This window comes from Berghia stephanieae, chromosome 3 (genome assembly GCF_034508935.2).
Source record: "Berghia stephanieae isolate SIO BIC M18660-M18661 chromosome 3, UCSD_Bste_1.3, whole genome shotgun sequence".
Lineage (NCBI taxonomy): Eukaryota > Metazoa > Mollusca > Gastropoda > Nudibranchia > Aeolidiidae > Berghia > Berghia stephanieae.
This window is the reverse complement of record NC_088362.1, coordinates 40,400,301-40,467,993: the sequence shown is the minus strand read 5'-3', so window position 1 is coordinate 40,467,993 and position 67,693 is coordinate 40,400,301. Positions and strand designations below refer to the sequence as shown.

The 67,693-nt window shown below is 34.7% G+C and overlaps 1 protein-coding gene and 4 non-coding genes across 7 annotated transcripts; 2 read left to right on the top strand and 3 right to left on the bottom strand.

Annotated features, from left to right (window-relative positions):
- Positions 1-6,957: 6,957 nt before the first annotated feature.
- Positions 6,958-7,179, bottom strand: LOC144969787 (small nucleolar RNA U3). Its single transcript, XR_013644856.1, has one exon. It is a non-coding gene; the product is annotated as a small nucleolar RNA U3 (small nucleolar RNA).
- Positions 7,180-9,240: 2,061 nt separating this feature from the next.
- On the bottom strand, positions 9,241-9,462 carry LOC144969789 (small nucleolar RNA U3). Its single transcript, XR_013644858.1, has one exon. It is a non-coding gene; the product is annotated as a small nucleolar RNA U3 (small nucleolar RNA).
- A 4,025-nt stretch (positions 9,463-13,487) lies between these two features.
- Positions 13,488-13,701, bottom strand: LOC144969799 (small nucleolar RNA U3). The gene has a single exon (XR_013644868.1). It is a non-coding gene; the product is annotated as a small nucleolar RNA U3 (small nucleolar RNA).
- A 2,455-nt stretch (positions 13,702-16,156) lies between these two features.
- LOC144967733 (protein C-mannosyl-transferase DPY19L3-like) lies at positions 16,157-62,131 on the top strand. 3 transcript variants are annotated; one of them, XM_078905312.1, is made up of 18 exons: positions 16,157-16,377; positions 33,991-34,416; positions 35,377-35,467; positions 36,557-36,678; positions 40,354-40,493; positions 41,309-41,432; positions 41,750-41,884; positions 42,625-42,756; positions 45,764-45,868; positions 46,729-46,802; positions 47,439-47,597; positions 48,591-48,691; positions 49,430-49,584; positions 50,928-50,984; positions 52,901-52,983; positions 53,956-54,088; positions 56,411-56,566; positions 58,852-62,109. In XM_078905312.1, exons 2-18 carry the CDS (start codon positions 34,078-34,080, stop codon positions 58,999-59,001), a joined length of 2,256 nt encoding a protein of 751 aa, XP_078761438.1. In that variant the 5' UTR covers positions 16,157-16,377; positions 33,991-34,077; the 3' UTR covers positions 59,002-62,109. The 3 variants fall into 3 exon arrangements, with proteins under 3 accessions (XP_078761438.1, XP_078761436.1, XP_078761437.1); XM_078905310.1 differs by having other exon boundaries at positions 16,263-16,702; XM_078905311.1 differs by lacking the exon at positions 16,157-16,377 and adding an exon at positions 30,057-30,197 and having other exon boundaries at positions 58,852-62,131.
- LOC144969793 (small nucleolar RNA U3) lies at positions 25,114-25,335 on the top strand. The gene has a single exon (XR_013644862.1). It is a non-coding gene; the product is annotated as a small nucleolar RNA U3 (small nucleolar RNA).
- Positions 62,132-67,693: the final 5,562 nt, after the last annotated feature.

Sequence of the window (67,693 nt, the reverse complement as noted above, 5' to 3'; positions counted from 1 at the left end):
ATGAAGGGACTGTGTTGTACAGCTTTATGGCCTTTGCTTTTTTACCCAAAAGGTACCGAATCAAATTCCTCACCGCGCTATGTGACCTTGAGCAAGTCACATCAACCTAGCTCCCTTTGCGCCTTGGTTATTCCAGTCTTTCCTTGGAATAAACCCTAAAGACAAACTCCCCCCATATGGGATGAATAAAGGGATTTCTAAAAAAATAATTGGATCGAATCTATTAATCGAAGATCTCTTAATACACACGGGAGTACAGTTAGCTCAGTTGGTAGTGCACTTACTTCACAAAGAAAGAGACCTAGATCGATTCCGGGTGCAGTCAATCTATTTTCTGACCCCCTTTCCACCGAGCAGTGATTGGCTTTCTGGGTCTGTTAGATCTGGCAGAAGGTACTTTGGGATATACTATCAACCTATCGAAAGGGTATCCAACAATTGCTATTGTCCGTTTCACGCTACAGAAACCGAGATAAACTCTGGCTCCATGGGCTAGTAACAGTGGGACAGCGTGGCTCAGCCGTACGGTCTTTGCTTCGTACCCGAAAGGTAACGAGCTCGATTAACCCGCCGCTGCGCTGTTTGGCCTTGAGCAAGTCACCTCGCCCTAGCTCAATTTGTGGCGCTGCACTGCGGCTGACGCTTGGGTTGTTCCAGTCTCCCCTTGGAATAGACCCTAGAGACAAATTTTCCTCATGTGCGGTTATGTGGTCTAGTGATATGACACTCGCTTTCGGATCGGAAGGTCCTGGGTTCGAGCCTCGCGCTCGGCCCATAGTTGAATCCTTGGAAAAGACTCTTTACTCACATTCTCTCACCGTACTCAGGTGTAAAATGAGTACCTGGCTGTTAACAGCGTTGTCTTTGTCCGAAAAATTGTAATATCGCCTAACAGGCATTATGTCCCGTCCTACTTGTTAAATATTGCTGTTGACCAGGGACCCCTTGTACAGCGCTTTGAGCACGTTTAGTGGATATTGCGCTATATAAAAGCTCAATTTAAATTTAAGCTAAATAAAGTGAATTGCATTCTTATTTAATGACTCGGAAGGAAGGACTACTCGAACTGCACAACATGCATCTAATGCAGCAGTCGACATCATTCCATATTCTACTGTTACATGACGACAGGATACGGGACCCTCCTAAAAACAGGTTCATCACATCGTTGATTACATCCGTCCGTCAGGAAATCAACCAGCATCGTGTGTTCATAGGCGTGCGTGCAAACAAACAGCACAATAATACAACTCGGGTCGATAAGTCAAATATTAGTGGAGTTATTATAGCTGAAGGGTTTGTTGCATAATCACGTCATCATGACGTGTGGATGATTGAGTGAGTTTTTGTAACGGGTAGGGACGGTGCGGATTCAGATGTGCGGTTATGGTCTTGTGGTATGACACTCGCTTTCGGATCGGAAAATCCCGGGTTCGAGCCTCGCTCGGCGCATAGTTGAGTCCTTGGAAAAAGAAGTCTCTTTACTCATATTCTCTCACCGTACTCAGGTGTAAAGTTATGAATACCTGGCCGTTAACAGCGTTGTCTTTGTCGGAAAAAAATTGTAATAATATCGCCTAACAGGCGTCATGTTTCGTTCTACATGTTACGTGTTGCTGTTGGACTGGAGCCCTTTGTAAAGGGCTTTGAGCACTTTAGTAGATATTTCTCTATATAAATGCTCTATTTACTATCTCATGAAATTAGGGGAGAATACCAAGAATCCGGGCAGTACAAGATCAATTAAAACGTTAATTTATATAAATGCTCTGTTTAGTCCTTTAGAGTCATTGGACTCATGGAGCCGGAGTTTAACCCGGTTTCTATAGCGTGAAACTGTAAAGACCAATTGCTAGCTGTCCTTTGGATAGGATGCTTAGTCTATCGCAACGTAACCCCCCCCCCCCCCCCCAGATCTAACAGACCCAGCTACCGAGTCACTGCTGGTCGGACAGGGTAGGAGGTCAGATAAAACTCTCGACTGCAGCTAGGTGTAAATAAATACAATAAGAAGGAGGTGACGATGGCGCCATCGGGAGTCGAACAGTGCTCACTCAGTCATTTATTTATTGAGCTAGAAGTCGAAAAATCAAAACAAAAAAAATCAAATCCAGAACATTTAACCCTCTCCTTACCATCCATAGAAAAATCGTCACATTCGTTACGATGAAACTAACAATTTTCTCATTATATGATATCCTTTGTACTTCACAAATTATAAAGAAAATATTTTGTTCTATAGCCATAAAAAAGACACTGGACAATATTATATATGGAATGTATCTGTTCCTTTTCTGTTTGAGTAGAAAAAATAAAATAATTTTATGTTCGGTGGGTGTGAAGTTTCAGGGAAAATTCTGACTATGTCTGGTAAGGAGAGAACTAAAAGACCGTTTAAAACGTTTTAACGCTGAAAGTAGGGTAACAGTTTTAACGCTGAAAGTAGGGTAACATTTTTAACGCTGAAAGTAGGGTAACAGTTTTAACGCTGAAAGTAGGGTAACAGTTTTAACGCTGAAAGTAGGGTAACAGGTTTAACGCTGAAAGTAGGGTAACAGTTTTAACGCTGAAAGTAGGGTAACAGTTTTAACGCTGAAAGTAGGGTAAGTTTTAACGCTGAAAGTAGGGTAACAGTTTTAACGCTGAAAGTCGGGTAACAGTTTTAACGCTGAAAGTAGGGTAACAGTTTTAACGCTGAAAGTAGGGTAACAACAGGACGAATTTCATGAATTGAATAAGAAAAGTGAGCTTTTACGGAGAGAAAAACTCACTGAATTAAATGCTCAAAGCTCTTTATTGGAGTCCCAAGTTAACAGCAATACAATATGCATAGTATGGAATGTGTCTGTTACAACTTGGTTTTTTTTATTATATACAGAAAAAAAACGCTGTTAGCGGCCAGGTGTTAATTTCATACTTGAATATGATTTTTAAAATGTGAGGAAAGAGCATTTTTTTTAAAAAGCTAAATTTGGGACTTGAACACGCGACCAACGGGTCACAACTGAGGGTCATAACTCTAGACTGCAAAGCTGTACCATCAAATCCATATTAGTTATCATCACCGAGATAACGATTTTACATAGAAACCTGTTCGAAGGCATCATTTATATAATATTATAATAGTTTAGAGGTAATTTGACAAAGAAACCTGTTCGAGGGCATCATTTATATAATATAATATTTTAGAGGTATTTTTACCATGAAACTCGTTCGAGGGCATTATTTATCTATTAAGTAAACATTAGGCTGTTAGCTGCACACTAATAGGGCTATCCCCTCCCCCCTTCCTCCCACTCCCCCCCCCCCCCCCCAAAAAAAAAAAAAAAACAGTAGAAGGTTGATTTGGGATGCTTGTGATAGTGGTAGAAATATTAAACAAACGGAAATAAAAAAGTTGTCAAGCGTCCCCCCCCCCCCTATTATAGTTGTAATGGCTTTTTAGCATACGTAGATCCCAGGGCTTTTGGGTAGATCGAATGTCATAGTAATATTGAACATACTGGCCCCTAAGCTTAAAGTGATCATACACTCCAATTTCCTATCATGGCTCATTCAAATTCCCCATGGCTTATTTAGAGGAAGTCCATCAAGGAGTGATTGGTTAGCTGGGTATGTTAGATTTGACGGAAAGTACTTTGCGATAGAATAGCCTATCCAAAGGGCAGCAAGTAATTTCTATTATCCCTTCCACACTATAGAAACAGAGATAAACTCCTGCTCCACGGGCAGTATTGTTCTCAATGACCACTTATTTAAAAGAAAACAAATGACATGCTAGTGCGGCTTTGTGGATCTTGTGGTATGACATTCGCATACCATCCTGCAGGATCTCAATTTGGGGTCAAACCTTCGGCGTCGCAAAGCCGAGTCTTTGGAAAAAGGATTCTTTACTCATAATCTCTCATTGTACTCCGAGGAAAATTAGTAAGTAATCGATAACAAAACAAAACTTAAAAAAAAACAAAAAAACATACCCCCTCCCAAAAAAACAAAACAAAAACAAAACAAAACAAATAAAATAAAAACAAAACAAAAACAAATCAAAACAAAACAAAACAAAACAAAACAAAACAAAACAAAACAAAACAAAACAAAACAAAAACAAAAACAAAAACAAAACAAAAACAAAACAAAAAAGATATACAAACAAACAAACAAATAAAAAACAAAATAAAAACAACAACAACAACAAAACCCCCAACAAACGTATAACTAATACTCTTGAGTAATTCAACCTATGTTTGATAATTTATCTCTTTCACAATGATTAGAAGCTAACTAGTTTGTATTCGTTTTACCATCACACTTGTACAATTTGTTGACCACAGCGACTACTATTTCTATCTCCTAAAAACTACGAATTTTAAAATTTTCAACTAGGCAGGCCTGCAATGATGCAATGGTCGCCCGGCTTACGACAAACAACTGACTGTTCAGACACGAGCCTCAATTTACTTTTATTTTCTTCTTAAGGCAAGGGAGATAACAAAGAAAATTAGTAACTACCAACAATCCAGCTGCAGTACAGTTTCCTTATCTGATTTCTTGACGCTATGTTTCGTTGGTGTCTTTTAAAAAAATCGTTATTAGGGGAATGCGTTTGTCACCGATTGTGTCCCTTGATTGTGTCCATTACAGTGAACACTGCCATGAGGACAACTCACATAGAAACAACATTACAAAGGGGTTTTGATCTCAAGACTCAGAAAACAAAAAGCCACAATACAAAGACATGATCACATGTTTTCAACGTCCTTTGTTTATTGTTTTGCTGACAAAGGGTTTGGACCTAGGACTTCATAATATATAGATGTCACTGGTTTGGACACAAATTGTCCATTATTGATAGAACGAAGTTGACGTCACTCGGGTCTTTGTTACTGCTTTTTGACATCCGCGTTTATGAGTAATTCTCACTAACCTGTATTAACCAGACTATAAACGTTCAACGTTACACATAGTTCTATGTGTTGGTCCGTTGCACTTCCGGATGGCAATGTTGTGAGCTTCTTAGTCAAGCGCACACTATCTATAGATAGAACGAAATTTCACTCGGGTCTTTTTTATAGTTTTTTTTTTCTATTTGCCATCCTTGTTTACGAGTAATTCTCATTAAACTGTATTAACCAGACTATAGATAGTATGAAGATGACGTCACTCAGGTCTTTGTTATTGCCATCCGCGTTTATGAGCAATTCTCACAAAACTATATGAACCAGACTATAAACGTTCAACGTCACACATAGTTTTGTGTGTTGGCCAGTTTTATTTCCGGATGGCAATGTTGTGAGTTTCTTAGCCAAGAGCACAGCATCTATTTGTATTGTTTCCATCCGAAGCATTTCCATTTTTGACACATAGAAACCAGTCCAATTTGCGTGAACCCTTGTAATTATGCGGGTTTGTGGTCTAGTGGTATGACACTCATCTTCGGATCGGAAGGTCAAGGGTTCGAGTCCCGCTCTGAGCGACGCATTTTTGAGTCCTTGGAAAAGGCTCTTTACTCACATTCTCTCACCGTATTCAGATGTAAAACGAGTACCTGGCCGTTAACAGCGCTGTCTCTGTCGAAAAATAAAATGTAATATTATCGCCTAACACGCGTCATGTCTCGTTCTATATGTAAAGTGTTGCTGTTGACTAGGGACCGCACGTAAAGCGCATTGAGCAGGCTTAGTGGATATTGCGCGATATGAAAGCTCAAGATTTTATGGGTTTTTGGGTTCGTTTTTTAAAAATATATTTCTCAGTCACTTATCAAGGTACTGGATTAGATAACAAACACATTCGCTAATTGCATAGTAACAAACACATTCACGAATTGCATAGTAACGAACACATTCACTTATTGCATAGTCACAAACACATTCACTAATTGCATAGTCACAAACACATTCACTAATTGCATAGTAACAAACACATTCACTAATTGCATGTATAGCGTGACAATGAATTTAATTAGGCTTACAGACTTATTATGCGTGTCTATTTTGCGTGTACTAATTATGTGCGTCAGAAGAATGAGATAAACCAGTGTGAGATAGCATAATTTAATACGCTAGACTTTTATATTCGATTCTTGCAATTAAAAGTACCTGACAATAAATAAATAATCAGCAACGATGCACCTAATACTGATGAGCAAGTCTTAATTGGATTCAATAGTCTGATGTCACGTCGCCCAGCAACGGCGGCCATCGTGGTTCTAAACAAAGAAAATAGGTACTTTTTATTCTTCATGCTGGCTAGAACTTTTCATATGTCATGTGATCAGAAGTTATAAAAGTCAAAAGATGATCATATTGATAATGTTTTTCTCCTCTGGATACACTTTTATGCTCGTTTTGGAGAAATATTTCATTAGGGCGTCCGCCATTGTTCCGATAGTTTAGAGCCAGTTACTAAGTTACCATGCGTCATTACGAGGGAAGTGACGTCATGACTGGTGAAGCGTATTGGCATTCAAATATTAAGGATGGGCAGCATCTTGCAAAATACAGATTCATCTTGCAGAATACAGATTTTAGTCATTCGAACAAACTCAAGTCTTCTCTCTGTTGTTTTTCAATCATTTTGCTTCGTTTTGATTCCATCTCTATACTTCTTTGGTCATCATTTTGCTCTCTTCGGATGCCCTTATTTTCATTATTGTCTTTGTCTGGTCGGTTGCCAATTAATCCAGGAAAATGTAAATGTTTGGGTTGGGCATTTGAAAATAAAGCTCGCCTTTTTCCCTAAGCGGGAAAAACCATGATTCATAATAATAATTGAGCTTTTTTTATATGGCGTAATACCCACTAAACGTGCTCAAAGCGGTTAACATTGGCAAAATGGATCAATGAAACACGTGTTTGCTGTAAGCTACCTTTTGATATTAAGTTTATACCGATTTCCGTTATAAGTCGAGCGTAGCTTGGGTAGGCTTTTCCATTCATGACATTGGATTTAGAAGAAACCACTCAGATTGTCACTTCCCCCTCCAACTCCCCGCTTATGGAAGAGTGGAACGATCATCAACGATCTTTGACGTCATCGCGAGAGCTGCGATGTCATCAAGATCAACTTCACGCTCAGAGGAAGTGACCAAGTCTCGTCATCGTGGTTTGGATTCCGGTCAACTTAGCACGATGTTTCCGCAAAGCATACTCTAGAAATGATCCCTAAGAGTATGGTCTTAACTTTAACAACAGCTTAAGAAACCATATCAAACATATCTCATCCATAGTCTAATAGCTTATCTAATTTGTATTTCATTATGTATAATAAGAAATAAATTTAAGATATAATAGATTTGTAATTGAATTTCGGTTTTTGACATGACAATTAACTTTTCTTTAATGATTGTAATGTTTTCTTATTTTAATTGTTTTGTTTTTAAAAATAATGAAAAAGCAAAAATAAAAAAATAAAAATAAAAGGGAAATAACGCAACTGCATATTAAACTTATTGTATAATAGCTTATCCAATTTGTATTTCATTATGTATAAAAAGAAATAAATATGAAATATAATAGTTTTGTAATTGAATTTTAGGTTTTCGACATAACAATTAACTTTTTTAAAAATAATTGTAATGTTTTCGCATTTTAATTGTTTAGTGATTAAAAAGAATGTATAACAAAAATATAAATCAAAGGGAAATAACTCAACTGTATGCATAAGAAGAATGTAGCCTATCAATTGCAAGGGTTATACTGCTTTCGACTTTCGACCATTATCTTTGTAACTTTAGGTTCAAATAGCCTAATCAAATTTTGTTAATGAACACATTTCACAATCAGTGAAATTCGCCTCTTCTCACAACCTTCCTTCCAAATTCAAACACCCTTCTTACCTATAATCGGACGAGTCCAGGTATCACATCATCACCTTGATGCTCTTTTCATCTAATGATTTTAATCTACCAGTCAGCGTTTTGTACATTAATATCATGACATCATCGTGACATTCAACGTCATAGCGTGTCTGTCGTTCCGTCTCGCCTGATTCGCCTGAAATCCAACACCCGCCATTCCAATTACTTACTTTCGCTGGTTGTCACTTTAAGCGTATTTTTTTTTCAGCTTATACCCGTTCTCGACAACCGGTTACTTTTGACATTGTCTGATTTAAACATTGTTTCTGACATTCCAGTCACTCGCAATAAGTAAAATTATTCGTTTATTTGATATTTGTGAACTCTAATGATATCACTGTGCGGCTATGTGGTCTAGTGGTATGACACTCGCTTTCGGATCGGAAGGTCCTGGGTTCGAGCCTCGCTCGACGCATAGTTGAGTCCTTGGAAAAGACTCTTTACTCACATTCTCTCACCGTACTCAGGTGTAAAATGAGTACCTGGCCGTTAACAGCGTTGTCTTTGTCCGAAAAATTGTAATATCGCCTAACAGGCGTCATGTCTCGTCCTACATGTTAAATGTTGCTGTTGACCAGGGACCCCTTGTAAAGCGTTTTGAGCACGTTAAGTGGATATTGCGCTATATAAAAGCTCCATATCACTGCCCTGTGGGAAATTCGCCACCAGTATCAGTATGAGGAAAATTCGCCGCTCTGTTTTCTGTCAAAATATTATTATGTAAAAGTTTTAAAAGAGTGATAATAATATTTCGACGGAAATTATTTGATCGATTTGTGATACAGTGACTGGGTAGTGTTCATTTAGTCCATAAAATTTACCCTAAAAGGATATTAATGGTCATTAGTCATATCACTCGACTTAATGAACCCTTTACAAAAAAGAAACGTATATTATGTTGATAGAATAAAATGGTGAGAACCTCAAAGAAAAAAAATTAAGAAAAAAACAACAAAAAAAAACAGGATAGGATGGGTCAACAAAATACAAGGAAAGATAGCTTGTAAAGTATTGTAACTTATAAAACTTGCTGTTCAATAACTTTTGTTTGGTGTTATTGAAAATAAAATAAAATATAAACATAACAAAACAAAATAATATCTAAAGAGTACTTGAAATTCGTGATAAATTCGTCAAACTGGTGGCGAATTTCCTAGACGAGCATAACAATTTTTTAATGCTTAAAATACCTAACATTACTATGAATTGAATCCAGTCTAATAAAAACTTATCACTGATTAACCGATTGTTTCGATTTTAATGACATCTTGAGACTGAAATTAGGGAGAAAAGTGGAGCCACCGCAGAGTGGCGAATTTCCTCTTATCTTCTCAAACTATACTGTAAATAATTTCCATTCATGACATTGGATTTAAAAGGAAACCACTCAGATTGTCACTTCCCCCTCCAACTCCCCGCTTATGGAAGAGTGGAACGATCATCAACGATCTTTGATGTCATCGCGAGAGCTGCGATGTCATCAAGATCAACTTCACGCTCAGAGGAAGTGACCAAGTCTCGTCATCGTGGTTTGGATTCCGGTCAACTTAGCACGATGTTTCCGCAAAGCATACTCTAGAAATGATCCCTAAGAGTATGGTCTTACCTTTAAGACCAGCCGAAGAAATCATATTAAATTTATCTCATTTTTTGTCTAATAGTTTATCTAATTTGTATTACATTATGTATAATAAGAAATAAATATAAAATATAATAGTTTTGTAATAGAATTTTCGGTTTTTGACATAACAATTCACTTTTTCCTTATTAGTTGTAATGTATTCGTAGTTTAATTGTTTAGTTATTTAAAATAATGTATACCAAAAATAAAAATAAAAATAAAAGGGAGATAACTCAACGGCATAGAAAACCATATTAAATTTATCTCATTCTTAGTCTAATAGCCTAACTTATCAAATTCGTATTTCATTATAAATAAAAACAAATAAATATAATGTGTTGTATTTGTACTTTCGGTTTTTTACATAAAAAACTAACATTTTATTTAATAATTGTAATGTTTTCGCATTTTAATTGTTTAGTTATTAATAATAATGTATACCAAATATGAAAATATAAGAGAAATAACTCAACTGCATTTTAAAAAATGGGCCCCACCAATTGAAAGGGGTATGCTGCTTTCGACTTCCGACCATTCTCTTGGTAACGTTAGGTTCAAACAGCCTAATCAAATTTTGTCAATGAACACATTTCACAATTCGCCATCAGTGAAATTCGCCCCCTTCTCACAACCTTCGTTTCAAATGCAAACACCCTTCTTACCTATAATCGGACGAGTCCAGGTATCACATTATCACATTGATGCTGTTTTCATCTAATGTTTTTAATCTACCAGTCAGCGTTTTGTACATTAATATGATGATACCATCGTTGTCACATTTACTATGATTCACATTTATTTTATTAAAGTTTTATTTGAGTAAGAACTGAGTTAATCTCACTCCAGTTATATTTCGGGATGTTTAGAAAAACGTTACCTTCTACTATTAGATTATCATTCCGTTAATAGCCTTCTCTTTGAATTCATTTCAAATTAGTGAATACTGTTCGTTCTACCTTCTGTCACGTAGCCACTTATTATAAAAGCTGATCGATTTAACCTTCCTCACTCACTTCTCTCAATAACTTATGCCCTGACGGCTAGACCACTCCACTCCTCATATAATTTATATTTTAAAGATTTTCATTTTGCTATTGGGACTTGGTCAAACTCCAGTATTGGATTCTAATATCAAGAAAACGGAACGTCATCATTTACCTTTGCCAACCACTATCAGTAGTGCGGCTATGTGGTCTAGTGGTATGACACTCACTTTCGGATCTGAAGGTCCTGGGTTCAAGCCCGCGCTCGGCGCATAGTTGAGTCCTTGGAAAAGGCTCTTTACTCACATTCTCCCACCGTACTCAGGTGTAAAATGAGTATCTGGCCGTTAACAGCGTTGTCTTTGTCCGAAAAATTGTAATATCGCCTAACAGGCGTCATGTCCCGTCCTACATGTTAAATGTGGCTGTTGACTATATAAAGCTCAATTTAAAATTTATTTATTATTCGTGTCGTTCACGGATGTCCCCAACCATATCCTCTGCCTGGGATTAGGATCTCACCAGTCTATACACCTTTGTCCCAAGATCCAGAAGTGATGTAATATTGTTGCCGTTTTATCATTTGTACTCTGTCATCCTTATTTATTGATAGGAACATTCATCTCATTAAATTTCATCTTTCTATATTTTCAACATCTTAAATCAGTTCGTCATTTGTTCTTTATTTTATAGGTAACTAGTAATTTCTGGGGCCTTTGTTTTTCACATCTTTATTTTATGAATGCAGTCGAGTTAGCTCGAAAGCACTCAATTAGACCATGACAATCGTGACATTCAACGTCATAGCATGTCTGTCGTACCGTTTCGCCTGATTTGCCTGAAATCCAACAATCGCCAATTCCAATTCCTACTTTCACTTTTGGTCACTTAAGCGGTTTTTTTTCCAGCTCAGCTTTTCTCAACAACATGTTACATTGATATTGTCCCATTTAAGAAATTCGCCACCAGTATCAGGGAAATTCGCCACCAGTATCAGGGAAATTCGCCGCTCTAATCGGGGAAATTCGCCGTTCTAATCGGAGAAATTCGCTGCTCTGTTTACCGTCAAAAGAGTATTATGTAAAAGTTTTAAGGGGTTGATAATATAATTTCGAAAGATAATTATATAATAGCTTTGTGTTACAATGTCTTGGTACTGTTCATAGTTCATAGGATATTAATGGTAATTAGTAATAACTGGACTCAATAAACCCATTACAATAAAGAAGCGTATAATATATTGATAGAATAAATTGGTGACAACCTCAAAGAACGTCCAAAAGGAAGCAAGAAATTAAGAGAAATAAAGGGTCAACATACAACAAGAAACGATAGTTTGTAAAGTTTTCGGCTGCCATCACAGTATCATATCGTCCCGGATCCCTGATAAAACTTACTTATATTTTTGTTTGTTATTATTGAAAATAAAATAAAAATATATTGACTGAGAAAACAAAATCATATTAAAAGTACAGAGATTCGCGATAAAATTGAGCTGTGAATTTCCCAGGCAGTGGTCCGAATTTCACCGACGAGCATAACACTTTTTTAAAATGCGAAAATAACATACTATGAATTGAAACAAGTCTAATAAAAGCTTATCACTGAAAAGCTGATTTTTGTTTTGATTTTAAGAAAACAGACTCGAGACTGAAATAAGGGAGAGAATTAGGCCCTAGAGCGACCGCAGACAGGCGCTTTCCTTGAGTAGGCTACCCTCGCTAGGGTAGAGTCGGGGAACTTCGCCACCCTGCGGTCGCTCCACTTCTTTCGCTTATTTCAGTCTCAAGATGTCAATTTTCTTAAAATAGAAACTGGTCATCAAGACAATCAGCCAATCAGTGATGAGATTTTATTAGACTTGTTCCAGTATTTCAATTCGTAATACTTTATTTTCGCATTTAAAAGTTGTTATGCTCGTCGGGGAAATTCGCGACAGTTCGGGGAAATTCACCACCACTGTCGGGGAAATTCGCCGCTCGATTTTAACACTTTTTTATCGTGAATTTTATGTACTTTTTAGATATTATTTTGTTTTCTCGTGTTTATATTTGATTTAATTTGTAGTAATTACAATATTTTATTTATTTACAATGGCAAAAAAAACTAAAAATATTCAATGACCAACGGCAAGTTTTATAAATGACGATATGATACTATGATAGAAGGCGAAAACATGACAAAATATCTTTTCTTGTGTTTTGCTGAACCATCCTATCCTATTTTTCTCTTAATCTTTTGCTTCCATTTTGGGTTTTCTTTGAAGTTCTCACCATTTATTCTACAAATATATAAAAAAACTGCTTCATTATAGTAAAAAGTTCATTAAGTCCAGTTAAATTACTAATAATCATTACTATCCTCATTATGTAAATTTTATGCACTATGAACGCTACCTAGACACTGCATCACCAATCTATTAAATAATTATCGGTCAAAATATCATCGATGCCCCCTTTAAACATTTAATTAATAATATTTCGACAAAACAGAGCGACAAATGTCCCCAATTATAACGGCGAATTTCCCCGATACTAGTGGCGAATTTCCCCGAAAGCAGTGATATCATTGGGACCCTCAATTAAAAAATAAACGAATATTTTTAAATATTGCAAATGATGGGAACATCAAAACTAATGTTTAAATCATACAATATCAAAATAACAGGTTGTAGAGTAAGGATCTAAGCTGAAAAAACGCTTAAAATGACAACGAGTGAAAGTAGGAATTTGGTATGGCGGGTGTTGGATTTCGGACGAATCAGGCGCACAGAACGACAGACACGCTATGACGTTGAATGACACGATTGTGTCATGATATTAATGTACTAAATGCTGATTGGTAGATTAAAAACAATAGATGAAAAGAGCATCAAAGTGATGATGTGACACTTGGACTCGTCCAATAATAGGTAAGATGGGTTATTTGCATTTAAAGAGAGGGGTGTGAGAAGTGGCGAATTTCCCCGACTCTACCCTATTGCTAGCCTAATATCTTCCATCCATGACATTGGATTTAAAAAGAAACCACTCAGATTGTCACTTCCCCCTCCAACTCCCCGCTTATGGAAGAGTGGAACGATCATCAACGATCTTTGACGTCATCGCGGGAGCTGCGATGTCATCAAGATCAACTTCACGCTCAGAGGAAGTCTCGTCATCGTGGTTTGGATTCCGGTCAACTTAGCACGATGTTTCCGCAAAGCATACTCTAGAAATGATCCCTAAGAGTATGGTCTTAACTCTAACACCAGCCGGAAAAACCATATTAAACTTATCTCATCCATAGTCTAATAGCTTATCTTATTTGTATCTTATTATGTATAAGTATAAATAAATGTAAAATATAATAGTTTTGTAATTGAATTCTCAGTTTTTGACATGCAAATTAACTTTATGTTTAATATTTGTGAAGAAACGTTTTAAAAATGTGTTTATTATTTGAAATAATGTATACCAAAAATAAAATAAAAATAAAAGGGAGATAACTCGAGTGCATAAGAAAAAAAATAGCATATTAATTGAAAGAGGCACTGCCTTCCACCATTTTCTTTGAAACTTTAGATTCAAATATACTGTCTATTTTTCTAAATGGATATATTTCAAAATAAAAATTAATTAAAACAAAAAGAAGAAAAATAAAATCATTAGAGTAGAACCTACGAGGATGCAAACAAAGCTGAACTCTTTTCTTATTAATCTCAACGTGGTTATCGACGCTGTAGTTCAAAAGCCAGAAAAAGGGAATTGCACTCTTAATGGATTGTTTGGAGATGTAGATTTTTATATCGTCTGTCCTTTGATGATTGTCCTGGGAAATACGGTGCACATTAAGTACACTTCGGGCCCTAAGCATTGTAAATTATATAAATAAAGTTTCTTCTTCTTCTTCTTCTTCTTCTTCTTCTTCTTCTTCTTCTTCTTCTTCTTCTTCTTCTTCTTCTTCTTCTTTATCAAATTGCTCATTGAGTCCGAAGATTGAGACATCAGAACAGTGTCATGTCCTTAGTACATTTTGTAAATGTTTGCCTTGGATGTAGATGGCATCAACGTTTAGATCATGTCCATAATTCTCTACCGCTCTCATGATTGTCCTGTGTACATGCTACATATTGATGGTGATAATATGCAACTTTGTCCTACACCTTGCCATATACGAAATCACTCACTTTTGTACTTTCGAGTTTTAATGCAGCCACATTTTCATTGTATAAGCTGAGTAACTGAAGCACTGGAGGAAAAAAAGGGAGAAAAAAAAAGCTATGCATCAAAGCGGAAAGAGTGACTAGCATATTTGAGTCGGGTGACTGGTTACCAAAGACGTTCAATTATTATTTTCTGGACCAAAATATATTAGTATCCATCTGTCTCGCGTATTTATTAAGTGATCCTTGTGAGCCGGGTTTTATTCGCCCCCAATGGGGAAATTTGTCTTTAAGGTCTATTCCACGGGAAGACTGGAATAACCCAGCCGCAGTGCAGCGCCGCAATGTGAGCTAGGGCTAGGTGACTTGCTCAATGGCACACATCGAGGCGGGTAGTAGAACTCTGAAGGTTTTGGGTACGAAGTAAAGACCATACCGCTGAGCCACGCTGCCCCCCGTGTTGCTGTACCATGAAACGATCAATAAAACATTTGCAACCATTTTCATTGGACGCGTGTCTATCGTTAAGTAATTTACTCCGAATCTAACAAACCCAACTATCCAATCTTTGCACGGTGGACAGAAGAGGAGTCATTAGTATCTCGACTGAACACAGGACTGATACTGATCCCTCCATTTCTGTGACGAGTCATCAACCGTCGTCTTTGTGAACTCAAGGCCTGGAACTTACCAAAAACGACGATCACCAAACGAAAGTGAAAAGTGAGTAGTTGCTAGAAGTGCTCAGGGAAACAACTGATTCTATTGCTTGAGCTATTTATTACAACTCACAATTAAGTATTTTCCCGAGATCTTCGTCTTCTTTTATGACAAAATTTTTGGTTAGTATCATGCGATGAGTTTACGAAGGCCACTCCTCTACCCATCGTTAAGTTAAAGCCTGACACTGAAACCCAAAAAGACTGGCATTTTGACGTCATTATTTGTTTTTTGCAACACCTAGTGAGTTGTCGTTAGTAGTGCTCATTGGTTGAACGATTGAATACAACTCACAATTTGTTTTCTTTTGTGGCCAAAGACTGGCATTTTAAAGTCATTTTTTTGGTCAGCGTCAGGCTATAGATAGTATGTAGATGACGTCACTCAGGCCTTTGTTATTGTTTTTGCCATCCGCGTTTCTGAGTTGTTCTCACTAAACTGTATTAACCAGACTATGAAAGTTCATCGTTACACAGAGTTTGTGTGTTGGTCCGTTATACTTCCGGATGGCAATGTTGTGAACTCCTTGGCCAAGCGCATTCTATCTATAAGTTATCGATGGCGACGCTCTACCCCAATGAGCTATTGTAACAAGGAACTGGCAAAAATATAGCAAAAACAGAAATTGGTCCCCCCCCCCCCCCCCCAAAAAAAAAAAAAAAAAAAGAAAAAAAAAAAAGAAGAAATTCAACCCTGGAAAAGTCGTTTTTCGTTCCGTAACTTCTAACCCTCTAACAACAAACCACAAAAATCAATGCACGCTGAGTAAAGATCCATGACACGCATGTACATTGATACCACCTGTTCTACATATTTCAGCACAATAGTGTGTCTCATAGCAGCCGATAGTAATCTAATCTAAACTTGTCATCATGAAGATATTTTTTCTTTGGTTTAATTGTTGGTTTTGTTTTTGTTTTCTAAGGATTTTACGACGCTTACGATACTTTTGTTTAGATTTTCAAGACGGCAGGTGTTTCAGGGAGAGCCATAGAACAATTATTATGAATAATATTTCACTACTCTATCTCAGTGTTTCGTTTGTCTGTAGGTAAGTGTCTTGTTTTTCTTTAAATTTCCATTTCCTCTTTTCGATTCATTTTATCTTATTGTTTTCTGGATTTGTTTTTCTTATTTCCTTGTTTGTTTGTTTGTTTGTTTTTGTTTTGGAGATTTTGTTTGTTTGTTGTTGTTTTTTTATTTTTTTTGGGTCTCTTTTTGTTTATTGATCAAACTTACTTGGCCTGGATAGTAGGACAGAAGTAGTTCCATTTATTGTTTCCCCGGATCGATTTCTTTTTCATCGACTGTTGAGTTCTACCAACTGGACTATTCATGGACACGACGGCTTATATCATTCAGCAACAGATGTTAGGGTTAGTCTTTTATTCTCTGATTATATATAACGATATGAAAAAAAACATAAGCTTTATAATATAAAAAAATAAACAATTTAAACATTCACAATGTTATAGACAGGCTGATTGACTTAATCCTATTAACTACTTTTTATAAAAATTAAATTATGTTATCTCCCTTGAGCAATGGAATTATGACATATTTATATATTATTTTTTACTGTGAAATCCAAATTATTATTATTATTATTATTATTTATTATTATTATTATTATTATTATTATTATTATTATTATTATATTATTATTATTATTATTATTATTATATTATTATTATATTATATTAAGTTTTTTTTATATTATATATATTATTATATTATTATTATTATATTAAAGGATATCCTTTTTGCACGTAGCCTGACCGAAATAATTTCTGGGTTTCATCTGTGTCATGCGTCCTGTCTCTGTGTATGTTCTCCCCGTCCAGTCCGCTATGTCTTGAGACCAGCGACTTCTTATACTATAAGTAGACGATGCTTGAGACCCTTTCTTTCTTGTCCCCCTTCTGCTCCGCTTGTCCTCGTAGACACAGATGTGTTTGATGTCTTCGTTATCCATGGGATTCTTAGGACTTTTCTGTCGCATTTCATCTCTAATGCACAGTCCACTCCGGATAATCGTAACACATTGGGATCGGCGATAATGTTGCGATTAACCGAAGTTGCAATTAACCGAATTTGAGTTTCCTATCCACTATTGCAACATTTTCTCTCTTGAGTAAACACGGGTTTGGGACTCTCCACGGCTGCAGTATATTTGGTCGATTTCAGATAAAATGATGGGGCACTGTTTTCACTACCGCTTGTTGTAACTTTTTATAGCAATTTGGATTTGACCACTGATCACTTTCATATCAAATATGGTGAACTCAAACCAGTTGTTGTGAACATTGTAGTAGTCCATCACAGACTGAGCAATTTGATTGAAACAAAAACCATGTGTCTAAGAGAGTTAGCCTTAAACCTCGGCCATTCTTAATTTTTCAATCTGTCGTGATTTCACCAATGATGAAATTTAATTAATGAGATTTTGTTTGATTGATCTCCTGAATTTGCCACTTTTGGTGCAGGTCGAAATTTGTTGCAATTAACCAGTGACTTTTATATAGAATTAATTCCGTTTCTTGGAAAATGTTGCGATTATCCGAGTTGCCATTATCCGGAGTGCACTGTATTTATAAAATGATACAACGTGTACATCTGTCCACACAATACTGTGTCTGATAATATCAGGATAACAGCTGATAGTAATCGAATCTAAAGTATCGGTGGTTTAATGGCTCGTGACATTTGAAGGTTTTTAGGCAGCCTTTGAACAAATTTTAATGTTATAAATATGTCACTATTCTACCTGAATGTCTCAATTGTCCGTTCGTTTGATTGTTTTTTGTTGTTTTTAAAATTTTCTGGGTTTTTAAAATAATATTTGATTGTTTGTTTTTGTTTCTCTTGTTTTTTTTTTGACAAAGATAACTTGGCTGCATTGTAAGAAGACAGTAGTTCCATTTATCGTTTGCGTGACTGTATTTTTTATTATTATTTAATATTATTATTATATTATTTTATTTTATTATTATTATTATTATTATTATTATTATTATTATTATTATTATTATTATTATTATTATTATTATTATTATTATTATTATTATTATTATTATTATTATTATTATTATATATTATTATTATTATTATTATTATTATTATTATTATTATTATTATTATTGAGCTAATATACTACGTTACTACTACTACTAGCTACTACTACTACTATATATACTACTACACTATCTACTACTACTACTACTACTATATACTACTACTACTACTACTACTACACTACTACTACTAACTACATTCTACACTACTACTACTACTACTACTACTACTAACTACTACTATGCTACTACTAAAACTACTACACTATTACTACTATACTTACATACTACTAAACTACATACTAAAATACCACTTATTACGTAAAACAACACACTCGGAATGGGGAATTCACACATATATGCATAAACATGTTTAATGCTTCTAAAATGGTTCTAGATACTTCATTTTGAACCAAACAAAGTTCCTAAAACTGCCCACTAGGTAATTTAAAAAATAAGACTCATACAGTATAATAAAGAAAAAAAGGATCATTATAAATTTTAATACCAAAATACAGTAATGTTAGTGAATATTAAGGGATATAATCCATTTATGTTTAAGCTTATTAGCAATACAGTTTTTATTTGAAAGCTTTATTGTCAAAGATGTTAGTTCAATTTAATCTCTACTTAAAATTTTCTATTGAACAATAAGTAAAAGCTTAAATGTGGCCTGAGGTCATTTAAATTATAAAATAAGCTTACATGCATAATTATGTGTAAATCCTCATAATGGTATGAGAAAAATATTAGTGAAAACCAACATTATAAAACGAACTGAAATAATAATTATTGTACAAATTTACAAAATATGATGTATCATACAACAGTTGATGTATGACATGTAGGTATCATTGCATCAAATGTATTATTTTCAACGTCATTCAACCTTATAAAAAAATTAAAACATTATTTTAAAAATCGTACTAAATTCTTTGGAATCGTAATCCACGTATTTGGGTCCAAAAATCGAACTAAAATGCGAGAAATCGTACCGGTTGACATGTCTGGATGAGATGTCTAACACTACGTATTCTTCTCATTTCCATGTACATTAACCTTATGATATGATTTATTTGGCTGGTAAAAGACAAATCTGAATCAATAATTACAACCAAATTTCGAACAACCTTAACAGTTTCAATTACACTATTTCTTTAAACGATTGATTCACACTCTACGTTTTAAGAATTGCTGGCCAAGCGATAAATATTAGTTCAGTTTTACTATCGTTAAGTTTGATGAGTAACACGCCTAATGGGCAGACGTTATGTTTGTGTTCTTCAATTTTTGGATTAAAAAAAGGCCAATTGTCTTTTTGTTAACTGGAATTTCATATCATTTTGCTCGTGGCCATATTGTCTTTATTATGATATAACTTTTATCAAATTTCATCAAACGATTTCGAGTGATTTTTTGGTGATTTTATTTCAAATCTTATAATGGATTTTAATTTTTCTACAAGTGTTCACCGTGCAAATTTGTTTAAATCCACTTTTAACATTGTTTAAGTTATGCTGATACCAGTGGAACATTGAGAATGTGTTTTTGAAATGTTAATTTAAAGTTGATTTAAAATCACTAAGTAGTATGAGCACCTCTGGTTATCACCAAGAGAGAATTCCAGATTGATGGTGCCGCAAAAAACAATAATAAAGAATAATTAAAATGAATATGCATGTTCCGAGAATTTGGTTTTAGACTCTTTAAAAAAAGTGGTTTGTCGTGAGAGGCAGAGAGTCAGAGGTGACCTGTACTCAATGCCATCTTATTCTTTCACATGCATAATGAAACTGAAAATCACAGGGATAATCGTGCAAGACGAGAGGATTTTCATTTCGTACCATAGCACAGTTCTCATATCCTGGGTTTCTGTTGGGTTGATTAACTGCCCAACTTGTACTCCACAGAAAAGTTCCACGTTCAAACTGCTCGCCACTCGCCCAGTAGAAAATTCCATTTCTGTTCACATCTTCTAATCCAATCCACGCATAATTAACATTTTTTGCCTTTAAAAGGTTGAACTTCTCAAGAGTATTCATTGTGTATAGTGTACCTTTTAACTCACTGCATTCACGTTGAGCGGCTTAATAATCTAATTTTGTTTGAGACACATAAAAACAAACAGCCACATTATTATTTATCGTTAAAGAAAATCCAAGCGTCTCATCACAGATGTACTTCGAATAAAAAGATGTTTCAGTATCATTTGCCCACAAGGGAGAGGGTCTGTTAGATTGAATCAGACCGTGACCAGGGGTACATAACTTTGATACCTTGTCAAAGCTGACACTGTTACAGTTGCTGTCGTGTTTTACCAAACATTCCCTGATGCATTCCAAAGGTGATCTAGCCAGCCAGCTGACAGCCCCAATCGTCTTCATTCTTAAATCCCTCGAATCATTGTTGATGAACATCCATGTTGTTAACAAATCATCTCCGTGAATTGATAATGTCCCCATTATTAATAAAATCACCAGCCTGTAATTATGAATAACTTCCATTCCCTAAATTAAAGCAATGTATCTCATAAATAAAACCAAAACAAAAGCAAACAAACAACAAACACATATAACTTAAATTATCTTTTAAATTATCGGTGAAACCTTTATTTAAATAGCTAGTAATATGTTGAATATTAAAAAAAAAAATTGGGGGGAAGAATTGATCTCGAAACACTGTGAAATTTGTCATGCCCCTCAGGATGAAAAGACATTTCAAATGACTGTCTGTATACTACACGCATTTCAAATATATAAGATTGAACAAAGCATTAAACTGGAATGATAGAAAGGCACTCTCAATGATACCGTATACTCGGAAAAAATACACATTTTGTTTCCTTTAAATTTTGGCCAGAAAACTTGTCCTTCAAATATCGATCGATTAAAATGCATTTCATCTTGTCAAAAACTATCAAACTTGAGACTAAGATTGAGACTGTTTGACAAAGTGAGGGCCATTTTAATCGATCGATATCTTAAGGACGAGTTTTCAGGCCAAATTTTGAATACATGTGTTTCTTTTTTTAATTTTATTATCAGAGTAAGGTAAAACAACAGCAAGCTTCTACCCACTTTAATTCCGCCCTCTCACTTCTCATTGATTTGTCCTAATCATTTTAATCCTTATAGACAGCGATTCGTGATGGTCAAGGTAAAAAGAATTCAATAACAACTTTTGAAAAGGATGATAAATATTATGCTATTACCTGTCGCTGTAGCCTATGGGTTTTGTTTTCGAAATCGATTTCTGACTTGGAAGTGGCAAGTAAATGTGCGTTTAAATGTTATTTCATTGCCATCGCCTTAATAATGTATCCGTTTTAAACAATTAGATTACATAATCTTATGTCACGTCACCCAGCAACAATACGCTTTTATGTTCGTCGGAGAAATATTTCATAAGGGCGTCCACCGTTGTTCCGATAGTTTAGAGACAGTTACTAAGTTACCATGCGTCATTACGGGGGAAGTGGCGTAACGACTGTTGAAGCGTATTAACTATTAACCAAGTGGGCAGTTTTTGGAACTTTGTTTGGTTCAAAATGAATTAACTAGAACCATTTTAGAAGCATTAAACATGTTTATGCATATATGTGTGAATTCCCCATCATTTTACCGAATGTGATAGTATGTTTTAGTAGTATGTGATAGAAAGTGGTAGTAGTAGTAGTAGTAGTAGTAGTAGTAGTAGTAGTAGTAGTAGTAGTAGTAGTAGTAGTAGTGGTAGTTTTAGTAGTAGTTTTAGTAGTAGTAGTAGTAGTAGAAGTAGTAGTAGTAGTAGTAGTAGTAGTAGTAGTAGTAGTAGTAGTAGTAGTAGTAGTAGTAGTATTAGTAGTAGTATTAGTAGTAGTAGTATTAGTAGTAGTAGTATTAGTATAGTAGTATTAGTAGTAGTAGTATTAGTAGTAGTAGTATTAGTAGTAGTAGTAGTAGTATAGTAGTAGTAGTAGTAGTAGTAGTAGTAGTAGTAGTAGTAGTATTAGTATATTAGTAGTAGTAGTAGTAGTAGTAGTAGTAGTAGTAGTAGTAGTAGTATTAGTAGTAGTAGTAGTAGTAGTAGTAGTAGTAGCAGCAGCAGTAGTAGTCTGGAAATACTCGTATTAAAAAAATGGCAATAAAACTCGTCCTTCGAATCTCGATATCGATGAGGTAAACTGACACTCATCTTGGCAAAATCTCTCAAACTTACGACTTCGCAAAATTGTAAATATTTTCTCTGTGGCGTTTAAATTGAGCTTTTATATATCTAGCGCAATATCCACTTAACGTGCTCAAAGCGCTTTACAAGGAATTCCTTGCCAACATCAACATTTAACATTTATCACGGGACATAACGCCTGCTAGGCGATATTACAATGTTTATTTTCGGACAGAGACAACGCTGTTAACGGCCAGGTACTCATTTTACACCTGAGTACGGTGAGAGAATTTGGGTAAAGAGCCTTCTCCATGGACCCAACTATGCTCCGAACGAGGCTCGAACCCAGACCCTTCCGATCCAAAAACGAATGTCGTACCACTAGATCACATAGCCGCGTTTACCCTCAATAGAAAAGCATCCTGCCATCCAGTGGTCAACAAGCAAAGAAGTTAGCATGTTTAGGCCTAACATTCCTAAACAGGAATAATTCCAGCTTCATTGGCCAAAAAGTAAGACTATGTTTAATGGATTCTTGATCGGTTAAACTTGCAATGAAACGAAACCGTGCGGCTATGTGGTCTTGTGGTATGACACTCGCTTTCGGATCGGAAGGTCCTGGGTTCGAGCCTCGCTCGGCGCATAGTTGAGTCTTTGGAAAAGTCTCTTTACTCACATTCTCTCACCGTACTCAGGTGTAAAATGAGTACCTGGCCGTTAACAGCGTTGTCTCTGTCCGAAAAATTATAATATCGCCTAACAGGCGTCATGTCCCGTCCTACATACATGTTAAGTGTTGCTGTTGGCTATGGACCCCTTGTAAAGCGCTTTGGGCACGTTTAGTGGATATTGCGCTATATAAAAGCTCAATTATTATTATAAACTGAAACAAGACTAGAATAGGAAAGGCAAATCAAATTAAAAACAATTTACTTACGTTTTAATCAATGCATAGAAAATAAACAAGAAACCAATGGAAGTACGCGTAATTCCAAAGAGATCTTTTACACGAGGTTGACATTAACATATTATTGAGATTAGTAAAAAAGAGTCGTATGTAGTTTATTTTCAAGCCTAATTCGGTTTCACTTATGCTGAATAATTGATTTAATGGTAGGTCTTTATTGATATTTGTAATTTCTCAAAATTCAGTTTTGAAGACAATGTCCTTGACACAACGTTGATGAAGATAATAACGATGATGATGATGATGATGATGATGATGATGATGATGATGATGATGATGATGATGATGATGATGATGATGATGATGATCATCATCATCATGATCATGATGCTGATGATCAGAATGATCATGGTGATGATCATGATAACAATAATAATAATAATAATAATAATAATAATAATAATAATAATAATAATAATAATAATAATAATAATAATAATAATAATAATAATAATAATAATGATAATAATAATAATAATAATAATAATAATAATAATAATAATAATAAATAATAATAATAATAATAATAATAATAATAATAATAATAATAATAATAAATAATAATATTGATATTAATATTAATAATAATAATAATAATAATAATAATAATAATAATAATAATAATAATAATAATAATAATAATAATAATAATAATATAATAATATAATAATAATAATAAAATAATAATAATAATGATGATGATGATGATGATGATGATGATGATGATGATGATGATGATGATGATGATGATGATGATGATGATGTTGAGAAGAAGAAAGAAAGAAAGAAAGAAGGAAAGAAAGAAAGAAAAAGAATTTAAAAAAAAAGGAAAACAGGCACAAAACAAAGACAAGAGCAAGAGTAACAATAGAAATATTAACACCAACTCCACCACTTCCAGCATCATCACAAAAATCTACTCCATTATCACCACCACCACCACCATCACCACCACCACCACTACTACTACCACCAACAATATAATAACAACAATAAAATATGTTTAAAACGACAAAATAAATAAGAAATAGACTTAATCAATGAAACAAAATGTGATACAACTATCATCCATCAAAATGTAACAAATTTATTTTGTTGATACAAGGCTAGTGCCAAGAAGTAAAATCTTATCGTTAAAAAACACGGGTTGTCTCCCGTTCAAAGTTTTGAACTGTTTTTAAAGCACTTCAGGTAGACATATCATTCATCAAACGGTGTTAAGTTAAATATTCTATACCCTGACTGCATCGCAAAAATGAAACAAAAATTAGTTATTTGAAAAATAACAAATTAGAGCATTCCGAAAATTATAGATATCTAACTCAATCATATTAATCAATATTAAGATGGAGTTGTTACCTCCCTTGATAAATATTATTGTAATATAATTATATCTTCTGCAATAAAATGCACTTTATTACACTTACAAATATTATTTTTATTTATAAATATAATATTCATATCTAAAGTTAGTATAATATTGATAAATTTTGGATTAAAATTTAAAATATTCTTTAATATGATCAATTTATGAAATTACATTTTCTTACATATATTTTATATTTTTTTAGCTATATATTGTTACAATCAACATGTTATTATTAAGACCATACTCTTAGGGATCATTTCTAGAGTATGCATTGCGGAAACATCGTGCTAAGTTGACCGGAATCCAAACCACGATGACGAGACTTGGTCACTTCCTCTGAGCGTGAAGTTGATCTTGATGACATCGCAGCTCTCGCGATGACGTCAAAGATCGTTGATGATCGTTCCACTCTTCCATAAGCGGGGAGTTGGAGGGGGAAGTGACAATCTGAGTGGTTTCCTTTTAAATCAAATGTCATGAACGGGAAAAGCTAGGGCAAGCTCGCTTAGCCTAGTCTTAAAGGCCCCATACACGCCCGGATATGATCCTGGTTCAGACCCCGATCAGGCAAACCGGGGTGCTAATGTGTGTGGCCAAATAGCCTACCTGGCCGATAAACCTAGGTACGGTCGATCGCTCGCAAAGCCCGCTTTGCTTAATATTTTTCGAGGCGATCGGCGATCGGCGATCGGGGGCGTGGCAGTATAAAAAATTGGACAATTTTTTTCGGATTTTCGCTGTTTTCACGTCAGAGTCGTGATCAGCGTCGAATTTACAATAGGTTTGATACCAAGAACTATGTTTTTACTCCAAAAATTGATGAAATTAGAAATAAATTTTAATTAATATTGAGGCTATGTGGTCGACAGAAAAGTGCCCCTCCCTGTTTTGTGATGGATCAAGTGGTATGACTCTCGCTTTCGGATCGGAAGGTTCAGGTTTCGAGACCCGCTCTAAGTGGCGCAGTTGAGTCCTTGGAAAAGGCTCTTTACTCACCTTCTCTCACCGTACTCAGGTGTAAAATGAGAACATGGCCGTTCGTTGTCTTTGTTGGGAAAAAATGTCACATCGCCTGACAGGCGTCATGTCTCGTCTTTCAAGTCTAATATTGCTGTTGCCTTGGGACCCCTTGTAAAGCGCTTTGAGCACGTGGATATTGCGCCAAATAAATGCTGTGTTATTATTTTTTTTAAATAATATTTTTATAAATGTTGCGCCAGGAAGAGGTAGATGGCAACAGTTTCGTTCTTGTTCATCGTAAAACTTATAAGGGATTTCATACAAAATAAAAAATAGTTTTCATAATTTTCAATGTAATGATATAATAATATGCCAGTTCTTTTTTTTTTTTTTCTCCTCCTCACCCGTTGACGCGACATGACGGTCGACCTTGACACAGACATTTGGGATTGGCAGATGCCAAAAAGCCTTGACTACGTGATGACAGGGGTGGGCATTGTAACCTTGAATTATAATCTACAAACAACCCCCCCCCCCCCCCAAAAAAAAAAAAAGAGCTGTGTGCGTGTGTGTGATGGTGGTGGGTGGTGTGGTGGGGGGGGGGGGGGTGCGAATGCGAATAGTCCCGAGGAGTACCCGTTTAACCTGCCACGGGAACACTGTCGATTTGTTTTATAAATAATAATAATAATAATAATAATAATAATAATAATAATAATAATAATAATAATAATAATGATAATGATAATGATAATGATAATGATAATGAATAATAATAATAATAATAATAATAATAATAATAATAATAATAATAATAATAATAATAATAATAATAATAATAATAATAACAAATCTTTATTGTCCACAAAATGGAAAATTTTCCGTGGTCTACGTTGCTTTTAAACTTAAATCGGATTGCAAATGTATTGATGTTATGCGTATTGGAAAAATACTCACGACATCTCCATCGGGGTATAACATATTAACACACAAAACTGCAAACGCGAACGTTCATTGTCTGATTGATATAACTTAGTGATAAGTTAATTGCCTCTCTCTCTCTCTCTCTCTCTCTCTCTCTCTCCTCTCTCTCTCTCTCTCTCTCTCTCTCTCTCTCTCTCTCTCTCCTCTCCTCTCTCTCTCTCTCTCTCTCTCTCTCTCTCTCTCTCTCTCTCTCTCTCTAGACATGTTAAATTATTATAGCTATTGCTACATATGATGCGAATATCTTGGACGGTTATTGATGTTATGAGTTTAGGTAAAATGCTCACAACATCCACCAGTCGGAAATAACGTACCGTCACACAAAACTACGAGTAACCTTGAACGTTAAAAGTCTGATTGATATAATTTAGTGAGAACTAATTACCAAAATGACTGCCTTAATACAATAACAAAGAGTGGAATGATGTCAATTTCGTTCCTTCAACAGTCTAATTGATATAATTTAGTGAGAAGTAATCACTATTGTGCGCAAGACGAAAGATAGAATAACAGACAGTAACTGGGATCGGTTCTGTCGGCCACATAGCCTCACTATTAATTAAAATTTATTTCTAATTTCACCAATTTTTGGAGTAAACACACACGTTCTTAGTATCAAACCTATTGTAAATTTGACGCTGATCACGAATCCGACGTGAAAACAGCGAAAATCCGAAAAAAATTGTCCACTTTTTTATACTGCCACGCCCCTGATCGCCGATCGCCTCAAAAAAATATCTCCCCTTGTGTGGGCAAAAATCATATGCGATAAACGCAGGGATCGGGTCACATCGACGAGGTCATCCGTACCGCGATCAGCGGATGTCAGCGTCTATGGGGGGCTTAAGCTATGCAAGGCCCTAGGTCGAAGCTAGGTTTGAACGTTTGCCACGAAACAAAATCTTCTCTTGGCTGGTTCGAATTGTAGGACCTAGGCTACCGTCTTATGATTTCAAAGCTTTCGGCTACCTTTTAGGCCTAATAATCTAAGACATGAATAATCCTTAATAGAACGGAGTAGGCTTTCATTTCTTCAAATGAGAATGCAGGGGATGATAGGCAATGCTTTGCGTTTGGTGATTAAATTCGTGTATCTCATCATTTTGCCAATTTTCGAGATATGAGTGTTGATGCAATTATCTTATAAGTATCTAGATAACACATTCTCTTTCATCAAACATGATTAATAGTTTGCTTATTGAAAAATAAGATCACATAACTATTTTAGTGAAGGGCGTATAGGCATATTCTTAGGATTACTACTGGAGCGAGGATTGATTATGTTTATTGACATTAGATGTTTATTTATTTAGATTAGGAAATAAGATGCCATCACTCTGAAACCAAAAGATAAATAATTACACAAGGTATGTACTATCTAGTCCTCCGAAAAGATGGTTTTACACTTCCAATGAGATCGGAACCAGTTTTTGACATCACACTTTTGTTCCCTATTGCGTTCTGTTAAAAAAAAACCAAAAAAAAAAAAAAAATCAAACTTGAACGTTTATTAGCGCAATGTTCACTACACGTGCTCAAAGCGCTTTACAAATGGACCCTGCTAACAGCAACATGTAGAACGAGACATGATGCCTGTTAGGCGATATTACAATTTTTGTTAAAAGACAGAGACAACGCTGTTAACGGCAAGGTACTCATTTTACACCTGAGTACGGCGAGAGAATGTGAGTAAAGAGTCTTTTTCAAAGACTCAACTATGCGCCTAGCGAGGCTCGAACCCAGGACCTTCCGATCCAAAAGCGAGTGTCATACCACAAGACCTGCAAGCGTGTCGCGTCAGATCAATCGCATACAAATGAAAAATTATGTGTAACCTTAAACGTTTATAATCTGTTTGATTCTGGGTGGGGATCCTGACCTCCCATAGTGGGCAGGAAGGTACATGCTGTGTCTTCTATCCCCCCATACCCGTTTCCCAATTGTTTCCTGTCATTGTCTTGGAATGAGATTACTTAGTTTTGTCCTGATCCTTGCCGGAGCTGGGAGGGAAACAGTCGAATGTATAGTTATAGTTTTGGGAGATGATATTTTTTTCCTTGTAAATCATCTCTCTATTATGCATTGTATTATGTTGAGTTTACATATTATATTAAATGATTGGTAAACATTTGAGTGTATTCCTCTTAGATGGGACCTGTGCTTGTGTCTGGATGAGGCTTTTAGGTGATCTCAAACTAAGTGCATTGGTGGTCTGCTCTTGGAATCTACATCTGATCCCTATTTGTTCCCAGTTCCCCTATGTCTTACTTTTTCTTGGGTGCTTTTACTTTTATTGTAATTCTATAACTTTTTACTATCCCATTTTCTTCCTTTTTACTGGCGCTGATATAACCTAAATGTGTTGCAAGCGCCGTAAAACCCTTAAAAACAAACAAACAATCTGTTTGATTGATATAATTTTGCGAGATTTAATCACCCAATTGACGGTCTGAAAACAGTAATAAAGAGCAGTGACGCAAACTTAATTACATATTTGTAAGCAACCATCTATGTTTGTCCGAGTGAATAATATGAGCGTGTGTGTCACTAATCTCGGGTTTTGATATAATAATATAGTCAAAAAATCGAATAATTAATTAGAACGAGGTCAAAGGCTATAGTACACCTACTAAACTCTTTATAAAAGTTTATCTATTCATTGTAGAAAAAAAAAATCAAACCATTTCAGTGAAGTTCCATATGAATGCCTCGGCGGCGCTTGACTAAAGACTTTGCTCGTCCTACTTTCTTTCTTTCATTAAAAAAAAAAAGAAAAAAAGATACAGTATCAAAGATATGGAGGCTTCATCGATGCTGCTCTCTTTATGAGCACGATTAGCACTGCGGTTGTATTCAAATAAATTATACGGCCTAGATTATATTGAGATTTAATGTTAAAGCACGAAAAAGTAAACTCGAACCCAACCGTAGCCGTCGTATCACCATGAGCATCTGAAATGGTGTCCATGTATGAAAAATTGCCAATCAAAGCACTACCATGATTAAAATGCGATTTTAAAAAAAAATCCTCCCTCTCCCCCCCCCCCCCACAAATGGGGGTTTAAAAATGGGTGGTGATTCTTTTCTTCTACCTTTTTCTTTGAGCCTTGACTAGCGCCGTTTCAAGTGCATGGTTAATCCGTGGAAATGCCATCTATAATTTATTTAAATATCAATAGATCGATTTTGTTATTATCGATTCATGAATTAGTGTAGTCTACTGCCACAACTGCAACACTTTTCATGACCACCTTTCAATGGAACCGTTCAAGGGCCCTTTTATGACAAGTTGCCCTTTTAAATCCAACCGACCGGTAGCCTACGACCTGGTTTTGTATTTGTACAAGAGCACGTATAATCTTTCTCGCTGATATGTAAGTTTAATGTAAAAAGTTTATTACCCTGAATGGGACGACACATTACTGACCAATTCCATCTTGTGTCTGGATTCTGGAATTTTGAATTTTGTTTCCTGTCACTCTCTCACTCTGCTTCTGCTGTCACTGTCAGTCTGTTAGGATCTTTAGTTTTTATGCCGTGTCGCCAGACTCAAGACGTCAGCAATGTGTTCGTGTCAAGCCGACCATTTTTTATCTCGACTCTCTTCTAGTTTAGATTGTTTTGAATTTTGACTGTTGAAATAAATTTTGAAATAATTTTATTTTCAACAGTTCATAAAGTAAAGGGGAAAAAAATCCCACTTTTGATGAATTTGATCGTCCAAAGTAGTGAGGGGAAAGGGGCGGGGGGAGGGGGGGGGGGGTGTTCTCTGCTAGATCGTCTGGTCATAGTTCTTGTATGAGAATGAGTTATTTAAAAAAAATATTTATGGCTTGATATAATTATACAATTGAGTAGGAATCCAGGCACACAAATATTCGGCCTCATACTTCATACTCATTTTCTATTCTAAAGATTCTCTTATGTAATTAATCTAAATTTTGATGTCTTGCTTGACCAGAACCTTGCTACTACTACTACTACTACTACTACTACTACTACTACTACTACTACTACTACTACTACTACTACTACTACTACTACGCAGCCTTAGTTTATTAAATTATTATTTATAAATGAAATATAAAAGTAAGCCGAGCTTCATCATTACAAGTTTTGAAGCATTTAAGATCTGGATTCTGTTACTGTTAGATTAGACATGTTAAATGTTAGATAATCACACTATATATCTTGTTAGATTTAGTTTAGTTATCAGTTGGTCAACCTGTTTCAATGTCAGCTCTAATTTGAAGAATAAAAATAAAAGATGAAAATGGTACCTACAGTCTTTTTCTCATTGACACTAGACACATTATTCCATTTTCTTTAACTATAAATTAATGAAATTATTGATGTCGATCAGTCAAAGGTATAATACACTTGTCCACAGTTTTTAGGTGGTAAATAGAATCAGCTGTTAAAAAAAATCTTATTCGTTACCACACATAAGATTTTTTTTAAACAGCTGATTCTATTTACCACGCAGTTCTTGGCGGTCTCTGATAACAGATTTGACTTAACTCACTCAACCCTAACACCGATCATATCTGTAGTTTACCGGGTTACTTTTACCCCATGCCTATCAAGTACCTTTTTCTGAGACAAATTATAGGCGTAGTAGTAGTATCAAAGCTAATGTTTTTAGTTTTTACATGTTAATGAGAGTTGAATATGCACATGCTCATTTTTAATACATATTTTCCTGTTTTGAAAAGTAGCGAAAATCTCTAGGATTGAGTGAGTAATACCAAATGAAGTATTTTTCACTTTACTTTATACCTAAATTTGTTTTCAGAATTTCATTTATCACTCAATTGTGTGTTTACACTGACAGTCCCATCTCAACAGGAGTGGTTCAGATATGTATTAATTTCCTGTCAAGCTGTTGCCTTGATATTGATTTCTTGTCAATGGTATTGTAAATGTTTTGGACACTTTAGTGTAATAGGATTAAAGATGACGGCGTGCTATGAAATCTACTTGCAACAATTATGTTTCAACATGATAAACCACCAAGGTGGAGTAATCCTTTTACCTATTGTTATAATGTAGTGAACTAAAGATGTAGTTTATTATCTTATACGAAGGTGAAAGAGAAAGAAATTTTGATATCCTTTGATACCAGCCTTTATGTTTTTAATATATGTATATTTTGCATACGATGTGTAGGATGTTCTCATGTAAAGTGTATATAGTAGAAATTTTAAGAAGTAATTCTTTTATTGTAGCCAAATAGCCAATCTGATCTACATCAAGTCAGGCATCGGCACTAAGGGCAACCAATCTCACATTGATGTGTCCAGCAAAGTTGTTGTTAATGACAATGCATATAAACACTGTTTCCTTAAAGGGATGTCACTTATGATAAAGACAGTCCTGTATCTTTCAAGTAGTCCTGTTAATGGCCATTTGATTAGACACAGCTGTAACGTTCACCGTCCCCCCCCCCTCCCCCAATCCTGCCTAGTAGAATTACGAAATTTTGGCTCTAATTTGTGATGCCAGACTACATGATTTTAATGCTTTTGAAGTGTTATTTGATCCTTGTGTGGGTAAAGCGTTTATTTTTAAAGTTATTGGTAGTGACAATCCTTATATCTCCCAAAAATTACGAATTTTTAGATTTTCAAGTAGGCAACTCTGCCTCTCTCACCCTGAAGAAAGTCAGTTGCTTGATTTTTATCACTTAAAATTTATTTTAAAATGGTTATATAATTTGTTGCTTTTTTTTTTCCTTGTGAAATAAGAATTTAAAAAAAAACCTTATCTTCTTATTAATAGAATGAAATTGATGTCACTCAGGTCTTTGTTGTTGTTTTTTGAAATCTATGTTTATGAGTAATTCTCACTAAACTGTATTAACCAGATTATATATGTTAAAGATTACTCATAGTTTTTTGTATTGGTCTGTTATATTTCCAGATGGCAATGTTTTGAGTTTCTTAGCCAAGCGCACAGCATCTATAATTATTAGATTTTTTTGCATTGCATAAATAATTCAGCTTAAGCACCTTACTTTGAATTAATCATTGTAACTATGAACCACAAGCAGATGAGCTGAACGACAGCTTGAACAGTAAATCAATTCTTTGGTTTGAATTAAAAGCTTGAAGGTTAGAGGATTCACAAACTTTAATCTCTTCACACAGCCTGATGTTTTCATTTTGACGTTAATACAGATTATGACAAGTAGCTGTTATACCTCAGTAGTGGTAACTTTGTGTAATTGGTTGTCTGCAATGTTTATCATCTGTTCAAAAAGCCCGAGAAATCCACCTTTTGCTTAAACCAATCTTTTCTATTTATATTTCAATGCTCATCTACACAGAAATATGAATATATTTTAACCTAATGTAAAAAATAAAACCTGGAGAATTTATTTAGTGCAAAATATCCACCAAATGTGCTCAAAGCGCTTTACAAGGGATCCCTAGACAACTGCAACACTTAAAATGTGGGACGAGACATAATGTCTGTTAGGCAATATTACTGTTTTTGCGGACAGAGACAGTGCTGTTAACAGTTCTCATTTTACACCCGAGTACAGTGAGAGAATGTGAGTAAAAAGCCTTTACCAAGGACTCAACTATGCACTGATCAAGGCTTGAACTCAGGACCTTCTGATCCCAAAGCAAGTGTCATACCACTAGACCACATAGCCGCACACAAACTAGTCATCACATAAATTATAAAGTGTATTGAGCATTGTGAAATGTAGAAATAACATAAAAGTGCATGTTTGATACTTATTTTGATATGGATTTACTGGATTTACTACTTTTTCTTTAATATGTTGCTTTTAAGAAAGAGTTGCATTTATCTAAATTGTTATTACAAGACTATGGTTGTACCAGGTGTCAAAGGGATATTAAAGGATTAAAAAAAGCTAAACCATTTAGTAATTCTTTTTTCACTCCCCCACATACTTAACCCCCTCCCCCCCTCCCCCCTCCCCCACACTCTTCTCCCTCGGTTTACGCACGTATTCTCAAACTTCCTAACCCCTCAAGTGTACTGTGAATTTTGGTTTGTTTTGTATTTGTGCTGTTTGACTTTTCATATTTTAAATTCTATTTTGATATATATTTTAGCTTTCTCAAGGTGTTTATTTTAACTTTTTGTATTTTTTTTCAATTTAAAGTAATTTGTATCTTTTCATATTCACAGATGATTGTTTCCAATATTTAAAAAGGAACAAGTATGAACCTTTGGCAAACTGGAATTTGAATTAGAAAGTAACCATTATCAAAACTAATGATGCCAGCCAAAAAACCCCATTCAGCGAGCAAGTCAGATGCAAAGAAACGAAACAATTTCACACAAGCTTCAAATGGATCGACGCCAAGCTCAAAGTCTGATACAAATCACAGTCTCACTCATAGTCAGGAGGCAGACATTCATCCCAGGAAGAAAAGGTTGAATGGCCACTCATCACCCAAAAAGGCAAAATCTACTGCTGACACTTCACTGATGACTAAATTGTTCCCTTTTAATGTCCTATTGGGCCTTGGAGCTATGTGTGTAGCTGGTGTTATGCATCAGCGCTTTGTCTACCAGATGCATGAGAACACTATGTGGTTTACTAATATTAAGGTGAGTAATTTATAACTAACTGAATGAATTTGAATATTTAGTTATTTCCTTGGATTAATAATGGCTTGTTTATTCACCTCACAGGCGCCTAGCAGAACCTGTCCATTTCAAACAGTGCAAGTCACCTGTAAGGTTTACTTTTTGTACTAGCTTTCTTGCAATATCTGTCAATGCCTTATGCCAAGAACCTGTTCACACCTGAGTCGAATGAGATAATGTGTATAAATTGCCTTTTGTAAGGACACAAAGCCGCTTCAGATGTTTTGATCACACTGACTGCACTCAACAAAGGTTGACTTTTGTTAGGAAATGAGTCACCATTCTCCTGAGCTGCCAAGATCAATATGATATATATATTATTTGTATTGTTAGTCTCCTCAAAGTCTCCTCCTCACTCCTATTCCTCCTCTTCCTTCACCTTTTTTCTTTACGTGAGTGTGGGGTGTGTATGTTTATGTGTCCACAATACTATAATTGTATTTTATATCTGCATGAATGTGAACCCAAATGAATTTTCATTTCTTTTGACATTAAAGCTCTATTATTCTCCTTCATCTTGTTGTTGTTGTTGTTGTTATTCTCTCTTTTCTTCTTTCTTTTCTTTTTTCGTTTCTTTTGTTTTCTTCTTCTTTTCTTCTTCTTCTTCTTCTCTTCTTCTTCTTCTTCTCTTCTTCTTCTTCTTCTTCTTCTTCTTCTTCTCTCTTCTTCTTCTTCTTTTCTTCTTCTTCTTCTTCTTCTTCTTCTTCTTTTCTTCTTTCTTCTCTCTCTCTCCTCCTCCTCCTTCTCTCTTCTTCTTCTTCTTCTTCTTCTTCTTCTTCGACTTCTACTTCCAATTTTAATCAGACAAATTTGGAAAGAAATTGAAATATGGCTCTATTTTGGCTCACCTCACTTGGTGGGCTTTTGGATTGCTTTGAAATGTTCCATAAGTTTGATTATTTACTCTATTTCAATCTGCAGGAAGTTGAGAGGGAAATTTCATTCCGTACAGAAGCTGGTCTTTATTACTCTTATTTCAAGCAATTAGTCCATTCCCCATCTTTCGCCCAAGGTATGCCAAATCATGTTAATTTTGTCACTTAATCGTCCCTCTCTTATTCTTATTTTTTTTTTTTTAATTTAAAGATTTTTATTGGATGCTTGAAATTAATTAAACAGAGCTGCGATTCAACCCCATTTCTCTGGGGAAATATGGAGTGGATTCATTACTGTTGCCCGGTACTTGCTACTTCGTGTTGAAAAAATAACCTGTGTTGCTAAGTAGCGCAATATTCACTAAACATACTCAAAGCACTTTACAAGGGGTCATCAGTCAAACTGCAACACTTATCATGTAGGAGGTATCATGATGCCTATTAGATGATAGTACAATTTCTTTTTTCTGACATAGAGACAACACTGTTAACGGCTAGGCACTCATTTTACACCTGATTACAGTGAGAGAATGTGAGTAAAGAGCCTTGTCTAAGGATTCAACTATGCGCCGCTCAGAGCGGGACTCAAACCAAGGACCTTTTGATTTGAATACAAGTATCGTAACACAAGACCACATGGCCGCACACGACCCTTCTTTCCTTGGAATTCTAATTTGATTTGGCCGCAGAGAAAGTGACTGCCAGATGTTTAAGATTTGCTATTTGTAATGTGCTAATAGTAGTAGTGTTTTGTTTATAAAACATTGTGGCTGTGAATCACTGGATAGTGGCTTGGTTGCTCAGCATTACAGTGTCTTGTCTTGTTACAAAAATAAGGCAATGTAAAGCATGGTTGGTGGCCTGATCGGTGATAGTGATCATACTTACCCGATGTTGTGTCATTCCACTGTCTCTGGTCCCAATAGCTCCCATAGCAATTACAGAGTGGCAAATTTTATATGCTTTTTTTTTTTTTTAACCTTTATATGGTATTCTGCTTTCTGCCCAAATATTCTTTTATTTCTAAATCAAATCCTTGTAGTTATGTTGTCCCTGCATTTTACCTATTTTATAATTATATATGATTTGATAGTATAATTAATACGTTTTGAATTTAATATTTTTTATCCCCCCCCCCCCTTCCTTTCTTTTTGACTAGTTAAGTGATTTGACACCCTTTTGTTGTTGTCAAGTTGGACTTTATTTGTTTTTTTTTTGTTTATCAGGTGTACAAGATCTGACAAGAGACAACCAGACAGAACACCCTGACACCATCAATGTGTTAGCCAGAATGAACATTTACCAGGAAGTCATACTGGCAGGAATTCATCGGTTGTTTAGTGTTGAGGTAAGATCATCACTGAACCCTCTCTTTACCATATAAAGGAAAATCATCACATTTGTAACAATAAAATGAACGTTTTTCTTATTCAGATTTGTTTTCTACATCATAAAATTTGAAGAAAAATCTTTGTTTTAGCTATAAGAACTTAGTGTTGTCCTTAAAGCTGGTTTTACTGAAGAAATTATGTATATATAGCGGCCAACAGTCCTGGTAAAATCGGGACTGTCCCAATTTAGCCATCTGGAGAACAATTTAAACATTCTTTTTTTGGAACTGGATTGATGTATAGAAAGGAAATGACCCTTTCATGTTCCAGGATTATGCTTTTTTTCACAAGCAAATTAAAACAATGAACAGAACAAGCTTTAAATTTAGATTATATTATATGATAGTCCAACATACTGCTGATTTTGGTCTTGACAGTGTTTTGTGTTAGAGTGTCCGGTGTTAGCTCTTTGAGAAGTTGGCTGCTATGTGTATCTTATGAACTTAATGCTTTTGAATTGAGTGTAAAAAAATAAATAAATTTTGTTTTGATTTAATTATCGCATTTTTATGGAATAATCTTGAAAATAATCAGTAAGGAGAGAGTTAGATTCGTAAAAATAAAGATGAGAAAATGGAGAAGTGGGAAGGGAGAGGAAAGGCTTGGGTTGCTAACACAGTCAGAGAATCATTCCATATTTGGATTCTTTGGTCTTTAACTTTAATTCTGTTTGAATTTTTCCTTCTAAGTACTTAGTACTAATCTAATTACCATTATATTGTGGTCTAGCTATGGAGATTTAGCCAGTTATAATCCAAACACTTATCGCAACTACTTCATGGTGGTTGTTTCTTTTTATGTAGTCCGCCTATTACACCATTTAGATCTTATTTCTTTATCTCATAAAGAGTCGTTTACAGGGTTGTCTTAGTTGGGTTTTGGTGACACATTTTTTTTGTAACTTTTGTTTAATTTTAATAACATTTGTAAAATATGAACAAGTATATTTTATCAATTAACATCTTATCCCTTCTTCCCCTGTCCAATGCAGAGCTTTTACCAAACGAGTGAAATATGAAAGTAATTGGATGTATGCATTTTGAATTTGGAAGACACAAAATCTTCTCTCCTGATTGTCAAGTTTCGATTAGACTCAAAATTTATAACTGAAACCTAAAATTTAACTGTAAACATCATGTACACCCATTCGTTATACCATTTTGAGACGATTGGTGACCAGAGCTGTCAACTTGAAATTTTTAAAATTCGTTGTATCCAAGGGGAAAAAATGAAAAGTCACTATAAATAACTTTACAAATCAATAACTTGCCATCACCATGATCCACAAATGATTCAAAGTCTCGAATATCGGATCTAAGAAACAATATTTTCCTTTTCAACTAGATTTATTGAGTCAAAGAGGCGAATGCAGTTCTGTAGCTGGAGCAAATAAATTTGTAATCCTACAAATTTTTTTTGTAGTACCAGGCAGGTCTGTTGATGACATATTATGTGTTCTGGAGTTAATGAATAGATAACATACCAATTCCTGCTTTAAAATTATTAAAAAAAAATTTCATTTCATTGCATTGAAATATGGAGCCGGCTTAAATGTCTGTGACTTTGTGAATGAAAAATAATGAGAATAGTGATAAATGATACTTGTTGAGCACTTTCCATGAACTAAACATCTCAAAGCGCTTTACAGATAATGAATTACGTTTCATACAGAGGTAGTAGTCAAAATTAAACATGGAAACAAAATACATACTACCAAAATAATAGTATACAAACATGACAGTCAACATTGTGTAAAACGAATTGTGAAAAAGTGGGTCTTTGAAGCAAATTTAAAGGTTCAGATGTTCTCGATTTCTCTAATGGATTGTCATAGAGTATTTCTAATGGATTGCCGTAGGGTATTTCTCTAATGGATTGCCGTAGGGTATTTCTAATGGATTGCCATAGGGTATTTCTCTAATGGATTGCGGTAGGGTATTTCTAATGGATTGCCGTAGCGTATTTCTCTAATGGATTGCCGTAGGGTATTTCTAATGGATTGCCATAGAGTATTTCTCTAATGGATTGCAGTAGGGTATTTCTAATGGATTGCCATAGGGTATTTCTCTAATGGATTGCTGTAGCGTATTTGTAATGGATTGCCATAGGGTATTTCTAATGGATTGCTGTAGGGTATTTCTAATGGATTGCCGTAGGGTATTTCTCTAATGGATTGCCGTAGGGTATTTCTAATGGATTGCCGTAGCGTATTTCTAATGGATTGACGTAGGGTATTTCTAATGGATTGTCGTAGGGTATTTCTAATGGATTGCCGTAGGGTATTTCTAATGGATTGCCGTAAAGTATTTCTCTAATGGATTGCCGTAGGGTATTTCTAATGGATTGCCATAGGGTATTTCTCTAATGGATTGCCGTAGGGTATTTCTAATGGATTGCCATAGGGTATTTCTCTAATGGATTGCCGTAGGGTATTTCTAATGGATTGCCGTAGGGTATTTCTCTAATGGATTGCCGTAGGGTATTTCTCTAATGGATTGCCATAGGGTATTTCTAATGGATTGCCGTAGGGTATCTCTAATGGGTTGCCGTAGGGTATTTCTAATGGATTGCCGTAGGGTATTTCTAATGGATTGTCATAGGGTATTTCTCGAATGGATTGCCGTAGGGTATTTCTAATGGATTGCCGTAGGGTATTTCTCTAATGGATTGCTGTAGGGTATTTCTAATAGATTGCTGTAGGGTATTTGTAATGGATTGCCGTAGGGTATTTCTAATGGATTGCTGTAGGGTATTTCTCTAATGGATTGCCGTAGGGTATTTCTAATGGATTGCCGTAGGGTATTTCTAATGGATTGCCGTAGGGTATTTCTCTAATGGATTGCTGTAGGGTATTTCTAATGGATTGCCGTAGGGTATTTCTAATGGAATGCCATAGGGTATTTCTCTAATGGATTGCCGTAGGGTATTTCTCTAATGGATTGCCGTAGGGTATTTCTCTAATTGAATGCCGTAGGGTATTTCTCTCATGGATTACCGTAGGGTATTTCTCTCATGGATTACCGTAGGGTATTTCTCTAATGGATTGCCGTAGGGTATTTCTCTAATGGATTGCTGTAGGGTATTTCTAATGGATTGCCGTAGGGTATTTCTAATGGATTGCCGTAGGGTATTTCTCTAATGGATTGCCATAGGGTATTTGTAATGGATTGCCGTAGGGTATTTCTGAGCCGAAATATTGAAAAGAGAGATCACCAAAAGATTTTAATTTGATTTTCGGTACATATTTGTAGAGTGGTGTCATGGGACAGCGTGGCTCAGCGGTACGATCTTTGCTTCGTATCCGAAAGGTACAGAGTTCGATCGTCCACCGCTGCGCTGTGTGGCCTTGAGCCTTAGCTCAATTTGCAGTGCTGCACTGCGGCTGAGGCATGGGTTATTCCAGTCTTCCCTTGGAATAGACCCTAGAGACAAATTTCCCCTATGTGATGAATAAAGGGAATATCATTTTTTTATTTTATTTTTTATGATGACCGAAGGCTTCTGGTTCGAGGCTTAAGGTATATTAGTTGAGAAAGACAAAGTGAGACTGAATTGTTAAGGAATTTGAAGAGTAATAAAGCAAATAAATAGTTTAAAAAAATATTTTTTCTTATCTTCTAATTATTTGTCAGACCAAGCCCATTTTCTTCTATATTCACTCCGTCTTTGCCCTCCAAGGCTTTCAGATAGCAGGTCTCTATGTCATGACTTGGCTAATGTCAGGCTCATGGCTTGCTGCTCTGCTCACGGCTGTTTTTTTCAGCTTCAACAGGTTTGTCAAATTTTCATCTTAATTTCCTTTTTTCTGTCATTACTGGTCTAACCCTTATAAATTTAATCAGCATATTTAAAAAAATAAAAATTCATATCTATAGGATCGAGAGTAACCACTTTGCTCTAAGTACCTTAGAATTAAAAAAAAAAATATTCGACTGATCCACAGCAAGCATAATGCTCTTCTAAAGGCTTTACAATTTAAAAGAAAATGATTATTTATCTCATGTTGATGGCACAGCATAATTTAACACAAGCTATAGTTAAAATGAATAATTAACTTTTAGAAGCTGTGGACTATAGTAAGTATTGAACAAAGATTTAAAAAGAACAAAATACTTAACTCATATTGTTTTGGACTCAAAACCCTTCTTCTGTCAACAACATTACAAAAATAATTAAAACGATATTTTCTGTAAAATTCCAAGTAGACAGACCTCCAGAGACTTTTTCTCCTGTCTGCTCAGTTATTACGTTTTAAGTATTTTTGTTTAAATTGTTTTTGTTGAGGGCTGAGCAAGAGTTTTTGTCTCGAAATGTTCTGTGGTGAGTATTTTCTTTTTTTTTTGTAAGTTGTTATATTCATTTTTGTTCAATACTTTCCACATTTGACACAGAGCAATACATGCAGATTTTTAAAGGACAAATCATATTCGAATGATGTATAATTGAGCAGTACTTGCAACTTTACTTTTACTACAAATGATGTGCTGCAAGTGCTGCATGATTTTTTTTTCAAAAGAATATATGAGATTAATTTATTTTTTAAATGTCATCTCTAAGCCATTATGTATTTATTTTTTTTTTTGACAGGTATGACACAACACGGGTATACAACAGTATTCCACTCAGGGAAAGCTTCTCACTTCCATTTATATGGATCCAGGCAGCAGCGTTGACTGTTTATTTCAAACCTCAGATTTCAAAGACATTCCAGGTAAGTGGATACATAGCTTTTAATCATTAGATGTAGATCATATATATTACCTGAACATATATTCAAGGAATATAAATATCTCAATTTTAATGGAAAATTAAAAGATAAAACTCAAATTTATTTCTACAAATTTGTTTCAAACCATAAGAGCGATGATCATCAGGTGTAAGTCATTAAAAAAGTGTCCCAGGAAATAAGAAAGGTGTGCAGAATTGTTTATCTCAGTTTATACACATTTAAAAAATGATTAGTTGTCTTTGAATATATTCCTACTCAACACATGCTGTATCATGTTATTAACTTATTTACTTTCACAGAATCTGGCTATTCCGGGGATATTTATAAGTACTTTTGCCTTTTGTTTAATGTGGCAGTTCAACCAATTCATTATGATGTTGCAGTCGTTTTCCTTATTCGGTGTTTGGGTTCTTGGATTTTTACCTTCATATAAGGTAAGCGATATTCATTGTGAAATGATCTAAAATTGCTTATCTCGAACATTTAATGTAATGTTATTATTATTATCTTTATATGATGTTTATTCCTTGTTACTATCATTATTAATCAGGGATGAAACATGCTTCAGTTTTTCCTGATATTTTTTTACAAGTTCAACATTTGATATATTATATGGAAAAACTCCTATCGGCATTAGCTATTTTCTGTTTTATTTACATTTATATTTATAAATAACAGGTTACTTTTGAATAACTATCCTTTAAATTGAACAAATACAATATCTTAACTATAAATTATAAATTAAATTGAGAACATCTCTCTCTCTCTCTCTCTCTCTCTCTCTCTCTCTTATTTCTTCTTGCCTCCCCCTCTCCCCAATTCCCCCCCCCCCCCAAAAAAAAAATAAATAAAAAAAAACCCCGAAACAAATCAATAAAGCAGTAAAAGCATTGCCCTGCTTCCTTCACTATGTATTGAAATATTATTGCAAATGACATTTTACCTTCTTTACCCTCATATTAGAGGTTGCCTGAGTCCTTAAGACAGTATGCTGGTGTTTATGTCAAAGTACTTTCTACCAGATCTTCCCATGCTGCTGGTATGCCAGATAGAACAAGACTGAAAACAGCTTCATACCAGAATGTTTGATTCTTAATTTAATGAATTAATTTAAGATAACTCTAGCTTAGATTTTTACATTGCTTTTTGATTGTCTCTTTATCTTTATCTGCAGGTTCGGAATGTAGTCCTGTGCCAGCTGATGTCCTTGTTGATTGTGTGCATCTTGCAGTTTGGTAACCAGATGATTCTTAGTTCTTGGGCAGTGGCTTTCATGCTTGGCTTTCTCCTCATCTTATTTGTATGGGTATGTTATTATTGAAATAAGTTTTAAACACCCACACACTCAAACACATACACAAACACAAATAAACCAAAACAAAAAAAAAAAAAAAATAAAAAAGGCAAAAACAGTAAGAAACGTGAGGAAACTAGACTACTTGAGTTCATTTATTATTTCCTCTACAAAAGTTAAAAATCTCCTTTATGAATCTAGAGTTTATCACAGTTTTTATAGCATGAAATAGAAAAGAAATTGCATGCCATCCCCCCTATACGATGTCCACAGAATTCATTCTGCTACATTATCAAATGCTTCGACAATAAGCTCAACTAAGGGCATATAGCAATAATAAATAAATTAAAAGACCTCAAAAATGAATATAACAGCTTCAAAAGAGAACACAATACCAAAGACAGAACATTTCAGACTCAAAACACTTCTTCAGCCAATAACAAATACAATAAAAACGTTATTACATCACTTTAAATCTAGACAGACGGCAGACGAGTTTTATGCACGTCTAGTCGGCAAATATGAATTTGAAATCAAAATGTGCATTGTATTTTTTTCCAAATGAAAAGTTCTTTCCACCAGATCTTTAAGACTCTACTAACTAAGCTATCTGGACCATTTAGAAGTCACGGAAAGCTAGATTAATTTTGAATGAGATGATATAATAAGGTTGATTATGAAGATGAGCGTGTTGATTATACACATAATAGTATAAGATATTCGTTTGTTGCAGGGTCACACGCCCACACCTACCACATTTTTTGGAAATCTTGGGAGACCTCAAAAATGAATATAACAGCTTCAAAAGAGAACACAATACCAAAGACAGAACATTTCAGACTCAAAACACTTCTTCAGCCAATAACAAATACAATAAAAACATTATTCATCATCGTCATCATTGCCTTTTTCACCCTGGGTCAGGGTATAGGCCACAGACAAACAGTTTCCATCCTTCTCTATCCCGAGCTAACTTTTTAATCTCATTCCAGGTCTTACCACTTCTCTGTATATCAGCTTCTTTAATTCTTCTCCATGTTCCTCGTGGCCTTATTATCCAAAATGGCGGCGCTGAATAGCGACGCACAGTTACACCTATGTGATGAATTCTTTTGATATTTATTTGTTTCATGACAACATTTCACTCATTTACGTATTAAACGTTGTATGATTGTTCGTATTAATGAATGGTATGTACTTCAAACTTTAACGTTTAGAGTTCTGCTTCAAATCCTCGGAAAAATCGTTCGTATCAATGTTTTTGTCTCAAGGAAATCGAAATGGCGGCGGCCTTATTTACTTCGACACAAAAGTGCACCACTAATTTTATCTTATTTCGCGATTTGTTGATTGAAAACCTATCCTTCGCTTAATATTATATAAAGCGTTGTATGATGATTTAGAATTACAAAGAGGCATCAAAAATAATAAATCATCCTGTTGATGAAGTAGAAAGAATTCATGGAAAAGCAATAGAAAGGAAAGCATTCTCAATTACCAACAATAAAAAAACATATTTTATACCATGAATTTGATCTTTTGCCATCTGGGAGAAGTTTTTGTCAGATTAAATGTGGAACTAACAAGTATAAATCAACGTTCGTTCCATCAGCAATAAAAATGTTGAATATTTCATATGGTACAGCAAAACCAAGGATTGATGCGTTGACTGATTGACTGATTAATTTGTTTAATGTTAGGCTAGATGAAGTGACCAATTGATAATGATGATAATATTTGGTGTTGAATTGCCAAGAATGTAACGAATTGAAAATGAAATGAAAATGTTAATGTTGTGTATGTCGCATGCGTGAAAGAAAGAGAGGAAGAGAGAGGAGAGAGAGAGAGAGAGAGAGAGAGAGAGAGAGAGAGAGAGAGAGAGAGAGAGAGAGAGAGAGAGAGAGAGAGAGAGAATGGGTAGGAGTGAGGTGTCTGTTCAATGTTATAGTTATCATATAACGTTATGACAAGTGTAACTAAATGACAAATTGCCATATTTATGGACAATAAAGATCTATTATTATTATTATTATTATTATTAAACGTTATTACATCACTTTAAATCCAGACAGACGGCAGACAAGTTTTATGCACGTCTAGTCGGCAAATACGAATTTGAAATCAAAATGTGCATTGTTTTTTTTTTTTTAAAGTTGACAGCTTCTAGCTGCTTACTATTCACTTAAAAGACCTCAGGGTGCATTGATTTCAAGGTGGAACCAGATTGAGCTCAATGTCTCTGTAAGCTGGACTTCCAAACTGAAGATGTTCAGGATTTCAATCGCTTTTGCCCGAAAAGTCAAGTGGCATAACTTTTTATGTTTTGTTTTTCAGTTTCTGTTGGAATATAATTTTTTTTGTGAATTAAAATTGTATTAGAAACTAATTGTTTTAAGTGGATGGGAAACTTGTTTCATTTTTTAAAATGTATTAGTTAAAGCTCCGCTCAAGTTCACCTTATCGTCGGATGCTTTACCACTTGAGCTACAGAACTCTTGAAGTCAAGTCAAGAAAAATGTATTAAAAATATTAGGTCAACAGAGCCATAAGGTACATAAGAAATGAAATCTATCCCGGCTAAGGTAATGTTAAATGGACAATATCAGTTGCTTGCTACCTTTTAATAGGAGCTTAGTGTATTGCCAAGTACTTTCCAACAAATCTATCTGATTCAGCCACCCTGTCATAAGTAGATAGATAGGAAGGACAGAAAATGCCATAAGACTGCATCTGGGATTTCCTTCAGAGCTATTAGACCCTTTGAGTCTGAGTATATCTCTGTTTTTATAGCGTGAAACAGAAAATAGCAATTGCTTGCTACCTTTTTGGTTAGGATGCTAGAATATCCAAATGAAAAGTTCTTTCCACCAGATCTTTAAGACTCTACCAACTAAGCTATTTGGACCATTTAGAAGTCATGAAAAGCTAGATTAATTTTGAATGAGATGATATAATAAGGTTGATTATGAAGATGAGCATGATAATTATACACATAATATAAAAAATTCGTTTGTTGCAGGGTCACAAGCCCTCACCTACCACGTTTTTTGGAAATCTTGGGAGAGTAATGGGCCTTTCCATTTTGTCCCTTTTCATGATGGCAGCCATCAGTGCTTTGATAAAGGTAAGTGGTAGAAATACATACCATTGTCGTACCGGATTTTAAAAATCTTTTTAATTACAATTTGCTAATCTCAGTGTGTTTCACAATGCTTCATTTATTTCCCTCAGCAGGCCATAATATGGAATTAAATTTTCATTTCATACAGCGCAAACTGCCTATTAGCATCCTTCCAGTACTGTTGCATTATCAGCCTCATTCTGTTAGCGTGAGACTTATTCTCTTCTGAGTTGATTGAGGTAATGTGTGTAAAATGCCTAACTTATGAACACAGTGCCGGGGACCAGAGAAACCTCTTATCGCTGACATCTACTGAGTATTGGACATAGGCTGATCAAGTCGTTATATCATTTTGACTGTTTTTGATAGATGTTATTAAAAAAATCATATCCCTGCCAGGAACACGAATGGCAATATTCTTCATAACATATATACTTTTCTAATAATGATCAAAGCTAGTCAACTTTGTGTGTGTGTTTGTGTTTGGGGGGGGGGGGGGGGGGGGGGGTGTAGGTATGTGTGTGTGTTTAAGGCAATTCTCCTGTCTTACGATGATATATTTTTATATTTACACATTAATACAGAGTATTGCATCAGAATCTATAAGATATAAATTTCAATAGGTATGACTTCACCAATGACAACATCTGAACTTTTTCCATACTTCGTTTGAGTTAAAAGTGACAGATATTGATAAAACGACAACAAAAACAAATTTGAAATTGGAATGAACTTTTTCCGTCGAAATGTTTGGTCTTAGTGTTTTATTTTACTGAAAACATTTAAAGCTTGTTTTGTTTAGAAACCTGTGTCTTTTGGTTCCCTTTCAGTAATTTTTTCCCTTGCATTTCTTGTTTCAACAGGTAGTGTTTAAAGTTGATTCAGATGAACACATCTCAAAATTTCTTTTGAACAAGTTTGGCATTGGTGACGAAAGGTAATTCAACCACTTTCCATAGTGCATGCAAATCATGATACATACAGACTAGATCACAACAACAAAAAAGAGAGAAGAGCGAAGAAAATAAAATTAAAATGACAACAGATTTAATTGTTTATTTGACACCCTTAAATTATGAAATAAGAAAGAGCTTTGGGCAAAATATTTTGACCTCAATAGCAAAAACTGCAGTCTCAGAATAAGCAAGAAAGCAGCTGTTGTTTTAAAGAAAGATTTAACATAGAGGAAATAGTGGAGATTGAGTCAGGTCAACCAATTTATGGCAAATGAAAGACTTCACAATTATTATTTGAAAGAACTTTGTTTATCATAAACAGATTCATTTTAGAACTGAAAAAAAAAAATACTTTCATTTGTTGTAAATTGAATGGCTTGACTTTGTCTGATGAGAAACTGCCATTTTTTTGGGGACAAAATATCTGTCGAATGATTAATATTGAGTTTATCCACAGCTTTCTTTAATCATCAAAATATTGAACAAATATGAAAATAACAGTATTTAAACAAAAGAGAAGAGAAATGAGTCGACATTATTGTTTTGGCTTTGAGCATTGATTAAGCTTATATTTTTCCATCCCCCTCCACCCCACTTTCATCATCTCTTTAATACAGGGATTTTGATTCACGCCTATACTTGTGTCTGGGTATATTTGGCTTCATTACAAGAGACGTGTTTGGGAGATTGACCTCTAACCTTGTGTTTCCTTTGTATGCAGCTGCCCATATCCTGTTTTTGTGTGCTGTGGTTTACACAGTATTCAGCAAATGGAGGTAATGCAGACGGGGTTGATTGCATCTTCTCTTCCAACATAATCTACTATCAGTTTTGAAAAAAAGTGATACAAATAACTCTACTTTCATAACTGAAACAGAAGCTGCATTCATAGTTGAAGTTAGATAAATAATGTAAAACTGAAGATAAAGAACATATCAACACAAGAAATGATGATTAAATTGATTTAGATTTTTTTGAATGAAAAAGTTTAATCGAAATTTCTTTTATTCATTCCCATGAGAAAATATTTTTTCAGTTCATTCAAAGGTAAGACTGAAATGAATCAGGTGTCAGCTTCAGAATAATGTTGCAAAATGAGGAATAAACGCTAAATATTTAGCTGAAGGAAATATATTAGATACTAGAAGCATGACTCAAACTTTTGCCCTCTGACTGGTCGTGCAAATCTTTATCTGTTTGGCTATCCTGCAGTTTGTAGGCCATGGCCATTTTGAAAATTGAAGTTTAAGTCATGAAAATACATTTCTGATTTATATTTTATAATAAGCTTTTATACATTGCAATATTTGTAATGTGTAGTAAAAGTGCTTTACAGCAGCACCTAAACTTGATGTCTAAGATGAGTCACGATACCTATAAACCGCTTTCACATTTATATTTCTGACAGAGACAATACTGTTATCAGCCAGGTACTAATTTTACACGTTACAAAATGTGAGTAAAGAGCCTTTTCCAGAGAATTAGCTTTGAACCATCCACAGTGACTCCCAACCTGGGACTTACAGGCCACAAACTGAGTGTGGCGCCATTAGACCACAAAGCCAAAAGAAACCTGTCTAAAACAAATTGCTCATATCGTTCTCTCATTCAATCATTCATTGATAAATTTGACTGTATTCACATATTGATAAAAGTGAGAAAAATGGTTCAGAGTAGATGATTCGGAATGAAAGTCAGGTTTTTAGGTCAACTCTTTTAGATTTAGATTTAAAATAAGAGCAGTCCCTCTAATTTCTCCCATTCAACAGAGGAAAGAACAGGCATGAGCCACAAGCTGATTTCAATGGAAACCATCAAGCTCTTTCCAACACGAGCCTAAGTGGTCGACCAGAGTTGGTTTTTCATGTCGGTAAGTTTTTACAACGTATCTGTTTCACAGGGTGAAATTACTTCAGCCACCACAGCCAAAACCACCAGAATCACTGCCGTCTTTGATTTGCATTACCAACCGTTCACTTGTTCCATCGAATTAAGTGGATTAAAAAGTTTTATAGAATTAGCCTTGAATAGCCTTTAAAATGATGTTAAAATTATTGATTTTACTCAAAGTGGTTTTATGTATTACATAAACTTTTATCACTACTTTTGTACAATTTGTATAAAATATTATGGATTTGTATGACAACATTGCTTATAATAGATATCCTATTATAACATTACCATCATTCAGTGCTGATGGTTTTCCTCGGATCCATGGAAATCAGCGATTTTGGAGCCAGGGGAGGGATTTCCTAAAAAAATATATTTCCTCCAATCAAATGTACTGGCAGTGAGAGACCCGGATGTTTGGTGGAACAAACAGATGCAGTTTCCCACTCTCCAAAAGTTGGCTAGAGTATCAATGATGATTTTACCATCTGAATTGCTCTAAAAGCGGGGGTTAGTGCAGTAAAAATGGGGCTTTAATGCAATCGTTCAATTTTTTCTCTCCTTTTTTAACTTTTTGTCGCCATCAGCTTTGATAATTTGAAAAATATGAAATTTTATCCAACTTTCTTGTCAAATTATGACAGAAAAGGTTTGCAACTGAGCAAATGTGATATTTGTTTTCTCTCTCTCTCTCTCTCTCTCTCTCTCTCTCCTTCAGTCCAAGCTGTTTTCTTTGGTGTTTTGGCCTTATTTACCCTGAGGATGAAGTACTTTTGGACTCCTTACATCTGTGTGTTTGCTGCAGTGGGTATTGCTGAAACAAGTTATTGGAGCACACTGGTACAGTGTTTGAACATCCGTCACAGACATGCGGTATGTTGTCTTAAATATTCGGATTATACCCTTTAAAATGTCTCAATAGCTCAGTTGGTAGGGCACTCACTTCACACGTGAAGAGACAGAGATCGATTTCAGATGCAGTCGAGATTTTTTTTTTTTGATCAACCTGTTCATCCAGCAGTAATTGAGTAGCTGAGTCTTGTTTAATCTGGTGGAAAGTACTTTGCTAAAGAGTAGTGTCCTGTCAAAACTACTCCATGGCCCTAAAGACTCTGAAGGACCACTACACATTTAACCCTAGAGGTGACAGGGCCAATTTCACTCACCCCCCCCCCTCAATAAAAACCCCAACCCCCCCTTGGCATTAGCTGAGTAGAATGCTACTTCTCAACATAGTCTCTGCCTCTCTTGATAGCCACCGTCGACCTTTTTGTAAGGCCATGTATTTGTCCTCAAAACTGTGTTGATTGAACTTTCAGCCAATTTTTCACCTCTTGGCTTCTTCATCATCTTCAAAGCAATGTCCCCTCATTGCTTCAGTAGACCAAAAAGATGGAAGCCTGAACGTGTCAAGTCTGTTGAATATGGAGGGTGAGACAGTGTTGTCCATCGATTACCTCCCTTTTCCTGACATTTGTGTGTGGAGGGACATTTTCATGAAGAAACCGTACTTGTTCCATCTCCAAATCCGGTCTAACTTGACAAATTCTTGCTTTCAGTCCTTTCAATGTCTATTGGTACCTGCTATCTCATCAAGAGAAGTTCCTCTATCAGATCTGATCAATGCTTCTGTCTTTATTTGATTCATTGAGTTGACACTGATTAGATGGCGACCATCACAAGATTTGTCAGATAAAGATATTGCATCTCATTTTCTTCTGAATGATGAAATACACATTCCATCTGCATCTGCTTCTACAAAAAGCCTGAGTTTTATAAACTTTCCCAGTGTGTTTAAAAATGTTACTCGAGGTTTCTTCTTCGAAAGCAAATTCAATGACAGCTTCCGGTCGTTGACGGACATTTGTGGGGCAGCCAGTTTGAACTGCCATAACTTTGTCAAAATTTGACAGAATTAAAATTTTCAACTTTTGGTTTAAAGAGTATATAATGTGTCAGTTCAATTGAGCCAAATATGATGTCACATGAAAAAGAAATGAACTCAGTAGGAGATTTGTCCCATTACTTTTTGACTCGCCATCCTACATGCCTAAAAGTTCTCTGCACCAGGCTTTCATTTTCAGCAGCTTTTATCAGATACAGGATTTTGATGTGCAGTTGGAACCATATATTTGTAACTCTGCAAATTAAAAAAAAAAATTGAAGGTTTTATATATGAACATGCCGTTTAATGATTATTTTTTATTCGATTACAGGTGACAATTGCACGCACATCTGCTGTGGTCCTTGTTTTATCAATATTAATCAAAATGGTGAGTTTTAGTAATGGCATTTCTTTGACATTTATACAGGCCTGTAAATCTTCCGTCTATTGTCGGATTTCCGACAGCACGATTTTGCTCTTAAGTGCTAATATTAAAAAAAAAAAAATAATAGTAAAAATAAAATTCGTAACGTCAAGGAACAGAAACAATAAAAACGAAAATAAAAGACTTTTATTTCATTCCTCGAAAAAAATAGATTTTATTCCGTTTCAAATGCCGACTTAAAATAAAATTTTAAAATTTTCATTTGTCGCATCAAATAAAGACAAAGCAAACTTGCCGACTATCTGTTAGCTATAATATTATCATGCCACCTACACGCTCCACTTGACGTGCATGTATTCACTGCCTGGCTACTGTGCCCACATCTATGACTGTACCACAGCCAGCGAGAGTGGGTCGCGAAGTTCGCGTGAGTCGTCTTCACACACACACACACACACACACACACCTAGTCAGTAAATAACGCACGCACAGAAGTTTGTCGAACCGGACCGGTTTCCCTCTATTTTGCTACCAACACACATGCATATCTCCGTTTCTTATTTCTCAGTCTCTATATTTCTTTGGTTCCGTCTGGATGTGAGACGGATAAAAAATAATGCGAAATAATTATTTTTCTTCGAAATATATATTCTTCTTCGAAAGCTCTCACACGAGCGCACCACCTCTTCTTCTTCTTCTTCTTCTTCTTCTTCTTCTTCTTCTTCTTCTTCTTCTTCTTCTTCTTCTTCTTCTTCTTCTTCTTCTTCTTCTTCTTCTTCTTCTTCTTCTTCTTCTTCTTCCTCTTCTTCTTCTTCTTCTTCTATAAGAATTAATCCAAATAAACGAAAGAATCAGCGTAAACATTTAACACAAACAGGAGCGAAGATACGCAGCTTCCTGTGTCATCAAGCACGAGATACACATCATTCAAAAGGGTAGGAATTGTTCTCCTCCTTTCATTTTACTAACTCAGACCTGGGCCCTCAAATAATTGGGATTTTTTTTTTGGTACCATAAAATAAGGACCTCGTTATAAATAAGTAGGGGAAAGTGACATGATTTGACCAGTCAATTGACGTGTCATATCTGTGTTGTGTCCGTATTTTTGTGCTGTAGTGTCTATTTTCGCGTGTTCAAAAAGTTCCGACAATATTTTCACCAACCATTTACAGGCCTGTTTTATAGTTAAAAGTATTCCTACTAAGCAATGCGATCCATGGAGTCAAAAGTTCTTCTTAGTTTCCAGAGTGTCCCAGAGGTCAGTAATTATATATCTTGTTATCCTTTGAACAGGATGCTAATCTATCACAAATTACTCTCCTCCAAGTACAAAAGATCACTGCTAGATGGACTGAGGGGGTAGGACTTAACCGTTATAGAACATGGGGATCACTCTGTTTATGAGAAAAGTCCTGCACCATTTAAGATGCCGGACTACATCAATTTAGCACAGTCTCGTTCATCTTGGCAGCAGGTAGTACTTACTTGGTTGGTAAGGAGTCTGTTGAAGTTGAACTTGAAGCTCAACTTATAAAAGTTGAGTTGGAATTAATGCCTTTGTTGATAAAAGTGTGTAATTCTTTCTTAAACTTCAAAGAAATTAACCAGTTAATTGTCGTACTCTGTAAAAACATGTTTCCAAAAATTTGGCCAGAAATCTCGTTCTTCAAATATCAATTGATTTCAATGACCCTTATCTTGGCATTAAAAAAAATATTTTTTTTTTGGTCAAAAACTGTCAAATCTGGGACTTTGTGAAGTCCCAGATTTGAGAGTATTTGCCAAGATGAGGGTCATTGAAATCAATCGATGTTTGAAGGACGAGTTTTTGGGTTAAATTTTCAAAAATGAGTTTTTCCAGAGAACAGCAGGTTAGTCAAAAACTGTCAGTAAAGATTTTAACTATTCTTTAATTTCAGGTTCTTCCCGGCATTATGGAAGAAATGGAGAAATTATCCGAGTTCTGGGATCCTGACACTGTGGAATTAATGGAATGGATTGTGTATGTAAATTAAAAATTGAACTTGTCTATAATTCTGTCTTAAGGAAAAAGACAGTATGTCTACTTGTAATATATATATATATAGCCACTTACGGTCTTTTTCCTTGACAGCATTATAATATATAGTTGTCACTCTTTATCACACAATGACTGCTAAAGGTGGTCAGATAAATAATCAAAGGAACATTACAAAAATACAATGATATTGTTTATAAATTACTTGGTGAGAATTTTCTATAGGGTCTACTTTTAGGTCAGACCAAAATAGGACAGACATTAGCAGCGATGTTGCATTGCTTATCAATTATGGACTTAAGTCTCCTATTTTATGTGACATTATTCAAATAAATTTATGATTGAGAATTCGTCAGATATGATCATTAGTTTTTTGGGTTTTTTTCAGATTGAATTTTTCAGGCCCTAATAATTAAAGCATATTTTTTATATTGTTTACATTTTAAAAATCTCATTTTTTTTTTAATGCTGAATATCTAAGGAAATAGATGAAGGTCGATGTGTTCAAGTATTTTTATGAAAAAAAAAAAAAAAAAGAAAGAAATAAGTACTTTATTTAATCCAGATAGACCCAAATCAATAAATGACAATTTCTTTTTTTGATTGGAAACGTATATGGTCTTTCAAACCAATAACTGGTTTCTGGTTACTTTAAAAAAAATGTATTCCTTTTCTGGTGACTATTTATACTCTAGACAATGGAAAACAATTTTTTTTTCATGACTGTCGTTCACATTCAAAGGTTGATAATATTGATGATGTAAATTTGGTACTTTATTACATAGAAGGGCAATTCTTTAAAAATGTGTGTTTCTCAAAAATCTTTCGGTAATCTTTATCTTTATAGTTGGTGCTCCCCCTTTTAATTTGAACTCAACATTACAATTGCATTGAAAACTTTGTTTTTAAAGAGAGTTGATTATTTTCAGTAATTAAAAACAATCAATTGTTTTACAGTAATCACACACCACCAACGGCAGCTTTTACTGGCAGCATGCAGCTTCTTGCAGGTGTCAAGCTTTGTACCGGAAGACGCATAACAAACCATCCACACTATGAAGACAAATATTTACGACACAAGACCAAAGAGGTAAGTGGATTTAAAAAAGATAGCCTTTATATTATGCGTTTGCAAGATGTTTGACAATGTATACAAATGTTTTAGATCCTGCCTCATCTACTACATGAGATCCAAGCAATCTTTCCCATCCAAACTCCCTATTATATATGGATCACTTAATAGCTCCAGACTGCTTCAAATATTTTTATCCTTCTTTTTCTCTACCTTCCATTATGCACCATACAAAATATAAAGGTTTTATACTGAATTACGTGAATTACCCAAGCAAAAGCAACAGTTAACATGCAGGACTACAAGACATAATACCTCTGAGGTGCCATTATAATTTATTTTTTTACAGAGGCAGCGTTATTACTCATCTTACACTTGAGTATGTGGTGAGAATGTGAGTTAAGAGTCTTTTTGAAGTTCTTAACTTTTTTACTGTCCTCAGCTGCACATGAACCAGACACATACAGGTCATAAGACAAGGCCACACAAATTGGGGAAGGGGTGGATGATGGCAATGGGAATGTATTGAGCTTTATATAGCGCAATATCCACTAAATGTGCTCAAAGCGCTTTACAAGGGGTCCCTGATCAACAACAGCATTAAACATGTAGGACGGGACATGACGCCTGTTAGGCGATATTACAATTTTTCGGACAAAGACAACGCTGTTAACGACCAGGTACTCATTTTACACCTGAGTATAGTGAGAGAATGTGAGTAAAGAGCCTTTTCCAAGGACTCAACTATGCGCCGAGCGCGAGGCTCGAACCCGGGACCTTTCGAGTGTCATACCACTAGACCACATAGCTGCACAATGTATTATTATCAGTACGTGATCTGAGAATTGGATCAGAAGGATAATTGTATGTAAATTCAATCTTTCCTTATAAGAGAAAAAAAAAATTAAAAAATAGTACAACACAATTTGTAAGTAATTCTCTGATTATCCTGTAAAGAGTAAATTTGAGTTGAGGTAGAAATTGCTGAATCAGGGTTTTAATGAACGCTTGGCAAGTCTATTGGAGTTCAAACCTATAATGTAAATGCGTTTCATAGATATGTATATAGATATATTATAATTAATGTTAAATTGAAATGTAAAATATTTCCATATTCAGAGCGACATTTTGAATGTAAGATTGAAAAAAGAGTTTAAACCATTACCATAGTCATGCCTTACTATCCTTTCGAATTGCTTTTCAAAAAGTGTTAAGGAGTACAATAGCTTTAAAAAAGTGGTAATGAGTATAATAGCTTTAAAAAAGTGGTAATGAGTACAATAGCTTTAAAAAAGTGGTAATGAGAATAATAGCTTTAAAAAAGTGGTAATGAGTATAATAGCTTTAAAAAAGTGGTAATGAGTATAATAGCTTTAAAAAAGTGGTAATGAGTATAATAGCTTTAAAAAGTGGTAATGAGTACAATAGCTTTAAAAAAGTGGTAATGAGTATAATAGCTTTAAAAAAGTGGTAATGAGTATAATAGCTTTAAAAAAGTGGTAATGAGTACAATAGCTTTAAAAAAGTGGTAATGAGAATAATAGCTTTAAAAAAGTGGTAATGAGTATAATAGCTTTAAAAAAGTGGTAATGAGTATAATAGCTTTAAAAAAGTGGTAATGAGTATAATAGCTTTAAAAAAGTGGTAATGAGTACAATAGCTTTAAAAAAGTGGTAATGAGTATAATAGCTTTAAAAAAGTGGTAATGAGTATAATAGCTTTAAACAAGTGGTAATGAGTATAATAGCTTTAAAAAAGTGGTAATGAGTATAATAGCTTTAAAAAAGTGGTAATGAGTACAATAGCTTTAAAAAAGTGGTAATGAGTATAATAGCTTTAAAAAAGTGGTAATGAGTACAATAGCTTTAAAAAAGTGGTAATGAGTATAATAGCTTTAAAAAAGTGGTAATGAGTATAATAGCTTTAAAAAAGTGGTAATGAGTACAATAGCTTTAAAAAAGTGGTAATGAGTACAATAGCTTTAAAAAAGTGGTAATGAGTATAATAGCTTTAAAAAAGTGGTAATGAGTATAATAGCTTTAAAAAAGTGGTAATGAGTACAATAGCTTTAAAAAAGTGGTAATGAGAATAATAGCTTTAAAAAAGTATTAATGAGTTTAATAGCTTTCAAAAAGGATACTTAACCTGAAATTCAGACGTTTTGGGCTCAATTCTTTTTTCAGCCAACAACAACAGTTCACCATTTATTTTGTATCTTTTTAAAAAGTGGTCTATATTTATATTTATTTTTTGTTTTATACTTTTACCAAGAACTGATAATTGCAGGTTAACCTTGACTTGAAAATTGTACTCTTCTTGTATTTTTTTTTTTTTACCCAGCTTTATCAGATCTATGGCAGACGCAGCCCAAAAGATGTCCACACTATTCTGGCAGGCTACAACAGCAACTACATCATTCTGGAAGATTCAATTTGCATGGCTCCATCCAGGGATGGTTGTAGATTGCCTGATTTGATTGACATTGACAATGGAGTTGTAAGTGATTTGTATAGACCATCAGGAGATGTATTGAATAAGACACTTTGCATGCAAAGTGGCTCAGTTTTGAACGTGTCCTTGGCAGGATAAAATGTCAGATATTGGAAGAGTGAGATTACTTATGAACATTTACTTGGTGTTCATATTTAGTAAAAAGTGACAATTCAGTCCTTTTGTGCACTCTTCACAAGTTGCAATCTTACAGGTATGATAGCTGATGATGAATGGAAAATAAAGGAAACTTCTTATTATGTCAAAATCTCAAGAATGAATTAGAAAAAAAAAAATGGAATTGATGAATGAATGATTATCGAACGTGCCAAATACTGAACTTTCAATGCTTGAGGATGTTACTGAAAAAAAAAAAAATTTTTTTTAAATTGAGCTTTTTTATAGTGCAATATCCACTAAACGTGCTCAAAGCACTTTACAAGGGGTCCCTGGTCAACAGCAACATTTAACATGTAGGACGGGACATAATGCCTGTTAGGCAATATTACAAATTTTCGACAAAGACAAATATGTTAACGGCCAGGTACTCATTTTACACCTGAGTACGGTGAGAGAATGTAAGTAAAGAGCTTTTTCCAAGGACTCAACTATAGGCTGAGCACGAGGCTCGAACCCAGGACCTGAACAAACAGTGATAACAAAAGATTTTTAAAAAGGTACGGGCCATCCAAATCTGCTGCATCAGATGTTAAACAATCCCATTGTCTGATCAGTGAAAGCCGTCAACAGAGCCCAACTTTCTTACAAAAGATGTCCATGTTACTGACCTTGTAAAAAACTAAATCTAAATCGGAATTCAAATCACAATCTCAATCTGAATATGACGTATTAATATAAACTTGAGCATTTATTTAGCACAATATCCACTAAACGTGTGTTTAAAGCACTTTACAAGGGTCTATTTTATCAAAAATGGAATTGGTCCGTTTCAAGCAGTGTCTTGGCAAATGATCTGAAAACGGAATGACTTAAAACGGGCTTCTTAGTCAACAGCAAAACTTAATGAGACACGATGCCACAAGACATTTCAAATGGGTGTTAAATGTTACAAAATCGCATAATATTGTTTTTCAAATGAGTGTCAAATAATAGCATTATTTCATAATGTAATGTAAATGTGTTTCAAATGGGATTTGAATGGATATCTTGAAGTGTAAAGAAAAGCTTCAAATAATATCTATACAAAAATGTAAACTTTTAAAGGTGTGACTTACTTGACTTATGCCTCTTGGCTCCTGGCGGAGTATAGGGCCTCAACAGCACTTCTCCATCTTCTTCTGCCCTTGGCACAGACCTTTGCCTCACTCCAGGTAAGATTGGAGATGTTCAAATCTTGGTGAAGGCTTCTCCTCCAAGTTTGTTTTGGACGACCCCGTTTCCATTCGAGAGCCTGCTTGGTTATGTTACAGGGCTCTTTCCGCAGGGTATGGCCAACCCATCGCCACTTTCTGCGTCTGACCTGGACATCCATTTGTTCTTGGGTTTGTTCTTGTCCAAAGGTCAGCAATTGGCACTTTGTCAAACAATTTCAACCCGAGTATTTGTCGAAAGTGTAGGCTCTTCAAAAGATCAACTAAGAACCCTACTTTGTTTTTTATATGTTTGTTTTGCTGACAAAGGGTATATAGTATATGGGATTATGTCAAAAGGTGATTTTTGTAATGTTTGGTATAAAAACACAACACTAAAAAAATAAGATATGTAGTTTGTCCGTTTTAATCAGTATGTCTTTGACAAATTATATGAAAACTGAATGGCTGGCATCAGATAATAGCAGAACTACATTTTCAAATAATTGAAAAAAGTGTGGTCAAAAATACTACCTCACTTGCTTGACATCTTTACAGTTTAATATATAATTTTTTTTTTTTTTAAATTATGCCTTTCGTGTAGTATCGTTATCTAGATACTAAAGCCTATGCATTCCATGAAGGAATATGAATAGTCCATCAAACAAACATCTGATGTCAATAGGAATCATCCTTGTCTAAAGTGGACAAATTTATGGGTTAATAATCTTGTTTAAGGAAGAAAACAAAAGTACTTGAAATGGGGGGGCAAATATGGGAACCTTCCGGGTCTTATCTCTCTTCGAGTTTGTTAAACAATGAAAAAAAATAAGATAATGATAATAATAATAATAATAATAATAATAATAATAATAATAATAATAATAATAATAATAATAATAATAATAATAATAATAATAATAGAAAAAAAAAAGAAAGAAAAATTATGCTAAGATTTTCTTTTATTTGTCTACATAACAGATGCCTGATGAACCGGTAGCCATGGAGGGACTTACCAGCACAAGTACTTTACGTTTTTGTGATGCAGTTAGGCATCAAAATCCGTCCTACGCTAAATACTTCAAGGCTGTTTTCATCAACAAGACATTCAGACTCTATCAAGTCATGTGATTCTTTGAGGGAAACGCGCTGTCTTTGAATCTAAGTGATTTTTGTATCTTGTGATTTTACCTTTTAATTGATAGCTCTCCCTTATGCTACTATTCTTGTATACTTTTATATCCCAAGTCACTTAGATTTACGGCATGTGTGATAACTGCTGCAAATTCTCAAAATGAATTGGATGACGATTGATGATGATGATAATAATCATGATGATGAATTTCATGATATGAATTATAAAGTAGCAATTAATTTTCATCAAACAAAAATATAATAAAAAAACGTTTTTTCCCCCCAATTTTTCTTCATTGTGGGAAACTTGATTATCATACTTTCTTTAATTTTCTTTCTTACTCGTTTTTTTATTTTATTTTTTAAAATTCGGATCATGACATTTTGATATGGGTTGTCACAACTTTAAGACATGATAAAAAGATTCCAATGAAAAATGTTTTTAAACTAGATGTTAGCAAAAGTTTGATGCTGTTGATTGTGATGCGGGGACAAATTGAGTTCAACATTTCAATTTACCAAGTTTGAAAGGCTGAAAAATAAAATCTCTCGGTGTCTTTCAATTTGTTCTATCATCATAGATTATTGTATCAGCTTTGCTCTTTGCCCAGAATCTCATTTGCCATTAAAAAATCTTAAAAATAGAGATTTTATAGGGCGCAATATCCACTAAACGTGCCCAAAGCGCTTTACAACCTGGTTCACCTGGTAATGTCAGCTGGTCTTGTCTTGTCACTAAATTTTCTTATTTATTTTTATTTTATTTTGTAAGATTTGGGGTTTGATTTTCTATCTTATGGTTTTCACTGAGACTGTAATAGGAATGCATTTCAGGAGTCAATAACCCAAGCTTGAGTTATTATATTCTAAGTCCCATAGCTGTTACTGCTATCTCCGCAAAAAATGTAAGGTAGCATATCAGATCGGAGTTACGTCGAACCCCTTGTGTGATGGGCATTACCCCCCCCCCCCCCCCCAAAAAAAAAATACTAATAAATTACAAATGTGCACCCTTTTTTGCTTTGTATAATGTTTAAAGTCACTTTTAAAGTCTGTATGAATATTATTTTGTAATTTATGCCATTCTTTGAAAAAGAAAGCACATTAGTGATCTATCTTATTCGTAATATATGATCGTATCATTATATTATAGATCATATTTTTTCAAGGATGTTGTCAAATCTCTGTCTGGGTGGGGTTCCTACCTCCCATAGTGGGCAGGGAGGTACCTATTGTGTCTTCTATCCCCTTATATCTGTTTTCCAACTTGCATTCTGTCTTTGTTTTGGAATGAGATTGCTTGGTTTTGTCCTGGCCCTGGCTGGGAGGGAAACAGTCAAATGCATAGTTATTGTTTTGGGAGATGATATTTTTTTCCTTGTAAATCATCTCTGTTATGTATTATTATATTTGTTATGATTTATAATGTAAGCATTTGACTGTATTCCTCTTAGTGGGGGCAGTGCTTGTGTCCAGATGAGACTTATTGGTGATCTCAAACTAAGTACATTGATGGTATGCTCTTGGAATCTACATCTGATAGATGTTCCCAGTTCCCTTTTGTCTTACTTTTTCTTGGATGCTTTAATTGTAATTCTAGAACTTTTTACTATCGCATTTTCTTCCTTTTTACTGGCGCTGATATAACCTAAATGTGTTGCAAGCGCCGTAAAACCCTTAAAAACAAAAACAAAAACATCAAATCTCTGTGCATGAAAAATGTCTATTGAAATTCTGGTTATTTTTAAAAACTTTTTTATTTTATTTTACAAAATTTAAACTTTGAATATTAGATATATAAATTTTGCTTCCTCAAGAATATGGAACTCACAGGTTTTTATTATTTTCATTACCATAATTTAAAGGCTAAAATAATATTTCCATTGTTTGGGTTAGTATGTATTATAAAATACCGGTTGTGATTTTTTTCTTTTTTTAAAAAAACTTATTATTTAATAATGAGAGTGAAAAATAATTGAAAATGTGTTGTTTTTTTTCCTTCATATTTTCAAATTTATTCTTGAATTTGATTATTTTCCAGTTTCATTTCTAAAATTAATGGTTGTGAATTATACATCATAATATGTTCAACTTTTTTTTTTTACAGCTGAATGCTGTAAGTAAAATCCTTTTTACAAGTCTGCATAATACTAATTTTTAATTATTTTCATTTAATTTTATTTCATTTAGCCAAGTAAAGATTAAAAATACAATTTATTTTTGGTTAAATTTAAGAGGTCTAATAAGAATATATTGAAAAACGGTATGGTTGTGATGATGTGATAAATTAGTATCTTTCAGTTGACTTACTTTTCAGCAGAAGGATTTTATCTTATATTTACTCATTGGTCTTAAATGGTTTTGTTGTAATAATGTAAAGTTATTGATTTTTGCTTTGATTTGATATGAACATTTATCCAGAGGTGTCAACTACAGTTTTTTCCTGGCTGCTCCTCCCTACTCCCCCTTTTTTAAGGTCTTATAAACACTCTGGGAGGCTTTCTAACCACTGTTAGCATTTTTTTCCTTGATTTGTTTCCTTTTGATAATTTAGTGATGTTTGCTAAAGCAATATTACTTTTCTGAAGAGTCCTCACAAAAGCAAACTTTAAAAGAAAAAAGTTGTTACCGACGAGTTTCAGTCCCTTATTTCTGATTGCTTTAATGCATTAAGACTGGTGTAAGAATAGTTGTAAAGATTATTATTCCTATTTCTTATATATAGTAGAAAGGTAATTTTCAAAAATTAAAATTAAAATGTTTGTTGGCTTTTGACAAAAAATAAATAGTCTTATCTCAAGTTACTAAAGTTATAGGTTGGCAGCTCTGTAGATCAAAATTCCCGAATGTTTTAATGCTACTGAAATTTATATAAATAATCTGTCTCTATACAGCGAGTAGTTATAGCTCATGCTACAGAAAACTACAGAAAAATAAGGAAATAGTGGCCTTGAGTGTGGCTTAGTTTTCCTGAAATAAACCAAAGGCAACAGGAGATAAATTGAATGTGATATATTACTTTACAATTTAAAGTATTTAGTAAAGCTTTTGATTTTTGATTGCACCAAAAATAAATTTAAAAAATAAGAAAACCCAAAAGAAAAACATTTAAAAAAACAACAAAAAACCCCCAAACAAACCCAAAACAAATGATTATTGATGCTGGACTGTTTTCAGTCATGATTTATCATTCCCCGAGAATTGATCAAACTATACCTTGAGATGCTTGTTAATTATGTCAAAAGAATAATAACAACTATGCTTCATGTCATGTCAGATCCCAACACTTTGTCCATCTGGTCTTGTTTATTTTGTGGTAGATTGAATTTCTCGTCTAGCAAAGAAATGTCGATCCGCCCTGACCGATTGGTTCTACATCAGTCCACAATGACTGCCTCCTTTATCTAATAACAAAAAAAAACCCCAAAGAAACAACAAAACACAAAACACTAAATTAAAAATTCTTTAAAAAAAACCAAAAAAAAACCATTATCACCATCCTGAATTACATTCAGAAAATGATAATGAAAGTAAAAGATCTTGATCACATGCTCCACATGTTCCAACATTTAATTTTTACCAAAGCATTTACTGGCACAGCTATTATGTTTCTCATTTTACCTTACAATGTTTATTATTATTATTCCTATCACACCACAGAATTGAATCAAATTATCATTGAAAAGTTTGGTCAAAAGAGGCCAGTTTATGAACTTTAGTTTTTTTTTATATAGAGCAATATCCAATAAACATGCTCAAAGTGCTTTACTAAGGATCCCTGACCAACAGCAACAAGTAACATTAAGAACGAGACATAACGCCTTTTGGCGATATTACATTATTTTTCCAACAGTGGCAGCACTGTTAACGACCAGGTACTCATTTTACACCTGAGTATGGTTAGGGCATGTGAGTAAAGAGCCTTTTCCAAGGACTCAACTATGCCCGAGCGAGGCTCGAATCCAGGACCTTCCGATCCGAAAGTGAGTGTCATACCACAAGACCACATAGCTGCACATAAAGCAGATATGGACTTTCGTACATGTATGATAAAGGGCCATTTTAAAGTCTTTTACTTTTTCTGCTTGTAATTAATCACCACACATCCAAACTTACTACTTACCACCCCATATTTACATTTATAGAATGAATTTGATCCAATTTTTTACATTGAAGTTAAGATTTTTTCATCATATTAATAGCACATTATTTTCAGAATTTAATGAAACAAACTTTTCTACCGGATACTGGGTGGGGTTCCTGACCTCCCATAGTGGGCAGGGGGGTACATACTGTGTCTTCTATCCCCTTATAACTGTTTTCTTACATGCTTTCTGTCTTTGTCTTGGAATGAGATTACTTGGTTTTGTCCTGGCCCTGGCCGGGGTCCTAGCTGGGAGGGAAACAGTCAAATGCATAGTTATTGTGTTGGGAGATGATATTTTTTTCCTTGTAAATCATCTCTCTGTAATGTATTATTATATTTTTTATTTTCAATGTATAATGTTAGCATTTGAGTGTATTCCTCTTGGTTGGATTTTGTGCTTGTGTCCGGATGAGACTTAGAGGTGATCTCAAACTATGTACATTGGTGGTGTGCTCTTGGAATCTACATCTGATCCCTATTTGTCCCCAGTTCCCCTGTCTTACTTTTTCTTGTGTGCTTTAATTGTAATTCTAGAACTTTTTACTATTTTCTTCCTTTTTACTGGCGCTGATATAACCTAAATGTATTGCAAGCGCCGTAAAACCCTTAAAAACAAAAACAAAAACATTTCTACCGGATATTATAAAAGAAAAAAAAAACATGCTAGAAAGCCTGGGTGGGGTCCTTTAACGTCCAATTATGGGCAGAAGGTCACTGTGTCTTCTATCCCCTTATATTTGTTTTCTGAGTTGCTTTCTGTCTTTGTTTTGGAATGGGATTACTTAGTTTTTGTCCCAGCCCTGGCTGGAGTCCTTGACTGGGAGGGAAATAGTCAAATGTAGAGTTATAGTTTTGGGAGATGATATTTTTTTCTCCTTGTAAATCATCCCTCTGTTATGCAGTTAGTTGTGTATTGTGTAAACATTTGAGTGTATTCCTCTCATAGTGGGATCCTGTGCTAAGTACTCTGATGGTGTGCTCTTGGAATCAACATTTGTTTCCTATTTTGAATCAGTTCCCTTTTGTCTTAACTTTTCTTGGGTGCAATTAATTGTAATTATTCTTTAATTTTCTTCCTTTTTACTGGCGCTGATATCACCTCAATGTGTTGCAAACGCCGTAAAACCCTTAAAAAAAAAAAACACAAGAAAGCACAGGGCTGGCTTAACATGACAAAGCTAAGCTTTATGATTTTGTCTCTCATTTTGTTTTCTTATCTCTCTTTTAATATTTAATACAGTCGACTCCATTTAATCGGACATAAGTTAATCGCACACACTGGTTGTGCACTACACATTCTCTAAAAACAGAATTTTTCTTTATAATCGCACACCTTCTCCACTTTATCGCTACACCGTCAGTCCGTCATGATTGGAGAAAAATATCTAAATGTCATAAGGGTAACAATAAAAGACTAATGTGTGTGTGTTTGTTCTAGCGAGATCGTGTGTATGCATTTATGTGGGTGTGAAGTTTTAACTGTCGACAGATGATAATGAAAGTACCCCTGACAAGACACTGAAAAATTTATCATGGTGGACAAAATAAGCCGCTTCATCCAAGAAGAATGCTTGACAGATAATCTACTAACATTGGCAGCAGCCTCTTATGGTTATCACACTGCTATGTTATGACGATCGACCCAATTAGCAAAGTCCGGTCCGCATTCGTGCACCGTCGGGAACCCGCCTGGTAGCTTCGTCACAACACACCGTTTGACCAGAGGCTCTGCCATTGCATTGGCGAGTTTGGAGACAAGGGTCTATAAACAGCTTGCACAGAATAGAAAGCAATCAAATCTTCACGATTACTATTCTTACAAACAATAATGTCACATTTTGTTGTCATTAAAACATTTTAAAAAATACAAACAACCAACAACAACAAAATAAAGAACCCCTCCCCCCCCCCCCCCCCCCAAAAAAAAAAAAAAAAAAACAACTAAAAAAACAAAACAAAATCTGTGCGGGTGGTTGGATGGGAGCATCACCCTTGAATCATATACCTATGATGTTCGCATGGGTGTACGATCTGATAGTGATGTCGTTTCTTCTTCTCTTTACTAGCCTATCCTGCTTCTTTGGTTTGTGATTGTATTTTTGACAGGGGATATTTTTTTTTCTGTAAATCTCCTGCCTGTTTGTTCTTGGTTATTTATAATTTAGCTTATGATATCTTTAGGTTATGATTTTGATTTACATTTGTACTATTTTTGTTAGATTGCTTGTTTTTTTGTTTCAGCGGTCTCTCATATAACCTCAATTGTGTTGGAAGAGACCTAAAGCAACAAACAAACAAACAAAACAAAATCTGTTGAATTGTATTTCATTTTTTTCTTTATTCTTAAGATTGTACGTATTGTTGTTAGTAATACAAATGAATTTCCTTTGTCAGTGAAGATCTAAATGATGAATTGATGATTTTTGTAGTAGACATGGGCACATTTGTACTGATACCTGCTTGTATTGATCTATCGTAGTCTGACACTTCAATGTCTGGATGGGGTGTTTTGACCTCCCATGGTGGACAGGAGGTCACTTTTTGTGTCTCCTGTCCCTCTGTATCTGTTTTCTAAGTTGTTTTCTGTCTACGTCCTGGAATGGGATTACTTGGTTTTGTCCTGGCCCTTTCCGGAGTCGTCGGCTAAAGGGGAAACAGTCAAATGTCTAGTGTATGTTTTGGGAGATGATAATGTTTTCCTTGTAAATCATCTCTTTGTTATATACTATTATGTATATATTTTTTGAACAGATAATTTGTAAACATTTGGATGTATTCCTTGGTGGTGTCTTGTGCTATGTCTGGATGAGACGCTTAGATGATCGCAAACTAAGTGCACTAGTGGTGTGTTCTTGGAATCTACATATGTTGTTCACTATTTGAAAGATTTCCCTTAGCCTATTTAGCCTTATTTTCGTGTGCTTTCTTTGACCATTCAATTTTCTTCTATTTTTAAACTGGTGCTGACATGATGATCTACACATGTGTCTCAAGTGGCGTAAAACGCTTAAAAACAAAACACACTCAAATATCCCAAAAGAGGTAGAGGTATTATGAACAAATTGTAGAACAGTCATTTTTTGACTCCAAATACAGAACTACTTACAGCAGTCTCTTTAATTCAGTGTATTTTTTAAAGAAGGAGCATTTGGTGCCAGAGCAGTTATATTCAAGATTTTGAAATATAATTGAATTATAGAAATCGAAGGCACCTTTCCGGGCTCAGTTATTTTAGGAAATTTTTGAAAACATTCCAATTCAGTAGGCAGGCTTTTAAGTAGTAATAGTATTTGTGCGTTTTCCTATTGGCTTTGTATGTGTAGTACCCTAGAGCACTTTGTGGATTCTGCGAGCCGTATAAATTAATTATTACATTACATTTCTTCCTCTTTTAAGAGCTAAAAAGTTTTTAAATTTCAAGACAGCATGTCTGTTATGTCACAACAGCCATCGTTCATAAACAAACAAACAAACAAACAAATGGCAGCTTTTGCTACAATTTTAAATGTCATACTAAATTAATGTGTTTGTTGTATTATTCAGGACTTTGATTGAAGACAAATTGTTTATTTTTAAAGATATAATGACTATTTGTTTCTCCTTTAAGAACTAGAACTAAAAATTTTTTTTTATAATTTCAAGACAGTGTTTCTGTAAATGTCATACACAACAGCCATCAGAACAAACAAGAAAAAGGCAGCTTTTGCTCCAATTTAAAATTTCATCCCTTACAAATGAACGTATTTATTGTTTTGTTGAACATTTGTTATTAAACATGTTTCGTTTTTATTCTTACCTAGATAATTATTATACTAATACTTGTACTGAATCAGTTAGAAATGCATTGCTATAACTGCTCTTTGATGGGAACGGTTTTGACTTCTGTTACTACCGACCATATATATTAAAATAATGTTAGAAATTTTAATTTGTAAGAAAAGTTTCTGGGTGGGGATCCTGACCTCCCATAGCGGGCAGGGGGGTACATACTGTTTCTTCTATCCCCTTATATCTGTTTTCCAACATGCTTTCTGTCTTTGTCTTGGAATGAGATTACTTAGTTTTTTTCCTGGCCCTGGTCGGAGTCCTGGCTGGGAAGGAAACAGTCGAATGCATAGTTATTGTTTTGGGAGATGATATTTTTTTCCTTGTAAATCATCTCTCTGTTATGTTTAGTTTACATATTATATTATATGATTGGTAAACATTTGAGTGTATTCCTCTTAGTTGGGACCTGTGCTTGTGTCTGGATGAGACTTTTAGATGATCTCAAACTAAGTACATTGGTGGTATGCTCTTGGAATCTACATCTGATCCCTATTTGTTCCCAGTTCCCCTATGTCTTACTTTTTCTTGGGTGCTTGTCATTCTAGAACTTTTTACTATCCCAATTTCTTCCTTTTTACTGGCGCTGATATAACCTAAATGTGTTGCAAGCGCCGTAAAACCCTTAAAAACAAAACAATAAGAAAAGTTTGAATATGAATCAAGTTAAGATAATTTGGAAGAATGTGAAACAAAGTAAGTAAACGTTTTCTTATA

Coding starts and splice junctions, on each gene's coding strand:
- LOC144967733 (XM_078905311.1), top strand. CDS start 34,078: ATGATGCCAGCCAAAAAACCCCATTCAGCGAGCAAGTCAGATGCAAAG. Junction 41,885..42,624: donor GATTTTTACCTTCATATAAG/GTAAGCGATATT, acceptor CTTTATCTGCAG/GTTCGGAATGTAGTCCTGTG. Junction 54,089..56,410: donor TACGACACAAGACCAAAGAG/GTAAGTGGATTT, acceptor TTTTTTACCCAG/CTTTATCAGATCTATGGCAG.